Here is a 55,304-nt window from a genome sequence, read left to right on the forward strand (position 1 = left end):
CGAGACCCCAAAGAGCATGATCGGGGTCGGTATTACCGACCCCTGTTTTGCGATCGCCGGTAATTAACTGTTTACCGGCGACCGCAAAAAAAAAAAAAAAAGTAAAGTGTAATTCTCTGTCCTCTGATGTGATCGCACATCAGAGGACAGAGAAATAGGGGGATTTGGGGACCCTAGCATACTCACCTAGGTCCCTGGATCCTCTTGCTGCTCCTCCTGGCCGCCGGCAGAAGAAAATGGCGGGCGCATGCCCAGTGCGCCCGCCATCTGTCTCCATCTGCCGGCCGGCAGGAGAACAGCAGTTGGGGCTAAAATTAGGGTTAGGGGTAGGGTTAGGGGTAGGGGTAGGGTTAGGGGTAGGGTTAGGGGTAGGGTTAGGGGTAGGGTTAGGGCTAAATTTAGGGTTAGGGTTGGGGCTAAATTTAGGGTTAGGGTTGGGGCTAAATTTAGGGTTAGGCTTCTTTCACACTTACGTCGGTACGGAGCCGTCGCAATGCGTCGGCCCGACATACCGACGCACGTTGTGAAAATTGTGCACAACGTGGGCAGCAGCTGTAGTTTTTCAAAGCATCCGCTGCCCAATCTATGTCCTGGGGAGGAGGGGGCGGAGTTACGGCCACGCATGCGCGGTCAGAAATGGCGGATGCGACGTACAAAAAAAGTTTCATTGAACGTTTTTTTGTGCCGACGCTCCGCCAAAACACAACTGATCCAGTGCACGACGGACGCGACGTGTGGCCATCCGTCACGATCCGTCGGCAATACAAGTCTATGGGCAAAAAACGCATCCTGCGGGCACATTTGCAGGATCCGTTTCTTGCCCAAAACGACGGATTGCGACGGAATGCCAAACGACGCAAGTGTGAAAGTAGCCTTAGGGCTAGGGTTAGGGTTGGGGCTAATGTTAGGGCTATGGTTGGGGCTAAAGTTAGGGTTAGAGCTGGGATTAGGGTTAGGGTTTGGATTAGGGTTGGTATTAGGGTTAGGGTTGGCATTAGGGTTACGCTTGGGATTAGGGTTAGGTTTGGGATTAGGGTTAAGGTTAGGGTTGTGATTAGGGGTGTATTGGGATTAGGGTTAGGTTTGAGGTTAGGGTTGAGATTAGGATTAGGGGTGTGTTGGATTTAGGGTTTTGATTAGGGTTATGGTTAGGGCTGACATTAGGGTTGTTTTGGGGTAAGGGTTGTGATTATGGTTAGGGTTAGTGATTAGGATTATGGATCAGGTTGGGATTAGGGTTAGGGGTGTGTTGGGGTTAGGGTTGGAGCTAGAATTGGGGGGTTTCCACTGTTTAGGTACATCAGGGGGTCTCCAAACACGACAGCCAATTTTGCGCTCAAAAAGTAAAATGGTGCTCCCTCCCTTCTGAGCTCTGCCGTGCGCCCAAACAGTGGGTTACCCCCACATATGGGGCATCAGCGTACTCGGGATAAATTGGACAACAACTTCTGGGGTCCAATTTCTCTTGTTACCCTTGTGAAAATAAAAACTTGGGGGCTACAATATCTTTTTTGTGGAAAAAAAATATATTTTTTATTTTCACGACTCTGCATTCTAAACTTCTGTGAAGCACTTGGGCATTCAAAGTTCTCACCACACATCTAGATAAGTTCCTTGGGGGGGTCTAGTTTCCAAAATGGGGTCACTTGTGGGGGGTTACTACAGTTTAGGTACATCAGGGGCTCTGCAATCGCAACATAATGCCCACAGACCATTCTATCAAAGTCTGCATTCCAAAAAGGCGCTCCTTCCCTTCCGAGCTCTGCCGTGTGCCCAAACAGTGGTTTACCCCCACATATGGCGCATCAGCGTACTCGGGATAAATTGGACAATAACTATTGCAGTCCAATTTCTCCTGTTACCCTTGTGAAAATAAAAACTTGGGGGCTACAATATCTTTTTTGTGGAAAAAAAAATATTTTTTATTTTCACGACTCTGCATTCTAAACTTCTGTGAAGCACTTGGGCATTCAAAGTTCTCACCACACATCTAGATAAGTTCCTTGGGGGGTCTAGTTTCCAAAATGGGGTCACTTGTGGGGGGTTACTACAGTTTAGGTACATCAGGGGCTCTGCAATCGCAACATAATGCCCACAGACCATTCTATCAAAGTCTGCATTCCAAAAAGGCGCTCCTTCCCTTCTGAGCTCTGCCGTGTGCCCAAACAGTGGTTTACCCCCACATATGGCGCATCAGCGTACTCGGGATAAATTGGACAATAACTATTGCAGTCCAATTTCTCCTGTTACCCTTGTGAAAATAAAAACTTGGGGGCTACAATATCTTTTTTGTGGAAAAATAAAAATATTTTTTATTTTCACGGCTCTGCATTATAAACTTCTGTGAAGCACTTGGGCATTCAAGGTTCTCACCACACACCTAGATAAGTTCCATGGGGGGTCTAGTTTCCAAAATGGGGTCACTTGTGGGGGATTTCTACTGTTTAGGCACATCAGGGGCTCTCCAAACGCGACATGGCGTCCGATCTCAATTCCAGCCAATTCTACATTGAAAAAGTAAAACGGCACTCTTTCTCTTCCAAGCTCTGCGGTGCGCCCAAACAGTGGTTTACCCCCACATATTGGGTATCGACGTACTCAGGAGAAATTGCACAACAACTTTAGTGGTCTAATTTCTCCTGTTACCCTTGTGAAAATAAAAATTTGTGGGCAAAAAGATAATTTTTGTAGAAAAAATGCAATTTTTTTTTTTCACGGCTCTACGTTATAAACTTCTGTGAAGCACATGGGGGTTCAAAGTGCTCGCCACACATCTAGATAAGTTCCTTAAGGGGTCTAGTTTCCAAAATGGTGTCACTTGTGGAGGGTTTCCACTGTTTAGGCACATCAGGGGCTCTCCAAACGCGACATGGCGTCCAATCTCAATTCCAGCCAATTCTACATTGAAAAAGTAAAACGGCACTCCTTCTCTTCCAAGCTCTGCGGTGCGCCCTAACAGTGGTTTACCCCCACATATTGGGTATCAGCGTACTCAGGAGAAATTGCACAACAACTTTTGTGGTCTAATTTCTCCTGTTACCCTTGTGAAAATAAAAATTTGTGGGCAAAACGATCATTTTTGTAGAAAAAATGCGATTTTTTTTTTTTCACGGCTCTACATTATAAACTTCTGTGAAGCACATGGGGGTTCAAAGTGCTCACCACACATCTAGATATGTTCCTTAAGGGGTCTAGTTTCCAAAATGATGTCACTTGTGGAGGGTTTCCACTGTTTAGGCACATCAGAGGCTCTCCAAACGCGACATGGCGTCCAATCTCAATTCCAGCCAATTCTACATTGAAAAAGTAAAACGGCGCTCCTTCACTTCCAAGCTCTGCGGTGCGCCCAAACAGTGGTTTACCCTCGCATATGGGGTATCAACGTATTCAGGAGAAATCGCACAACAACTTTTGTGGTCTAATTTCTCCTGTTACCCTTGTGAAAATAAGAATTTGTGGGTGAAAAGATCATTTTTGTGTAAACAAAAGCGATTTTTTATTTTCACGGCTCTACGTTATAAACTTCTGTGAAGCACTTGGGGGTTCAAAGTGCTCACCACACATCTAGATAAGTTCCTTAAGGGGTCTAGTTTCCAAAATGGTGTCACTTGTAGGGGGTTTCCCTGTTTAGGCACATCAGGGGCTCTCTAAACGCGACATGGCGTCCGATCTCAATTTTAGCCAATTCTGCATTGAAAAAGTCAAACGGCACTCCTTCACTTCCAAGCTCTGCGGTGCACCCAAACAGTGGTTTACCCCCACATATGGGGTATTGGCGTATTCAGGAGAAATTGCATAACAAAATTTATGGTTACATTTCTGTTTTTACATTTGAGAAAATAAAAAAAATGGTTCTGAATTAAGATGTTTGCAAAAAAAAGTTAAATGTTCATTTTTTCCTTCCACATTGTTTCAGTTCCTGTGAAGCACGTAAAGGGTTAATAAACTTCTTGAATGTGGTTTTGAGAACCTTAAGGGGTGTAGTTTTTAGAATGGTGTCACACTTCATTATTTTCTATCATATAGACCCCTCAAAATGACTTCAAATGTGATGTGGTCCCTAAAAAAAATGGTGTTGTAAAAATGAGAAATTGCTGGTCAACTTTTAACCCTTATAACTCCCTAACAAAAAAAAATTTTGTTTCCAAAATTGTGCTGATGTAAAGTATACATGTGGGAAATGTTATTTATTAACTATTTTTCGTGACATATCTCTCTGATTTAAGGGCATAAAAATACAAAGTTTGAAAATTGCAAAATTTTAAAAATTTTCGCCATATTTCCGTTTTTTTCATAAATAATCGCAAGTAATATCGAAGAAATGTTACCACTAACATGAAGTACAATATGTCACGAAAAAACAGTCTCAGAATAAGCGGGATCCGTTGAAGCGTTCCAGAGTTATAACCTCATAAAGTGACAGTGGTCAGAATTGCAAAAATTGGCTCGGTCATTAAGTACCAAATTGGCTCTGTCACTAAGGGGTTAAGTCATTCAAAGTGCAATAATATGGGCTACCAAAGAAAAACGTGAGGTAAAAAAGAGAAAATGGCCATAAAATGCAATAACATGGGCTACCAAAGAAAAACGTGAGGTAAAAAAGAGAAAATGGCCATAAAATGCAATAACATGGGCTACCAAAGAAAAACGTGAGGTAAAAAAGAGAAAATGGCCATAAAATGCAATAACATGGGCTACCAAAGAAAAACGTGAGGTAAAAAAGTGAGAACCCGGCCACACAGCGGAATAACATGGGACTCGGCCACAATCTGTCCGTGTAACTCCCGGTGATCGCCTCAGAATGTCCCCGCCCCGAGTTGTCGGTCCGGGCGGGATGGAGTCGGTGTAATCACACACTCAGCCTCCTCCATTCATCATGTCTGTTTCTCCCGGAGGAGGAACAGGTAAGGATTAACCTCACTGACGACACTTCCCTCCGCGCCCGGCAGGGGCCGCACTTCCCGCACTTCCCATCCACATCACGGAGTCTCACTGACTGTATAATATCTGCACTATTCTGTCATAAGCGCGGAGTGCGGTCACATGACTCCTACGTCATAACTGTCTGATTTCATAGTGATACATGTAAAGTGTTATCATCTACCTCGTTTTACCCATAGTGCATCGCGCATAGGCATTTACATACCTCAGCCGCCGCCTCGGTGACGCCGCCGAATGTTTGAAAAGGGTAATACGTCAGCGTCATTACGTCACTAGCCTGATTATACAGCTGTGTCCGTAAGGGGGCGACAGCGTACGCTTGTACCGCACTGCTGCCGCGGCCATTCTGGAGAAGGGCGGGATCCTGCTGCTACGATATCTGTGCCAGATTCCGCCATCTTAAGTGAGGGCATTATTCCTTATTAGTGGCAGCGCCTCTGAATCAGTAATATACAGGACTGACATTCATAAATCAGGGCATGCTGGGAATTGTAGTGACCACTGAGCTACATAGAGAGGAGTAATGCTACCAGGGGCTGCCTAAATAAGATGTGTCGCCCTCTGTTTGCTGTTGTCTGGGAATGGTCGCTGTTAGCGATCAGGGTGTGGTCGTCATGTGACGGTAAAATGGTGGCATCGTTTAACTAGAGATGGATAACTCCAGAGCAACCAATCAGATTCCAGCTCTCATGCCTCAGATGCCCTTCTGACAATGAAAGCAGCTCCCTGATTGGATGTCTCTTTCGGTCATTCTCTTCCTATGTGTCTCTCAGTCCCTGCCTAAGATGGAGGGGACAAATACAAATGACTAGCGGGGTCCGGTCAGGGGGCTGAGGTGTTCAGCAGACAACATGGCAGCCTGTATTCTGCTGACAGAATCCCATACACAGGCTCATAGAGATGTCGGCTGCTGCAGATCCACCGCTCTTCCTCGTAACCAACCAAAGCAAAAAAAGTGGACACAAAATGAATTGTCTCCGCGCAACTTGAAGTATACAAGTCCGAAGGGATGATTAAAATGAAATTGTGATTTAATTCAACGCGTTTCGGAGCACTGTGACTCCTTCATCAGGACACCACAAATGTATATACCTTTGGGTTAGAATGCTAAAATATCCACACTACAACTGTTCTAGGCCCTCACCTGATGCAATACGCCGCCTCCGGTTGCCAGGCATTCTTCTGATGCTGAGGTCCACAAGGTCAGTTAGGGGCAAAGAACATAACCGATGTCTACAGTCCTAGTCGTTCTTCTGGCTCTGAGGTCCACACAGTCACTTGGGGATGGCGTACGACATTGACGTCTCCACTCAGCGGTCGTTCTTCTGGCTCTGAGATCCACACAGTCACTTGGAGATGATGTACGGCATTGACATCTCCACTCAGCAGTCATTCTTCTGGCTCTGAGGTCTACACAGTCACTTGGGAATGATGTACAGCATTTGAATTTCCACTCATCGGTCGTTCTTCTGACTCTGAGGTCTACACAGTCACTTGGGAATGATGTACAGCATTGACATCTCCACTCAGCGGTCGTTCTTCTGGCTCTGAGGTCCACACAATCACTTGGAGATGACGTACGGCATTGATGTCTCCACTCAGCGGTCGTTCTTCTGGTTCTGAGGTCCATGCAGCCACTTGGGGATGACGTAAGGCATTAACATCTCCACTCAGCGGTCGTTCTTCTGGCTCTGAGGTCCACACGGTCACATGGGAATGATGTACGGCATTGACATTTCCACTCAGCAGTCGTTCTTCTGACTCTGAGGTCTACACAGTCACTTGGGAATGGTGTACGGCATTGACATCTCCACTCAGCAGTCGTTCTTCTGGCTCTGAGGTCCACACAATCACTTGGAGATGACGTACGGCATTGATGTCTCCACTCAGCGGTCGTTCTTCTGGTTCTGAGGTCCATGCAGCCACTTGGGGATGACGTAAGGCATTAACATCTCCACTCAGCGGTCGTTCTTCTGGCTCTGAGGTCCAGTCACCTGGAGATGACGTACGGCATTGACATCTCCACTCAGCGGTCGTTCTTCTGGCTCTGAGGTCCAGACAATCACTTGGAGATGACGTACGGCATTGACGTCTCCACTCAGTGGTCGTTATTCTGACTCTGAGGTCCACACAGTCACTTGGGAATGATGTACGGTATTAACATCTCCACTCAACGGTCGTTATTCTGACTCTGAGGTCCATACAGTCACTTGGGAATGATGTACAGCATTGACATCTCCAATCAGCGGACGTACTTCTGGCTCTGAGGTCCATACAGTCACCTGGAGATGACATATGGCATTGACATCTCCACTCAAATCTGAGGTCCATACAGTCACTTGGGAATGATGTACGGCATTGATATCTTTACTCAGCGGTCGTTCTTCTGGTTCTGAGGTCCACACAGTCACTTGGGGATGACGTACAGCATTGACATCTCCACTCAGTGGTCGTTCTTCTGCCTCTGAGGTCCGCGCAGTCACTTGCAGATGGCATATGGCACTGACGTCTCCACTCAGCGGTCGTTCTTCTGGCTCTGAGGCCCATGCAGTCACTTGAGGATGACGTACGGCTTTGACGTCTCCACTCAGCAGTCATTCTTCTGGCTCTGAGGTCCACGCAGTCACTTGTGGATGACATACGGCATTAATGTCTCCACTCAGTGGTCGATCCTCTGGCTCTGAGGTCCACGCAGTCACTTGGAGGTGACAAAGGTCATTGACGTCTTCACTCAGCGGTCGTTATTCTGGGTCTGAAGACAAGGCAGACACTTTGGGCTGACAAACATCATTGATATCTCAGCTCTTTGGTTGTTTTTCTGGGTCTGATGTTCATGCAGTCAACTGGGGGCGACGAACATCATTAACGTCTCTGCTCTTTGGTCAATCTTCTTGTACTGAGGTCCATGCAGTCACTTGACGGTGACAGATGTCATTAACTTCTCCACTCCCGGTTTGTTCTTCTGGCACCGAGGTTTGAAGAGACACTTGGGTGCGACACACATCATTGACGTCTCCTCTCCACAGTCGTTCTTCTGGCACCGAGGTCCAAGCAGTCACTTGGGGAGATGCATGTCATTGATATAGCCACTCCCCGCTCGTTCTGGCGCTAAAGTCCACGTAGTCACTTGGGGGTCACACAAGTCATTAACATCTCCGACCCCAGGTTATTCTGGTGGCTCTGAGCTCCCCACAATCACTTGGCAACGCACTTTATTGACATGTCTACTCCCGTCATTTTGTGCTAGCAATGCACAGAATTGACAGCTCAGATCCCGTGTAGTTCTACTGGTCCCAAGGTCCACGCAGTCACTTGGCAAGGCACACCATTAACATCTCAGATCCCGACATTCTTCTGGTCCCAAGGTCCACGTAGTCACTTGACGTCAATGATGTGTGTCACTGACCACATGACCACAGTGCAAGAAACAAACACCCATGCTGAGGATTGGGGAGCGGAGTCAGGTGAGGTCAAAGGACAAGAGGGTAAAATGTGTTGATTTTAATCACTTCCCGTTCCATAACTGAATCCAGCAATTTGGAGGCTGGCTGAATTCGGGCAAATCCAATCATGAAAATGTTGCATGCATCAAAATTTTTGGTATACATGAATTTGGTTGATTACAAATCAATTTGCTACTAGCTATAAGGGAATTGGCATTTAACCCCTTTAAGATCATTGTTACAGAACCCCCAGCACCAAGAATATGTTATGCTATATATATATTATGTATAATAGGTTCCATGTGAAATGCATCAATCCACAGGCTGCATCCCTGGGCAGAGAGGACAAGATATTCTCCTTCTGACCTAGAACACCTTTGTAATTCCCACAGTAAATACCATCAGGCTCCGGCCCCCTGCGGCTATTGTAATGTATGTCTGGCCTGTTTTTTTTGTATTGGCCTGCCCTGTGTATCTGTGTTATATATTCTGTGTGTTGTAAATAAAGTGTGTTCTTTTAGACTGGAAATACCTGGAGTAGCAGTCAGCTTTTATATGCTCCCATGTAATCAAGAAATTCTAGCCAGCGTCCTTCATTCAGAATCCAGCAAAAGCAGAGTGGACCTCCTGAAACACGGGGGGTGCTGAAAGAGGTACTACAGCACAGTAGACCCCGTTACACTGGTGGCAGACAGCGGGATGTGATACCCCTTCTACAGGAGGAAAGGAATGAATGGAAGACAACTACCAGAAATTAAAGAGGACTACACTAAAAGATCTGGTGGAAGCCCGAGGGTTAATCGCCAGCAACAAAACAAAAGCGGATTTGATAGCAGCCATCATGGAACACGACAGTGCAGCACCCCCCAATGTGAACGTGGAGGAGAGTGAATTCCAGAGGGAGGTTAAGAACAGACTGGCGTTCTATGGCCCAAACCCTGCAGTAGAGATCATACGAGAGGTGATGGCTGATGTGCGTACTGATCTGAAGGAAGAGATGGCCGAGCGGACCAGGATAGAGCTAACCAAGATGGAGATGGCAGAGCGGACCAAAGTGGAGATGGCAGAGCGGAGAGAGGAGAGTCAGCGAGCAAGGGGAGCTCTGGCCTCCGCCCAGGTACCTTCAACAGTAAGCCACAAAAAGATCCAGTATAATGCCTTCCGACAGTTGGGGGAGGCAGAGGAAGACATTGATGGCTTTCTGCAGGACTTTGAGCGGAAGTGTGCCCTTCATCAAGTGAAGCCGGAGGAACGGGTTCAAATTCTGGCCAGCAAGCTGACAGGCCGGGCAGCGGACGCCTATCGCACGGTACCTGATGAGGACTGTATGGACTATGAGTGGATCAAAGAAGTGATCTTGGCCCGGTATGCGCTGACACCAGAGGCATACCGCCAAAAGTTCCGTGGACTTATAAAACGAGTAACCGATACCCATGCTGAATGGGCCTGTATATTACGGCGGTCACTGCTACAGTGGGTACAAGGGAGCCAAGCAACCACTAAAGAGGACGTCCTCCAGCTCTTCTTGTTAGAACGATTCTTTAATGGACTAAACACCGATACACAGGAATGGCTTCAGGACAGGAGGCCAATGACTCTTGAGGAAGCCGCTCGTCTGGCCGATGAACATCATGACGCCAGGAGGCCTCAGTTGTCCAGATCAAAGATGGTCACTAGGGGTCCGCCCATGGACCTGGAGGGCCCCAAACTACCGAAGATTGTAGAGGGACCAGCAAGAAACCCGGCCTACCACAGTTCCCCTGGTGCGCGATGCCACACCTGCCGTCAGCTGAGCCACCTGCAAAGACAATGTCCCAACCGGACTCAGCATACCCAGTGGCCAAAGGCGGGAACAGCTACTTTCCGCCGGGCCGCTGTACACTGCTACCAAGGCGAAGCTGACCCAGCATTGGGGGCTACAACTAACCAAGGGGTGGAAGACATGGAGGAAGTGCTGCATGAAGTAGACCCCGTGCAGGCAGCCCGGGCAGATAATCGACAACAGCATCGACAGGTCATGTGGGTTAATGGGAAACGCATGCAGGGACTAAGAGATTCCGGAGCAACTTTGACCCTTGTGAAACCTCATCTCATCTGGGACCAATAGAAGACGGACCGGACAGTGGCAGTCCGTGTAGCAGGGGGAGCCATACATCGACTGCCCACTGCCAGGATTCACCCGAACTGGGGAGTTGGGGATGGCCTTGTTGAGGTTGGCTTGATGGAGGATTTGCCTGCACACGTTTTGCTGGGAAATGACTTGGGGCCCATGTTGTCTGCCTTCTCGGTTGCCCCTCTGGCTGAGACATATCCTGTGACCACCCGGAGACAAGCTCGAGCTGCGGAGGCAGAATCACACTCAGAGGAGGCCCAGGTAAGACATCCCAGCCCTACACGTATTCCCATAGCCAGATACATTTCTTGGGCCACCCCAGATGAATTTAAGAGGGAGTTACTTGAGGATCCTTCATTGGAGGGATATCGTGGGAAGGCACAGGAGGGAAGAGGGGTACTGGAAGGGGAACAGTTTATATGGAAGCAGGGACTCCTCTACCGGATCACAGAGCAGCACCACACAGGGACGAGCCCCACTATAAAACGACAGCTGGTAGTTCCCAAGAAGTATAGGCAGGAGTTACTGCGAATCTCTCATGACATACCCTTGGCCGGGCACTTCGGCGTCAGTCACACCAGCTATAGTCTGACACAAAACTTCTTTTGGCCGGGGGTAACCTATGATGTTCGTCAATACTGCCAGACCTGTGACAGTTGCCAGCGTATTGGCAAGAGGGGAGATCGATGCAAGGCCAAATTACGCCCCCTCCCCATTGTGGAGGAACCATTTAGCCGAGTAGCGGTCGATCTGATAGGGCCATTAGCCAAACCCGGGCCGTTAGCCAAACCCAGTCCGTCAGGGAAAAGGTATATATTGACAGTGGTAGATTATGCCACATGGTATCCAGAGGCGGTTGCGTTACCTAACGTACTGGCAGAGACGGTGGCGGCTGCCCTGCTCCAGGTTTTCTCACGGGTTGGATTTCCCCGGGAGATTATCTCAGACCATGGTACCCAGTTTACAGCAGAGGTGACCAACCAACTGTGGAAGCTGTGCGGCGTAAAGTCCATTAGAAGCGCCCCGTACCACCCGCAAACCAATGGGTTGTGTGAACGCTTTAACGGGACGTTGAAACAACTCAATAGGACTTTTACCAGGACCTACAGGGACTGGGAGAAAATCTTGCCTCACCTCCAGTTTGCCTATCGATAGGTGCCCCAAGAATCCACGGGGTTCTCCCCATTCAAACTGGTATACGGGAGACGGGTAAGGGGACCCTAGACTTAGTGCTAGAACACTGGGAAGGGGAGGGCATCATAGAAGGGGTTCCTATTGTACCCTATGTGCTGGAATTCCGGGACCGCCTACAGGAGCTGACCCAGGCTGTACGTGGGAACATGCAGGTGACCCAGCGGCGCCAGCATGTATGGTACGATCGGAGGGCCAGAGAGCGCACCTTGGAAATAGGGCAGAAGGTCCTGGTGTTAGAGCCCACTAGGCAGAACAAGTTCCAAGCTGCATGGCAGGGGCCCTACCAGGTAGTGGGGAAAATAGCCAACACCACCTATAATGTCGCCAATTGCGAAGACCCCAGGGTTATCCGTATGTTCCACGTGAATATGCTGAAGCCCTATCGGGAGCGCCCTGAAGAGGTAGTGGCCATCTGTGCACCTGAAGCAGAGGATTTAGCCGGACTTCCCTTGCCTGATGTCTTAGGGGAGAGGACTCAGTCTAAAACATGGGACCAGGTACACTGGGGTGAAGACTTAGGTCCCCGGGAGAGACAGCAGGCGGAGGAGCTGTTGAGGCAGTGACAGAGGATGTTTTCGGGGAAACCCGGGTACACTCACCTGGCACAACACAAGGTTGAGACCCAGGATCAGACCCCCCTGCGACAACCTCCCTTCCGCGTCCCTGAGTCTGTACGAGTAGGGATGCGACAAGAGATACAAGAGATGTTGCATTTAGGGGTCATTGAAGAGTCAGATAGTCCCTAGGCATCCCCCGTAGTGTTAGTGCCCAAGAAGGATGGGACTACACGGTTTTGTGTAGACTATCGTAAGCTCAATGAGAAAACAGTGACGGATGCGTATCCCATGCCGCGTGTGGATGAGTTGTTAGACCGGCTGGCGGGGGCAAAGTATTTGACCACCATCGATCTATGCAAAGGCTACTGGCAGATTCCCCTTAGTCCTGATGCTATTCCCAAGTCGGCATTTGTCACCCTGTTTGGCTTATTCCAGTTTCGAGTTATGCCATTCGGGATGAAGACTGCCCCGGCGACCTTCCAGAGGCTGGCTGACCGGCTTCTGGATGGTCTCCAGGACTATGCGTGTGCCTACCTGGATGACATCGCCATCTACAGCGCGACATGGGAGGAGCATCTAAATCACCTAGAGACAGTATTAGACAGGATCCACAAGGCCGGAATCACCCTGAACCCAAACAAGTGTCACGTGTGCAAAGCAGAGGTTCAGTATTTAGGGCATTGGGTGGGAAGTGCGAAACAGAGACCAGAACCAGCCAAGATTGAGGCCATAGCCAAATGGCCCACCCCACGCACTAAAACCCAGGTCATGGCATTTCTAGGGACAGCGGGGTATTACAGGAAATTCGTTCCCAATTACAGAAGCGTGGCCAAGCCCCTAACTGATCTGACCCGTAAGAACCAACTGCACCAGGTAACCTGGACCCCAGAGTGTGAGGAAGCCTTCCGCCAGCTAAAGGACGCCCTCACCAATACCCCTGTATTGGCCTCACCCGATCCAACTAAACGTTTCCTTGTTCACGCTTCTATGTTTGGATTGGGGGCAGCACTAAGCCTAGTCAGGCCGGACGGCCAAGAACACCCGATAGCTTACCTGAGTCGGAAACTACTGTCCCGTGAAGTAAGCTACGCGGCCATCGAGAAGGAGTGCCTGGCAATAGTATGGGCACTCAAAAAGTTACAACCATATTTGTATGGACGACAGTTTTCCCTCCTAACGGACCCTAATCCCCTAGTCTGGCTTAATCGGGTCTCCGGAGACAACGCCAGATTACTGCGGTGGAGTTTAGCCCTACAACCTCTGGACTTCACCATCCACTACAGACCCGGCAAACAAAACGGTAATGCCTATGGACTAAGTCGACAAACGGAACTTGTACCAACCCCATAAACTTCGGTCATCCCCAAACCGATCCGTTAAGAATCAAACTGTGTATGCCGATCGCGTCGCTGAAAAGGGGAGCCGTGTTACAGAACCCCCAGCACCAAGAATATGTTATGCTATATATATATTTTGTATAATAGGTTCCATGTGAAATGCATCAGTCCGCTGCATCCCTGGGCAGAGAGGACAAGATATTCTCCTTCTGACCTCCCCCACCTTTGTAATTCCCACAGTAAATACCAGCAGGCTCCGGCCCCCTGCGGCTATTGTAATGTATGTCTGGCCTGTTTTTTCTATTGGCCTGCCCTGTGTATCTGTGTTATATATTCTGTGTGTTGTAAATAAAGTGTGTTCTTTTAGACTGGAAATACCTGGAGTAGCAGTCAGCTTTTATATGCTCCCATGTAATCAAGAAATTCTAGCCAGCGTCCTTCATTCAGAATCCAGTAGAAGCAGAGTGGACCTCCTGAAACACGGGGGGTGCTGAAAGAGGTACTACAGCACAGTAGACTTCGTTACAATCATCCATCTTACTTTAAGCCTTAGAAGGATACTCCCATTCCAGTAGATAATGTCATATCGGCATGAATGAAGCCATACTGAGCATGTGCGACCATTGCCCCAATCAGTAGCTATATGAGTGGTGGACGCACATGCTCACTACAGCTCCACCTTGAGCCCCTATTGTCAAGATTGGAGGGGGATCCTCAGCAGATGGACCACTAGGGAAAATAGATGTATTATGTTTCCTGTGTATTGGTGCCACTTGTTATTTATGGGACAATTCCTGTAAAGTTCACAAACCTACCTCATCACGTGCTGTTAAAGGGGCTGTCCTATGTACTGCAATGTCTCCATACCAGACCTACTGACAGCCGACCTCTGTGGGTTTATTGTAAACCATTGGGCATCAACTAATATCATCAGAAATGTGCTATTACATGGTGCCACCTGAAAGAATGGCGACCATTGCAGGTGTTTTTAGCCAGGGGGGGCCAATAACCGTGGACCCTCTCCAGGCTATTAATATCTGCCCTCAGTCACTGGCTTTACTACTCTGGCGGAGAAAATTGCGCGGGAGCCCACGCCAATTTTTTCCGCCATTTAACCCTTTAATTTAGTAGATAGAACGGCCAAATTTTGCATATACACACTACTAACATGTCTCATATCATGTCGGGTTTAGGAAGGAGATAGCAAAAGCCGGTAATTGAATTACCGGCTTTAAAGCTATCTAGCGCTGTATGAAGTAATAATATATATACATATATGTGTCTAATGACATATATATATATATATATATATATATATATATATATACACAGTATATATATATTTTTTTTTAACACATGGATCCCTTGTATAGCCGTGTGTTGGTTTTGCAAGCCTGCGAGAAAAACACGCAGTACGGATGCCATACGGATTACATACGGAGGATGGCATGCGCAAAATACGCTGACACACCCTGCCTACGGAGGAGCTACGGACCGTATTGTCTTACGCCATGTGTGACGCCGGCCTTAGAAGGATACTCCCATTCCAGTAGATAATGTCATATCGGCATGAATTAAGCCGTACTGAGCATGTGCGACCATTGCCCCAATCACTAGCTATGAGTGGTGGACGCACATGCTCACTACAGCTCCACCTTGAGCCCCTATTGTCAAGATTGGAGGGGGATCCTCAGCAGATGGACCACTAGGGAAAATAGATGTTATTATCTTTCCTGTGTATTGGTGCCACTTGTTATTTATGGGACAATTCCTGTAAAGTTCACAAACTTACCTCATCACGTGCTGTTAAAGGGGCTGTCCTGTGTACCGCAATGTCTCCATACCAGACCTACTGACAGCCGACCTCTGTGGGTTTATTGTAAACCATTGGGCATCAACTAATATCATCAGAAATGTGCTATTACATGGTGCCACCTGAAAGAATGGAGACCATTGCTGAAAAACAAATCAGTTTATGTTCCTCAACTCAAGAGATCAACGAGTTTACTAATTAATGTGATAATAAAATTCATTTTAAAAAAATCCATAAGGTGCAATAACATGGGCTACCAAAGAAAACGTGAGGTAAAAAAGAGAAAATGGCAATAAAATGTAATAACATGGGCTACCAAAGAAAAACATGAGGTAAAAAAGTGAGAAAATGTCCCAAAATGCAATAACATGAGCTACCAAAGAAAACCGTGAGGAATCGGCCACAAAGTGCAATAACATGGGCTACCAAGGAAAACGTGAGGTAAAAAAGAGAAAATGGCCATAAAATGCAATAACATGGGCTATAAAAGAAAAACGTGAGGTAAAAAAAGTGAGAACCCGGCCACACAGTGCAATAACATGGGCTACCAAGGAAAACGTGAGGTAAAAAAGAGAAAATGGCCATAAAATGCAATAACATGGGCTATAAAAGAAAAACGTGAGGTAAAAAAAGTGAGAACCCGGCCACACAGCGGAATAACATGGGACTCGGCCACAATCTGTCCGTGTAACTCCCGGTGATCGCCTCAGAATGTCCCCGCCCCGAGTTGTCGGTCCGGGCGGGGCAGAGTCGGTGTAATCACACACTCAGCCTCCTCCATTCATCATGTCTGTTTCTCCCGGAGGAGGAACAGGTAAGGATTAACCTCACTGACGACACTTCCCTCCGCTCCCGGCAGGGGCCGCACTTCCCGCACTTCCCATCCACATCACGGAGTCTCAATGATTATATAATGTCTGCACTGTTCTGTCATAAGCGCGGGGTGTGGTCACATGACTCCTACGTCATAACTGTCTGATTTCATAGTGATACATGTAAAGTGTTATCATCGGCCTCGTTTTACCCATAGTGCACCGCGAATAGGGATTTACATACCTCAGCCGCCGCCTCGGTGACGCCGCCGAATGTTAGAAAAGGGCAATACGTCAGCGTGATTACGTCACTAGCCTGATTGTATAATCAGCTGTGTCCATAAGGGGGCGACAGCGTACGCTTGTACCGCACTGCTGCCGCGGCCATTCTGGAGAAGGGCGGGATCCTGCTGCTGCGATATCTGTGCCAGATTCCGCCATCTTAAGTGAGGGCATTATTCCTTATTAGTGGCAGCGCCTCTGAATCAGTAATATACAGGACTGACATACATAAATCAGGGCATGCTGGGAATTGTAGTGACCACTGAGCTACATAGAGAGGAGTAATGCTACCAGGGGCTGCCTAAATAAGATGTGTCGCCCTGTTTGCTGTTGTCTGGGAATGGTCGCTGTTAGCGATCAGTGTGTGGTCGTCATGTGACGGTAAAATGGTGGCATCGTTTAAGCTGCTAGAGATGGATAACTCCAGAGCAACCAATCAGGTTCCAGCTCTCGTGCCTCAGCTGCCCTTCTGAGAATGACAGCAGCTCCCTGATTGGATGTCTCTTTCAGTCATTCTCTTCCTATGTGTCTCTCAGTCCCTGCCTAAGATGGAGGGGGCAAATACAAATGACTAGCGGGGTCCGGTCAGGGGGCTGAGGTGTTCAGCAGACAACATGGCAGCCAGGGCCGGCGTCAGCACCCGGCGTACCCGGGCAAGTGCCGGTGCCCTGGTGAGACAGGGGGGCCCATTCAGGGCCGGCATTAGGGGCAGACAGCTGCCAGTGCCCAGAGCCCCCGCTCCCCCAGGGGCCCTCAGCTAGCGGCACATCACGCAGCTGCTATGGGGCCCCTGTGAAGCAGGGGGGCCCGCCTGTCGCAAGCGCCAACTCCCCCGCCACCGCTTTGAACTTTACCGGCATCTGCCGGTAAAGTTCAAAGCAAATGATGGAGGAGAGAGTGTCACCTGATGCTCCCTCTCCCATCATTCCCCACTCTGACACTGTGGGTGTGTGATGACATCATCGTGCACTCGCTGTGTGTCAGGCAGTGCAGCGGCAGCCGCCGAGACCGGAGCAGGGAGGGAGCGGCGCAGGAACGTTGAGAGGTGAGGAGTGGTTTTTTTTTTATTATAACAGTGAGTACTGGTCCTGGACTATGGGGCCATTCTTGGGGGGAGGGGGGCTGTGCTGTATACCACATGTCTGTTCTATATACTACATGGCTGTGCTATATACTACATGGCTGTGCTATATACTACATGGCTGTGCTATATACTACGTGGGCCGTGTTATATATTACGTGGGCTGTTATATGCTACGTGGGCTATGCTATATAATACATGGCTATTCTATATACTTCGTGGGCTGTGGTATATAATATGTGGCTGTGCTATATAATATATTGGCTGTTATATGCTACGTGGGCTGTGCTATATACTACATGGCTGTTCTATAAACTACGTGGGCCGTGTTATATACTATCTGGCTGTGCTATATACTATATGGGCTGATATACGCTATGTGAGCTGTTATATACTACATGGCTGTGTTATATGCTACGTGGCTGTGCTATATACTACATGGCTGTTCTATAAACTACATGGGCCGTGTTATATACTATCTGGCTGTGCTATATACTATATGGGCTGTTATATGCTACGTGGGCTGTTATATACTACATGGCTGTGTTAAATGCTACGTGGGCTGTGTTATATACTACATGGCTGTGTTATATGCGATCATGAATCGTGGTATGTGTTAAAGGGGGGGGCCACTGAGACTCTTTCGCCCGGGGCCCTCAAAAAACCTGGGGCCGGCACTGATGGCAGCCTGTATTCTGCTGACAGAATCCCGATCCATCTTAAACTGCTGGAAGGACAATGGCGCAATAGGGTCTGATCTGAATATTAACCCCTTCCCGACCTTTGACGCCACGTAGGCGTCATGAAAGTCGGTGCCAATCCGACCCATGACGCCTATATGGCGTCATGGAAAGATCGCGTCCCTGCAGATCGGGTGAAAGGGTTAACTCCCATTTCACCCGATCTGCAGGGACAGGGGGAGTGGTAGTTTGGCCCAGGGGTGGTGGCTTCACCCCCCCCCCCGTGGCTACGATCGCTCTGATTGGCTGTTGAAAGTGAAACTGCCAATCAGAGCGATTTGTAATATTTAACCTATTAAAACTGGTGAAATATTACAATCCAGCCATGGCCGATGCTGCAATATCATCGGCCATGGCTGGAACCACTAATGTGCCCCCACCCCACCCCACCGATCGCCCACCCATCGCCCACCCAAACCACCGATCTGTCCGGTACACTGCTCCGGCTCCCCTCCGTCCTGTGCTCCGCTCCCCCGTGCTCTTGTCCGCTCCCCCCGTGCTCCAATCACCCCCCCGTGCTCCGATCCAACCCCCCTGCACTCCGATCCACCCCCGTGCTCTGATCCACCTCCCCCCGTGCTCCGATCCACACCCCCCGTGCCCGATCCACCCCCCCGCGCTCCGATCCACCCCCCCATGCTCTGATCCAACAACCCCCGTGCTCCCCCCCACCCCATCAGACTTACCGTTCCTCCCGGGGTCCGTCCGTCTTCTCCCTGGGCATCGCCATCTTCCAAAATGGCGGGCGCATGCGCAGTGCGTCCGCCGAATCTGCCGGCCGGCAGATTCGTTCCAAAGTGCATTTTGATCACTGAGAAATAACCTATCACAATGATCAAACTAAAAAAAATAGTAAATGACCTCCCCCCCCTTTGTGACCCCCATAGGTAGGGACAATAAAAAAATAAAGAATTTTTTTTTTTCCACTAAGGTTGGGTTAGGGTTTCGGTATGTGCACACGTATTCTGGTCTTCTGCGGATTTTTCCGCTGCGGATTTCATAAATCCGCAGTGCTAAACCGATGCGGATTTATGGCGGATTTACCGCGGTTTTTCTGCACATTTCACTGCAGTTTTACAACTGCGATTTTCTATTGGAGCAGTTGTAAAACCGCTGCGGAATCCGCAGAAAGAAGTGACATGCTGCGGAATGTAAACCGCTGCGTTTCCGTGCAGTTTTTCTGCAGCATGTGTTCAGCGATTTTTGTTTCCCATAGGTTTACATTGAACTGTAAACTCATGGGAAACTGCTGCGGATCCGCAGCGTTTTCCGCAGTGTGTGCACATACCTTTAGAATTAGTCTATGTGCACATGGTGCGGATTTGGCTGCGGATCCACAGCAGATTGGCCGTTGCGGATTCACAGCAGTGTTCCATCAGGTTTACAGTACCATGTAAACCTATGGAAAACCAAATCCGCTGTGCCCATGGTGCGGAAAATACCGCGCGGAAACGCTGCGTTGTATTTTCCGCAGCATGTCAATTCTTTGTGCGGATTCCGCATCGTTTTACACCTGTTCCTCAATAGGAATCCGCAGGTGAAATCCGCACAAAAAACACTGGAAATCCGCGGTAAATCCGCAGGTAAAACGTAGTGCCTTTTACCCACGGATTTTTCAAAAATGATGCTGAAAAATCTCACACGAATCCGCAACGTGGGCACATAGCCTTAGGGTTAGGGTTGGAATTAGGGTTGTGGTTAGGGTTGTGATATGGCTACATTTGGGATTAGGGTTAGGGGTGTGGGGGGGTTAGTGTTGGAGGTAGAATTGAGGGGTTTCCACTGTTTAGGCACATCAGGGGTCTCCAAACGCAACATGGCGCCACCATTGATTCCAGCCAATCTTGTATTCAAAAAGTCAAATGGTGCTCCGTCACTTCCGAGCCCCAACGTGCGCCCAAACAGTGGTTTACCCCCACATATGGGGTACCAGCATACTCAGGACAAACTGTGCAACAATTACTGGGGTCCAATTTCTCCTGTTACCCTTGTGAAAATAAAAAAAATGCTTGCTAAAACATCATTTTTGAGGAAAGAAAAATGATTTTTTATTTTCACGGCACTGCGTTGTAAACGTCTGTGAAGCACTTGGGGGTTCAAAGTGCTCACCACATATCTAGATAAGTTCCTTGGGGGGGTCTAGTTTCCAAAATGGGGTCACTTGTGGGGGGTTTCTACTGTTTAGACACACCAGGGTCTCTGCAAACGCAACGTGACGCCAGCAGACCATTCCATCAAAGTCTGCATTTCAAAAGTCACTACTTCCCTTCTGAGCCCCGACGTGTGCCCAAACAGTGGTTTACCCCCACACATGGGGTATCAGCGTACTCAGGAGAAACTGGACAACAAATATTGGGGTCCAATTTCTCCTGTAACCCTTGGGAAAATACAAAATTCTGGGCTAAATAATTATTTTTGAGGAAAGAAAACGTATTTATTATTTTCACGGCTCTGCGTTATAAACTTCTGTGAAGCACTTGGGGGTTCAAAGTGCTCACCACACATCTAGATAAGTTCCTTTCGGGGTCTAGTTTCCAAAATGGGGTCACTTGTGGGGGGTTTCTACTGTTTAGCCACATCAGGGGCTCTGCAAACGCAACGTGACGCCCGCAGAGCATTCCATCAAAGTCTGCATTGCAAAACGTCACTACTTCACTTCCGAGCCCCGGCATGTGCCCAAACAGTAGTTTACCCCCACATATGGGGTATCACCGTACTCAGGAGAAACTGGACAACAAATATCGGCGTCAAATTTCTCCTGTTACCCTTGGGAAAATTAAAAAATTCTGGGCTAAATAATTATTTTTGAGGAAAGAAAACGTATTTATTATTTTCACGGCTCTGCGTTATAAACTTCTGTGAAGCACTTGGGGGTTCAAAGTGCTCACCACACATCTAGATAAGTTCCTTGGGGGGTCTAGTTTCCAAAATGGGGTCACTTGTGGGGGAGCTTCAATGTTTAGGCAAACAGGGGCTCTCCAAACGCGACATGGTGTCCGCTAACGATGGAGATAATTTTTCATTCAAAAAGTCAAATGGCGCTCCTTCCCTTCCGAGCCTTACCATGTGCCCAAACAGTGGTTTACCCCCACATGTGAGGTATCGGTGTACTCAGGAGAAATTGCCCAACAAATTTTAGGATTCATTTTATCCTGTTGCCCATGTGAAAATGAAAAAATTGAGGCTAAAATAATTTTTTTGTGAAAAAAAAGTACTTTTTCATTTTTACGGATCAATTTGTGAAGCACATAACTCTCTGGTTTAACAGAATAAAAATTCAAAATTTGAAAATTGCGAAATTTTCAAAATTTTCGCCAAATTTCCGTTTTTATCACAAATAAACGCAGAATTTATTGACCTAAATTTACCACTAACATGAAGCCCAATATGTCACGAAAAAACAATCTCAGAACCGCTAGGATCCGTTGAAGCATTCCTGAGTTATTACCTCATAAAGGGACACTGGTCAGAATTGCAAAAAACGGCCAGGTCATTAAGGTCAAAATAGGCTGGGTCATGAAGGGGTTAAGAGTTTAATTCCGATAGATAGAGCCCATACACAGGCTCATAGAGATGTCGGCTGCTGCAGATCCACCGGTCTTCCTCGTAACCAACCAAAGCAAAAAAGTGGACAGAAAGTGAATTGTCTCCGCGCAACTGGAAGTATACAAGTCCGAAGGGATGATTAAAATTAAATTGTGGTTTAATTCAACGCGTTTCAGAGCACTGTGACTCCTTCATCAGGACACCACAAATGTACATACCTTTGGGTTACAATGCTAAAATATCCACACTACATCTGTTCTAGGCCCTCACCTGACGCAATACGCCGCCTCCCGTTGCCAGGCATTCTTCTGATGCTGAGGTCCACAAGGTCAGTTAGGGGCAAAGAACATAACCGATGTCTACAGTCCTAGTCGTTCTTCTGGCTCTGAGGTCCACACAGTCACTTGGAGATGAAGTACGACATTGATGTCTCCACTCAGCGGTCTTTCTTCTGGTTCTGAGGTCCACGCAGTCACTTGGAGATGACATACGACATTAACATCTCCATTCAGCAGTCGTTCTTCTGGCTTTGAGGTCCACACGGTCACTTGGGAATAATGTACGACATTGACATCTCCACTCAGCGGTCGTTCTTCTGGCTCTGAGGTCCACACGGTCACTTGGGAATGATGTACGGCATTGAAATCTCCACTCAGCGGTCGTTCTTCTGGCTCTGAGGTCCACACAGTCACTTGGGAATGATGTACGGCATTGACATCTCCACTCAGCGGACGTTCTTCTGGCTCTGAGGTCCACACAGTCACCTGGAGATGACATATGGCATTGAAATCTCCACTCAGCTCCACTCAACTCTGAGGTCCATACAGTCACTTGGGAATGATGTACAGTATTAACATCTCCACTCAGCGGTCGTTCTTCTGGCTCTGAGGTCCACACAGTCACTTGGGAATGATGTACGGTATTAACATCTCCACTCAGCGATCGTTCTTCTGGCTCTGAGGTCCACACAATCACTTGGAGATGACGTACGGCATTGACGTCTCCACTCAGCGGTCGTTCTTCTGGCTCTGAGGTCCACGCAGTCACTTGCAGATGGCATATGGCACTGACGTCTCCACTCAGCGGTCGTTCTTCTGGCTCTGAGGCCCATGCAGTCACTTGGGGATGACGTACGGCATTGACATCTCCACTCAGCGGACGTTCTTCTGGCTCTGAGGTCCACGCAGTCACTTGCAGATGGCATATGGCACTGACGTCTCCACTCAGCGGTCGTTCTTCTGGCTCTGAGGCCCATGCAGTCACTTGGGGATGATGTACGGCATTGACGTCTCCACTCAGCGGTCGTTCTTCTGGCTCTGAGGTCCACGCAGTCACTTGCAGATGGCATATGGCACTGACGTCTCCACTCAGCGGTCGTTCTTCTGGCTCTGAGGCCCATACAGTCACTTGGGGATGATGTACGGCATTGACTTTTCAACTCAGCGGTCATTGCTCTGGCTCTGAGGTCCACGCAGTCACTTGGAGGTGAAGTAGGTCATTGATGTCTTCACTCAGCGGTCGTTATTCTGGGTCTGAAGACAATGCAGACACTTTGGGCTGACAAACATCATTGATATCTCAGCTCTTTGGTTGTTTTTCTGGGTCTGATGTTCATGCAGTCAACTGGGGGCGACGAACATGATTAACGTCTCTGCTCTCTGGTCAATCTTCTTGTGCTGAGGTCCATGCAGTCACTTGAGGGTGACAGACGTCATTAACTTCTCCACTCCCGGTTTGTTCTTCTGGCACCGAGGTTTAAAGAGACACTTGGGTGCGACACACATCATTGACGTCTCCTCTCCACAGTCGTTCTTCTGGCACCGAGGTCCAAGCAGTCACTTGGGGGAGATGCATGTCATTGATATAGCCACTCCCCGCTCATTCAGGCGCTAAAGTCCACGTCGTCACTTGGGGGTCACACAAGTCATTAACAACTCCGACCCCTGGTTATTCTGGTGGCTCTGAGCTCCCCACAATCACTTGGCAACGCACTTTATTGACATGTCTACTCCCATCATTTTGTGCTAGCAATGCACAGAATTGACATCTCTGATCCCGTGTAGTTCTGCTGGTCCCAAGGTCCACGTAGTCACTTGACGTCAATGATGTGTGTCACTGACCACAGTGCAAAAAACAAACACCCTTGCTGAGGATTGGGGAGCGGAGTCAGGTGAGGTCAAAGGACAGGAGGGTATAATGTGTCGATTTCAATCACTTCCCGTTCCAAATAGGAATCCAGCAATTTGGAGGCTGGCTGAATTCGGGCAAATCCAATCATGAAAATGTTGAATGCATCAAAATTTTTGGTATACATGGATTTGGTTGATTACAAATCAATTTGCTACTAGCTATAAGGGAATTGGCATTTAACCCCTTTAAGATCATCCATCTTACTTTAAGCCTTAGAAGGATACTCCCATTCCAGTAGATAATGTCATATCGGCATGAATGAAGCCGTACTGAGCATGTGCGACCATTGCCCCAATCACTAGCTATGAGTGGTGGACGCACATGCTCACTACAGCTCCACCTTGAGCCCCTATTGTCAAGATTGGAGGGGGATCCTCAGCAGATGGACCACTAGGGAACATAGATGTATTATGTTTCCTGTGTATTGGTGCCACTTGTTATTTATGGGACAATTCCTGTAAAGTTCACAAACCTACCTCATCACGTGTTGTTAAAGGGGCTGTCCTGTGTACCGCAATGTCTCCATACCAGACCTACTGACAGCCGACCTCTGTGGGTTTATTGTAAACCATTGGGCATCAACTAATATCATCAGAAATGTGCTATTACATGGTGCTACCTGAAAGAATGGAGACCATTGCTGAAAAACAAATCAGTTTATGTTCCTCAACTCAAGAGATCAACGAGTTTACTAATTAATGTGATAATAAAATTCATTAAAAAAAAATCCATAAGGTGCAATAACATGGGCTACCAAAGAAAACGTGAGGTAAAAAAGAGAAAATGGCCATAAAATGCAATAACATGGGCTACCAAAGAAAAACATGAGGTAAAAAAGTGAGAAAATGTCCCCAAAATGCAATAACATGGGCTATAAAAGAAAAACGTGAGGTAAAAAAGAGAAAATGGCCATAAAATGCAATAACATGGGCTATAAAAGAAAAACGTGAGGTAAAAAAGTGAGAAAATGTCCCCAAAATGCAATAACATGGGCTATAAAAGAAAAACGTGAGGTAAAAAAGTGAGAAAATGTCCCCAAAATGCAATAACATGGGCTATAAAAGAAAAACGTGAGGTAAAAAAGAGAAAATGTCCCCAAAATGCAATAACATGGGCTATAAAAGAAAAACGTGAGGTAAAAAAGAGAAAATGGCCATAAATGCAATAACATGGGCTATAAAAGAAAAACGTGAGGTAAAAAAGAGAAAATGGCCATAAAGTGCAATAACATGGGCTATAAAAGAAAAACGTGAGGTAAAAAAGAGAAAATGGCCATAAAATGCAATAACATGGGCTACCAAGGAAAAACGTGAGGTAAAAAAGTGAGAACCCGGCCACACAGCGGAATAACGCGGGACTCAGCCACAGTAATAATGACGCCGGAGCGGCCACAATCTGTCCGTGTAACTCCCGGTGATCGCCTCAGAATGTCCCGCCCCGAGTTGTCGGTCCGGGCGGGGCGGAGTCGGTGTAATCACACACTCAGCCTCCTCCATTCATCATGTCTGTTTCTCCCGGAGGAGGAACAGGTAAGGATTAACCTCACTGACGACACTTCCCTCCGCTCCCGGCAGGGGCCGCACTTCCCGCACTTCCCATCCACATCACGGAGTCTCACTGATTATATAATATCTGCACTATTCTGTCCTAAGCGCGGGGTGTGGTCACATGACTCCTACGTCATAACTGTCTGATTTCATAGTGATGTCTGTAAAGTGTTATCATCTGCCTCGTTTTACCCATAGTGCACCGCGAATAGGGATTTACATACCTCAGCCGCCGCCTCGGTGACGCCGCCGAATGTTAGAAAAGGGCAATACGTCAGCGTGATTACGTCACTAGCCTGATTATACAGCTGTGTCCGCAAGGGGGCGACAGAGTACGCTTGTACCGCACTGCTGCCGCGGCCATTCTGGAGAAGGGCGGGATCCTGCTGCTACGATCGCTGTGCCAGATTCCGCCATCTTAAGTGAGGGCATTATTCCTTATTAGTGGCAGCGCCTCTGAATCAGTAGTGATGGGACTTCGGGGTTTTTTTTGGGAATCGGCTCTTTCGGCTCTTGAATCGGCTCTTCAGTAATCTCACCAAAATAATGACACAAAACCTTCTAGTTAACAGATTAACATTGTTTATATTATTTTTCATTATAAGAACATCAAACAAATGCAAAAAATGTGCAAAACAGCAGTATAACTTAACAGTGAAACATTTTTAGAAGGTCATTAGGACAAATTGGCATTAAGAAACACTAAGTGCCTCAGTTTGGACGGGCTGATCCGGTTTCTTCTCTCTGTGATTAGCTGCCTTGTTTTGGAGAAAATTCTCTCTGAAGGGACTGATGTTGCTACTGAACACAGGGCAGGATGCCAATAAAGGCTTCTTTCACACTAGCGTCGGGCTCGACCCGTCGCAGTGCATCGGGCCGAGGTTACCGACGCTACCGTTGTCTCCGCCGCACAACGGGTGCAGCAGATGCTGCTTTTCAGCGCATCCGCTGCCCCATTGTGAGGTGCGGGGAGGTGGGGGCGGAGTTCTGGCCGCGCATGCGCGGTCGGAAAGACGATCCGTCGGGTGCAAAAAACGTTACGTGGAATGTTTTTTGCGGCCGACGGTCTGCCACAACACGGCGCAACCGTCGCGCGACAGTTGCGACGTGTGGCAATCCGTCGCGTAATGTTAGTCAATGGAGAAAAAACGCATCCTGCAAACACTTTTGCAGGATGCGTTTTTTCTGTAAAATGACGCATTGTGACGGATTGCAGTTAACGCTAGTGTGAAAGTAGTCAAAGATGTAAGAAGACAGTGCATGAGGACAAGTGAAACTTGAGCTGTGACTGGCTGCTCTGTGGTCACATGTTCTGCCTTCATTTACATCCTGCTTCTGTATTGGCTGGGTGAATGAGATAACACTGTGCAGTGTGCACTGCTGCTGAGTGCCGACTCCTCTCCTACAGGACTGTCAGCAGCAGCTTTCCTCTCTCCCCCTCCAGCACACAGTCTCTCCTGGCTCCTCTCCTCCTCCTCCACCACCAGGCTGAGGGAAGGGAGGAGAGCAGAGAGCCACTAGATAACAAGCGGCTCACTGATAGGTGCCGGCTCATATCGTTCACAGTGAAGAGCCGACTGGCTCGTTCATGAACGTCACATCACTATGAATCAGTAATATATAGGACTGACGTACATAAATCAGGGCATGCTGGGAATTGTAGTGACCACTGAGCTACATAGAGAGGAGTAATGCTACCCCTAAATAAGATGTGTCGCCCTGTTTGCTGTTGTCTGGGAATGGTCGCTGTTAGCGATCAGGGTGTGGTCGTCATGTGACGGTAAAATGGTGGCATCGTTTAAGCTGCTAGAGATGGATAACTCCAGAGCAACCAATCAGATTCCAGCTCTCGTGCCTCAGCTGCCCTTCTGAGAATGAAAGCAGCTCCCTGATTGGATGTCTCTTTCAGTCATTCTCTTCCTATGTGTCTCTCAGTCCCTGCCTAAGATGGAGGGGGCAAATACAAATGACCAGCGGGGTCCGGTCAGGGGGCTGAGGTGTTCAGCAGACAACATGGCAGCCAGGGCCGGCGTCAGCACCCGGCGTACCCGGGCAAGTGCCGGGGCCCTGGTGAGACAGGGGGGCCCATTCAGGGCCGGCATTAGGGGCAGGCAGCTGCCAGTGCCTAGGGCCCCCGCTCCCGCAGGGGTCCTCAGCTAGCGGCACATCACGCAGCTGTTATGGGGCCCTTGTGAAGCAGGGTGGCCCGCCTGTCGCAAGCGCCAACTCCCCCGCCGCCGCTTTGAACTTTACCGGCGTCTGCCGGTAAAGTTCAACACAAATGATGGAGGAGAGAGTGTCACCTGACGCTCCCTTTCCCATCATTCCCCACTTTGACACTGTGGGTGTGTGATGACATCATCGTGCACTCGCTATGTGTCAGGCAGTACAGTGGCAGCCGCCGAAACCGGAGCAGGGAGGGAGCAGTGCGGCGCGGGAACATTGAGAGGTGAGGAGTTGGTTTTTTTTTTTGGAACTATAACAGTGAGTACTGGTCCTGGACTATGTGGCCATTCTTGGGGGGAGGGGGGCTGTGCTGTATACCACATGTCTGTTCTATATACTACATGGCTGTTCTATATACTACATGGCTGTGCTATATACTACGTGGGCCGTGTTATATGTTACGTGGGCTGTTATATGCTACGTGGGCTGTGCTATATACTACATGGCTGTTCTATATACTATGTGGGCTGTGTTATATAATATGTGGCTGTGCTATATACTATATTGGCTGTTATATGCTACGTGGGCTGTGCTATCTAATACATGGCTGTTCTATATACTACGTGAGCCGTGTTATATACTACGTGGGCTGTTATATGCTACATGGGCTGTGCTATATACTACATGGCTGTTCTATAAACTACGTGGGCCGTGTTATATACTATGTGGCTGTGCTATATACTATATGGGCTGTTATATGCTATGTGGGTTATGCTATATACTACGTGGCTGTGTTATATGCTACGTGGGCTGTTATATACTACATGCCTGTGTTATATGCTACGTGGCTGTGCTATATACTACGTGAGCTGTGTTATATACTATGTGGCTGTGTTATATGCGATCATGAATTGTGGTATGTGTTAAAGGGGGGGCCCACTGAGACTCTTTCACCCGGGGCCCTCAAAAACCTGGGGCCGGCCCTGATGGCAGCCTGTATTCTGCTGACAGAATCCCGATCCATCTTAAACTGCTGGAAGGACAATGGCACAATAGGGTCTGATCTGAATATTAAGAGTTTTATTCCGATAGATAGAGCCCATACACAGGCTCATAGAGATGTCGGCTGCTGCAGATCCACCGGTCTTCCTCGTAACCAACCAAAGCAAAAAAGTGGACAGAAAGTGAATTGTCTCCGCGCAACTTGAAGTATACAAGTCCGAAGGGATGATTAAAATTAAATTGTGGTTTAATTCAACACGTTTCGGAGCACTGTGACTCCTTCATCAAATGTACATACCTTTGGGTTACAATGCTAAAATATCCACACTACATCTGTTCTAGGCCCTCACCTGACGCAATACGCCGCCTCCCGTTGCCAGGCATTCTTCTGATGCTGAGGTCCACAAGGTCAGTTAGGGGCGAAGAACATAACCGATGTCTACAGTCCTAGTCGTTCTTCTGGCTCTGAGGTCCACACAGTCACTTGGAGATGACGTACGACATTGATGTCTCCACTCAGCGGTCTTTCTTCTGGTTCTGAGGTCCACACAGTCACTTGGGAATGATGTACGGCATTGACATTTCCACTCAGCGGTCGTTCTCCTGGCTCTGAGGTCTACACAGTCACTTGGGAATGATGTACGGCATTGACATCTCCACTCAGCGGTCGTTCTTCTGGCTCTGAGGTACACACGATCAGGTGGAGATGACGTACGGCATTGACGTCTCCACTCAGCGGTCGTTCTTCTGGCTCTTAGGTCCGCGCAGCAGGTAAAACATCTCTGCTTTTTTCTCTGTGACTCTTTTTAATTTTTTGGAGGATTTTTGAGTCCTCTTTTTGTGTCGGTGAGCTTTTACTCAATGTTTAGCGTTAGGACTGGCAAATTGTAAGGACCCGTGACGTGGGTTGCCAGCTTACGTATTGAGGCCCCAATATAAACTAATACCTTACATACATTGATATGTTGTTTTCTTTTTGCACTTTATCTTGCAGGGCGCAGTCGGACCATGATGGCTCTGTAAACTATTGGCCTCTGTTCACACAGCATGCATTTTGTAGCACTGGGCAGCCCGCCTGTATGTGCGTTACTAATAGGCTGCAAACCAGATGCTCTGCACTGCGTGTGTGAATTATGCCATATACAGACTAGTATCTCTTATCTTTTTGTGCACTAATGCCAAACAGCCAACACTGGATTGAAAGTGGTTGTTTCATCGGTATTTTTTGCACCTGTGTGCTTGCCATCATTTATCGGGTCCGCTGCGCCCTGCTGGTGCATTCAGTTGGAGGCTTCAGCAGGTAAAACATCTTTGCTTTTTACTCTGACTTTTTTGAATTTTTGGTAAGATTTTTGAGTCCTCTTTTTGTGTCGGTGAGCTCTTAGGTCCGCGCAGCCACTTGGGGATGACGTAAGGCATTAACATCTTCACTTAGCGGTCGTTATTCTGACTCTGAGGTCCACACAGTCACTTGGAGATGACGTACGGCATTGACGTCTCCACTCAGCGGTCGTTCTTCTGGATATGAGGTCCGCGCAGCCACTTGGGGATGACGTTAGGCATTAACATCTTCACTCAGTGGTCGTTATTCTGACTCTGAGGTCCACACAGTCACTTGGGAATGATGTACGGCATTGACATCTCCACTCAGCGGACGTTCTTCTGGCTCTGAGGTCCACAAAGTCACCTGGAGATAACATATGGCATTGACATCCCCACTCAACTCTGAGGTCCATACAGTCACTTGGGAATGATGTACAGTATTAAGATCTCCACTCAGCGGTCGTTCTTCTGGCTCTGAGGTCCACACAATCACTTGGAGATGATGTACGGCATTGACGTCTCCACTCAGCGGACGTTCTTCTGGCTCTGAGGTCCACGCAGTCACTTGGGAATTATGTACGACATTGACATTTCCACTCAGCGGACGTTCTTCTGGCTCTGAGGTCCATACAGTCACCTGGAGATGACATATGGCATTGACATCTTCACTCAGCTCCACTCAACTCTGAGGTCCATGCAGTCACTTGGGAATGATGTACGGCATTGACATTTCTACTCAGCGGTCGTTCTTCTGGCTCTGAGGTCCACATAGTCACTTGGGAATGATGTACGGTATTAACATCTCCACTCAGCGGTCGTTCTTCTGGCTCTGAGGTCCACACAATCACTTGGAGATGACGTACGGCATTGACGTCTCCACTCAGCGGTCGTTCTTCTGGCTCTGAGGTCCACGCAGTCTCTTGGGGATGACATACGGCATTAATGTCTCCACTCAGCGGTCGATCCTCTGGCTCTGAGGTACGCACAGTCACTCGGGGATGACGTACAGCATTGACATCTCCACTCAGCGGTCGTTCTTTTGGCTCTGAGGCCCATGCAGTCACTTGAGGATGACGTACGGCATTGACGTCTCCATTCAGCAGTCATTCTTCTGGCTCTGAGGTCCACGCAGTCTATTGGGGATGACATACGGCATTAATGTCTCCACTCAGCGGTCGATCCTCTGGCTCTGAGGGCCATGCAGTCACTTGGGGATGATGTACGGCATTGACGTCTCCACTCAGCGGTCATTCTTCTGGCTCTGAGGTCCACGCAGTCACTTCGAGGTGACGTAGGTCATTGATGTCTTCACTCAGCGGTCGTTATTCTGGGTCTGAAGACAATGCACACACTTTGGGCTGACAAACATCATTGATATCTCAGCTCTTTGGTTGTTTTTCTGGGTGTGATGTTCATGCAGTCAACTGGGGGCGAAGAACATCATTAACGTCTCTGCTCTCTGGTCAATCTTCTTGTGCTGAGGTCCATGCAGTCACTTGAGGGTGACAAACGTCATTAACTTCTCCACTCCCGGAATGTTCTTCTGGCACCGAGGTTTAAAGAGACACTTGGGTGCGACACACACCATTGACGTCTGCTCTCCACAGTCGTTCTTCTGGCACCGAGGTCCAAGCAGTCACTTGGGGGAGATGTATGTCATTGAAATAGCCACTCCCCGCTCGTTCTGGCGCTAAAGTCCACGTAGTCACTTGGGGGTCACACAAGTCATTAACATCTCCGACCCCTGGTTATTCTGGTGGCTCTGAGCTCCCCACAATCACTTGGCAACGCACTTTATTGACATGTCTACTCCCGTCATTTTGTGCTAAGTTCCACGTAGTTACCTTTGGGGACATTGTACGTTATTATCGTCTCCTCCCCCTGGTAGTTCTTCTGGCTCTGAGGTCCACAGTCACTTAGCAATGCACAGAATTGACATCTCAGATCCCGTGTAGTTCTACTGGTCCAAAGGTCCACGCAGTCACATGGCAAGGCACACCATTGACATCTCAGATCCCGTGTAGTTCTACTGGTCCCAAGGTCCACGCAGTCACTTGGCAAGGCACACCATTAACATCTCAGATCCCGACGTTCTTCTGGTCCCAAGGTCCACGTAGTCACGTGACGTCAATGATGTGTGTCACTGACCACATAACCACAGTGCAAGAAACAAACACCCATGCTGAGGATTGGGGAATGGAGTCAGGTAAGGTCAAAGGACAGGAGGGTATAATGTGTCGATTTTAATCACTTCCCGTTCTATAAAGGAATCCAGCAATTTGGAGGCAGGCTGAATTCTGGCAAATCCAATCATGAAAATCTTGAATGCATCAAAGTTTTTGGCATACATGAATTTGGTTGATTACAAATCAATTTGCTACTAGCTATAAGGGAATTGGCATTTAACCCCTTTAAGATCATCCATCTTACTTTAAGCCTTAGAAGGATACTCCCATTCCAGTAGGTAATGTCATATCAGCATGAATGAAGCCGTACTGAGCATGTGCGACCATTGCCCCAATCACTAGCTATGAGTGGTGGACGCACATGCTCACTACAGCTCCACCTTGAGCCCCTATTGTCAAGATTGGAGGGGGATCCTCAGCAGATGGACCACTAGGGAAAATAGATGTATTATCTTTCCTGTGTATTGGTGCCACTTGGTATTTATGGGACAATTCCTGTAAAGTTCACAAACCTACCTCATCACGTGCTGTTAAAGGGGCTGTCCTGTGTACCGCAATGTCTCCATACCAGACCTACTGACAGCCGACCTCTGTGGGTTTATTGTAAACCATTGGGCATCAACTAATATCATCAGAAATGTGCTATTACATGGTGCCACCTGAAAGAATGGAGACCATTGCTGAAAAACAAATCAGTTTATGTTCCTCAACTCAAGAGATCAACGAGTTTACTAATTAATGTGATAATAAAATTCATTAAAAAAAATCCATCACAAAAATAAGGCACTGCTGAGATTCGAACTCAGGATCTCCTGTTTACTAGACAGGCGCTTTAACCAACTAAGCCACAGCACCAACTGTCGGCACATAGCTGATCCTCTGGTAGAATAGTGAGTGCAGCTCTGGAGTATAATACAGGAGGTAACTCAGGATCAGTAATGTAATGTATGTACACAGTGACTGCACCAGCAGAATAGTGAGTGCAGCTCTGGAGTATAATACAGGGTGTAACTCAGGATCAGTAATGTAATGTATGTACACAGTGACTGCACCAGCAGAATAGTGAGTGCAGCTCTGGAGTATAATACAGGATGTAACTCAGGATCAGTAATGTAATGTATGTACACAGTGACTGCACCAGCAGAATAGTGAGTGCAGCTCTGGGGTATAATACAGGAGGTAACTCAGGATCAGTAATGTAATGTATGTACACAGTGACTGCACCAGCAGAATAGTGAGTGCAGCTCTGGAGTATAATACAGGATGTAACTCAGGATCAGTAATGTAATGTATGTACACAGTGATTGCACCAGCAGAATAGTGAGTGCAGCTCTGGGGTATAATACAGGAGGTAACTCAGGATCAGTAATGTAATGTATGTACACAGTGATTGCACCAGCAGAATAGTGGGTGCAGCTCTGGGGTATAATACAGGAGGTAACACAGGATCAGTAATGTAATGTATGTACACAGTGATTGCACCAGCAGAATAGTAAGTGCAGCTCTGGGGTATAATACAGAATGTAACTCAGGATCAGTAATGTAATGTATGCACACAGTGACTGCACCAGCAGAATAGTGAGTGCAGCTCTGGAGTATAATACAGGATGTAACTCAGGATCAGTAATGTAATGTATGTACACAGTGACTGCACCAGCAGAATAGTGAGTGCAGCTCTGGGGTATAATACAGAATGTAACTCAGGATCAGTAATGTAATGTATGTACACAGTGACTGCACCAGCAGAATAGTGAGTGCAGCTCTGGAGTATAATACAGGATGTAACTCAGGATCAGTAATGTAATGTATGTACACAGTGATTGCACCAGCAGAATAGTGAGTGCAGCTCTGGGGTATAATACAGAATGTAACTCAGGATCAGTAATGTAATGTATGCACACAGTGACTGCACCAGCAGAATAGTGAGTGCAGCTCTGGAGTATAATACAGGATGTAACTCAGGATCAGTAATGTAATGTATGTACACAGTGATTGCACCAGCAGAATAGTGAGTGCAGCTCTGGGGTATAATACAGAATGTAACTCAGGATCAGTAATGTAATGTATGTACACAGTGACTGCACCAGCAGAATAGTGAGTGCAGATCCGGAGTATAATACAGGATGTAACTCAGGATCAGTAATGTAATGTATGTACACAGTGATTGCACCAGCAGAATAGTGAGTGCAGCTCTGGGGTATAATACAGAATGTAACTCAGGATCAGTAATGTAATGTATGTACACAGTGACTGCACCAGCAGAATAGTGAGTGCAGCTCCGGAGTATAATACAGGATGTAACTCAGGATCAGTAATGTAATGTATGTACACAGTGATTGCACCAGCAGAATAGTGAGTGCAGCTCTGGGATATAATACAAGAGGTAAATCAGGATCAGTAATGTAATGTATGTACACAGTGACTGCACCAGCAGAATAGTGAGGGCAGCTCTGGGGTATAATACAGGGTGTAACTCAGGATCAGTAATGTATGTACACAGTGACTGCACCAGCAGAATAGTGAGTGCAGCTCCGGAGTATAATACAGGATGTAACTCAGGATCAGTAATGTAATGTATGTACACAGTGATTGCACCCGCAGAATAGTGAGTGCATCTCTGGAGTATAATGCAGGAGGTAACTCAGGATCAGTAATGTAATGTATGTACACAGTGACTGCACCAGCAGAATAGTGAGTGCAGCTCTGGGGTATAATACAGGATGTAACTCAGGATCAGTAATGTAATGTATGTACACAGTGACTGCACCAGCAGAATAGTGAGTGCAGCTCCGGAGTATAATACAGGATGTAACTCAGGATCAGTAATGTAATGTATGTACACAGTGATTGCACCAGCAGAATAGTGAGTGCAGCTCTGGGGTATAATACAGAATGTAACTCAGGATCAGTAAGGTAATGTATGTACACAGTGACTGCACCAGCAGAATAGTGAGTGCAGCTCCGGAGTATAATACAGGATGTAACTCAGGATCAGTAATGTAATGTATGTACACAGTGACTGCACCAGCAGAATAGTGAGTGCAGCTCTGGGGTATAATACAGAATGTAACTCAGGATCAGTAATGTAATGTATGTACACAGTGACTGCACCCGCAGAATAGTGAGTGCATCTCTGGGGTATAATACAGGGTGTAACTCAGGATCAGTAATGTAATATATGTGCACAGTGACAGCACCAGCAGAATAGTGAGTGCAGCTCTGGGGTATAATACAGGGTGTAACTCAGGATCAGTAATGTATGTACACAGTGACTGCACCAGCAGAATAGTGAGTGCAGCTCCGGAGTATAATACAGGATGTAACTCAGGATCAGTAATGTAATGTATGTACACAGTGATTGCACCAGCAGAATAGTGAGTGCAGCTCTGGAGTATAATGCAGAAGATAACTCAGGATCAGTAATGTAATGTATGTACACAGTGACTGCACCCGTAGAATAGTGAGTGCAGCTCTGGGGTATAATACAGGATGTAACTCAGGATCAGTAATGTAATGTATGTACACAGTGACTGCACCAGCAGAATAGTGAGTGCAGCTCTGGAGTATAATACAGGAGGTAACTCAGGATCAGTAATGTAATGTATGTACACAGTGACTGCACCAGCAGAATAGTGAGTGCAGCTCTGGGGTATAATACAGGAGGTAACTCAGGATCAGTAATGTAATGTATGTACACAGTGACTGCACCAGCAGAATAGTGAGTGCAGCTCTGGAGTATAATACAGGATATAACTCAGGATTAGTAATGTAATGTAATGTACACAGTGACTGCACTAGCAGAATAGTGAGTGCAGCTCTGGGGTATAATACAGGAGGTAACTCAGGATCAGTAATGTAATGTATGTACACAGTGACTGCACCAGCAGAATAGTGAGTGCAGCTCTGGAGTATAATACAGGATATAACTCAGGATTAGTAATGTAATGTAATGTACACAGTGACTGCACCAGCAGAATAGTGAGTGCAGCTCTGGGTTATAATACAGGAGGTAACTCAGGATTAGTAATGTAATGTATGTACACAGTGACTGTACCAGCAGAATAGTGAGTGCAGCTCTGGAATATAATACAGGATATAACTCAGGATTAGTAACGTAATGTATGTACAGTGACTGCACCAGCAGAATAGTGAGTGCAGCTCTGGGATATAATACAAGAGGTAAATCAGGATCAGTAATGTAATGTATGTACACAGTGACTGCACCAGCAGAATAGTGAGGGCAGCTCTGGGGTATAATACAGGGTGTAACTCAGGATCAGTAATGTATGTACACAGTGACTGCACCAGCAGAATAGTGAGTGCAGCTCCGGAGTATAATACAGGATGTAACTCAGGATCAGTAATGTAATGTATGTACACAGTGATTGCACCCGCAGAATAGTGAGTGCATCTCTGGAGTATAATGCAGGAGGTAACTCAGGATCAGTAATGTAATGTATGTACACAGTGACTGCACCCGCAGAATAGTGAGTGCAGCTCTGGGGTATAATACAGGATGTATCTCAGGATCAGTAATGTAATGTATGTACACAGTGACTGCACCAGCAGAATAGTGAGTGCAGCTCTGGGGTATAATACAGGATGTAACTCAGGATCAGTAATGTAATGTATGTACACAGTGACTGCACCAGCAGAATAGTGAGTGCAGCTCCGGAGTATAATACAGGATGTAACTCAGGATCAGTAATGTAATGTATGTACACAGTGATTGCACCAGCAGAATAGTGAGTGCAGCTCTGGGGTATAATACAGAATGTAACTCAGGATCAGTAATGTAATGTATGTACACAGTGACTGCACCAGCAGAATAGTGAGTGCAGCTCTGGGGTATAATACAGAATGTAACTCAGGATCAGTAATGTAATTTATGTACACAGTGACTGCACCCGCAGAATAGTGAGTGCATCTCTGGGGTATAATAAAGGATGTAACTCAGGATCAGTAATGTAATATATGTGCACAGTGACAGCACCAGCAGAATAGTGAGTGCAGCTCTGGGGTATAATACAGAGTGTAACTCAGGATCAGTAATGTATGTACACAGTGACTGCACCAGCAGAATAGTGAGTGCAGCTCCGGAGTACAATACAGGATGTAACTCAGGATCAGTAATGTAATGTATGTACACAGTGATAGCACCAGCAGAATAGTGAGTGCAGCTCTGGAGTATAATGCAGGAGATAACTCAGGATCAGTAATGTAATGTATGTACACAGTGACTGCACCCGCAGAATAGTGAGTGCAGCTCTGGGGTATAATACAGGATGTAACTCAGGATCAGTAATGTAATGTATGTACACAGTGACTGCACCAGCAGAATAGTGAGTGCAGCTCTGGAGTATAATACAGGAGGTAACTCAGGATCAGTAATGTAATGTATGTACACAGTGACTGCACCAGCAGAATAGTGAGTGCAGCTCTGGGGTATAATACAGGAGGTAACTCAGGATCAGTAATGTAATGTATGTACACAGTGACTGCACCAGCAGAATAGTGAGTGCAGCTCTGGAGTATAATACAGGATATAACTCAGGATTAGTAATGTAATGTACACAGTGACTGCACCAGCAGAATAGTGAGTGCAGCTCTGGGTTATAATACAGGAGGTAACTCAGGATTAGTAATGTAATGTATGTACACAGTGACTGTACCAGCAGAATAGTGAGTGCAGCTCTGGAATATAATACAGGATATAACTCAGGATTAGTAACGTAATGTATGTACAGTGACTGCACCAGCAGAATAGTGAGTGCAGCTCTGGAGTATAATACAGGATATAACTCAGGATTAGTAATGTAATGTATGTACACAAGTGACTGCACCAGCAGAATAGTGAGTGCAGCTCTGGAGTATAATACAGGATATAACTCAGGATTAGTAATGTAATGTATGTACACAGTGACTGCACCAGCAGAATAGTGAGTGCAGTTCTGGAGTATAATACAGGATATAACTCAGGATCAGTAATGTAATGTATGTACACAGTGACTGCACCAGCAGAATAGTGAGTGCAGCTCTGGGGTATAATACAGGATGTAGCTCAGGATCAGTAATGTAATGTATGTACAGTGACTGCACCAGCAGAATAGTGAGTGCAGTTCTGGAGTATAATACAGGATGTAACTCAGGATCAGTAATGTAATGTATGTACACAGTGACTGCACCAGCAGAATAGTGAGTGCAGCTCTGGGGTATAATACAGGATGTACCTCAGGATCAGTAATGTAGTGTATGTACACAGTGACTGCACCAGCAGAATAGTGAGTGCAGCTCTGGAGTATAATACAGGATGTAACTCAGGATCAGTAATGTAATGTATGTACACAGTGACTGCACCAGCAGAATAGTGAGTGCAGCTCTGGAGCATAATACAGGATGTAACTCAGGATCAGTAATGTAATGTATGTACACAGTGACTCCACCAGCAGAATAGTGAGTGCAGCTCTGGAGTATAATACAGGATGTAACTCAGGATCAGTAATGTAATGTATGTACACAGTGACTGCACCAGCAGAATAGTGAGTGCAGCTCTGGGGTATAATACAAGAGGTAACTCAGGATCAGTAATGTAATGTATGTACACAGTGACTGCACCAGCAGAATAGTGAGTGCAGCTCTGGAGTATAATACAGGAGGTAACTCAGGATCAGTAATGTAATGTATGTACACAGTGACTGCACCAGCAGAATAGTGAGTGCAGCTCTGGAGTATAATACAGGATATAACACAGGATTAGTAATGTAATGTAATGTACACTGTGACTGCACCAGCAGAATAGTGAGTGCAGCTCTGGAGTATAATACAGGAGGTAACTCAGGATCAGTAATGTAATGTATGTACACAGTGACTGCACCAGCAGAATAGTGAGTGCAGCTCTGGAGTATAATACAGGATGAATACATTTTATGTAAAATCTAAGGTAAAATGAAGCTTTGGGTTTAGGTCCCCTTAAGTTACAGTACAGGAGATGTTATCACATACGAATGTACAGAAAACACAAATCTTGTAATAAATATATTTCTGAAATCATTATTACAAACATTGTAGAAAAGCCAATGATTCATTTTCTGTCACCTGTAGCCCAAATACTTAAAAAAACACAAATAAGGTAGGAAAAAATATAACGAAGAATCTGAATAGAAAAAGTATAAAAAAAGGTATAAAGTGTTGTGCAGCCTGTGCACGCAGCGTGATCCCGTGCAGCCAGCGAGGCCCCGGCTTTACAGAAAACGTCTCGGTCCCCAATAGATCTCGGAATAAGATGTGATGCTGGGCTGAGATCATCCGATAAAGGCTCCGCTGCGGTGTCCTGGGTGATATCTGTGCCCGACCAGGTGGGGGCGCTGCAGCCGTACATACAGCTTCTGCCCCGGACAGCGACTCTCAGCTGGTTCTTTGTGGGAGATAACACCGACAAGCAGGGAAAGGAGTTATCAGAGAGAAGAGTTTATCTGGGGCTTGGCTGCTCCGTGAGCCCATCTGAAGAGACGCAGAAACACAGCCGCCGACCGGGCACCTGGACGTTTCCTCCGGAGCTGCGCTCCGTGCCTTCTGCTTCCTCTCCACCCCAGGAGATGTAGCGCCTCCACGTGGTCAGGCTCAGCAGTGCAGCCTTTATAAGGAGGAGCTCGCCACAATGATTTATTTTTCCACGTACAATTATAAAACTTATTGTTATTCCGAGATTTATTGACTGAAACGTACTGCCACATGTGGGACAACTCCTTTAACCTACGCTGGTGGTCTTCATCTTCTGTCCTTTCAGCTGTGGCGAAACTACAACTCCCAGCATGTCCACAGCCTGTGGTTTCACCCCAAGGGACAGATGACTGGTCTGTACACATCAGCCACTAAAAAATTAAGATCCCGCAGGTCTCCACGTTGGGCTGACCCTGCAGCCAGGAGATAAGCGGCTGCCCGGCTAAGCGGCCTGTCTATCACCTCAAGAGCAGGAATCAAAGTGGAGTGGTGCTAAGAGGACTCCGCTCTTGTGTTTCTTCTTCTTCCTTCCTCTTGTCCCACTAGATGTCATGGCTCACACTCTCCATGAGGATGGTGTGATCAGTCCAGGATGAGAGTAAGCAGCGGAGGAGACACTTGTGTCTATGAATGATACCATGTTTGACTTTTTTTTAGTGGTGTAGAGGGACAGTTCTGACACCACGGGGCCGGGGCTGTCATCATGGGAACAGTGCTGACATCAGCAGCCAGTGATTATATCAAAAGGCCAGAGCTGACACCAGAAGGCCGGAGCTGACACCAGAAGGCCAGAACTGACACCAGAAGGCCAGAGCTGACACCAGAAGGCCAGAGCTGACATCAGAGATTTGGTGATGACATCAGAAGGCCTGAGCTAACATCAGAGGAATGGTTATATCATCGGAAGGCCGAAGCAGACACCAGAAGGCCAGAACTGACACCAGAGGGCCAGAGCTGACACCAGAGGGCCAGAGCTGACATCAGAGGAATGGTTATATCATTGGAAAGCCGGAGCTGACATCAGAGGTCTGGTGATGACATCAGAGGGCCAAATCCAAAGCTGACATCATAGATCTGGTGATGACCTCAGAAGGCCAGAGCTGACATCAGAGGGCCGGAGCTGACATCAGAGATTTGGTGATGACATCAGAAGGCCTGAGCTAACATCAGAGGAATGGTTATATCATCGGAAGGCCGAAGCAGACACCAGAAGGCCAGAGCTGACACCAGAGGGCCAGAGCTGACATCAGAGGAATGGTTATATCATTGGAAAGCCGGAGCTGACATCAGAGGTCTGGTGATGACATCAGAGGGCCAAATCCAAAGCTGACATCATAGATCTGGTGATGACCTCAGAAGGCCAGAGCTGACATCAGAGGGCCGGAGCTGACATCAGAGGTCTGGTGATGACATCAGAAGGCCAGAGCTGACATCATAGATCTAGTGATGACATCAGAGGGCCGGAGTTGACATCAGAGGGCTGGTGATGACATCAGAAGGCCAGAGCTAACATCAGAGGGCCGGAGCTGACATCAGAGGAATTGTTATACCATTGGAAAGCCGGAGCTGACATCAGAGGTCTGGTGATGACATCAGAGGAATCGTTATATCATCGGAAGGCCGGAGGTCTGGTGATGACATCAGAAGGCAAGAGCTGACATCAGAGGACTGGTGATGGCATCAGAGGGCCAAAGCCAAAGCTGACATCATAGATCTGGTGATGACCTCAGAAGGCCAGAGCTGACATCAGAGGGCCGGAGCTGACATCAGAGGTCTGGTGATGACATCAGAAGGCCAGAGCTGACATCATAGATCTAGTGATGACATCAGAGGGCCGGAGATGACATCAGAGGGCTGGTGATGATTTCAGAAGGCCAGAGCTGACATCAGAGGTTTGGCGATGACATCATAGATCTGGTGATGACATCAGAAGGCCAGAGCTGACATCAGAAGGCCAGAGCTGACATCATAGATCTGGTGATGACATCAGAGGGCCGGAGCGGACATCAGAGGTCTCGTGATGACATCAGAAGGCCAGAGCTGACATCAGAGGGCCGGAGCTGACATCAGAGGAATGGTTATATCATCGGAAGGCCGGAGCTGACATCAGAGGGCTGGTGATGACATCAGAAGGCCGGAGCTGACATCAGAGGACTGGTGATGACATCAGAGAAATGGTTATAACATCACAAGGGCTTCCGCTTCAATCCTAAGACAGCGATGAAGATGATGATTTCTGTGACGGCCGGGAGGGCGCTGTGGAAAGAGAACACAACAGAAGAAATATCAAGACTTGTGTCAGGGTCCATCTTACCCTCCTCCACCCTTGTTCTATCTTTCATACTGTCACATTCACACAGAATAAACAAGACAGTCTTTGTGCCAAGGTTTAAGGAAGTCTGGAGTAAATGTTTCCATTCATTGACAGCAGACAGAGGCCTGCAGCCCATCCCGTCTTTTCTCCGTGCTTCAGATCCTATGTGGCGGCTGCAGCACAATATACAGCTGCAATTAAAATTATTCAACCCCCATTGTAAACCGAGCCGTGGTGCACTGTGAGGTGCGGCGGACCTTTGTCCTGTTAGAAGGTCTTGAGCGTCAGATTCTTACAGAAGAAATTAGGTTTTCTCCTAGGATTTCCCAATACTTGATTTAATCATCTTTTCATTCATAAGCTATGGGTTTATAGTGACTGATATAACAAAGCAACAAAGAGCCCCCACCATGCTTTACTGACATCCTCAAGCCCCACCATGCTTCAACGACATCACTGAGCCCCGCTGTGCTTCGCTGTAGACATCACTAAACCTCGCCATACTTCACTGTAAACATCACCGAGCCCCCACCATGCTTCACTGTAGAATCACAGAGCCCCTGCCATCCTTCACTGTAGTCATCACAGAGCCTCCACTATGCTTCACTGTAGTCATCATCAAGCCATGCCGTGCTTCACTGTAGACATCACCGAGCCCCCGACATGCTTCACTGCAGTCATCACAGAGCCCACGCCATGCTTTACTGCAGTCATCAATCCACCACCATGCATCAATGTAATCAACACCGAGCCCCTACCATGCTTCACTGTAATCAACACCGAGCCCCCGCCATGCTTCACTGTAATCATTACCGAGAACCCGCCATGCTTCACTGTAATCAACACCGAGCCCCTGCCATGCTTCACTGTAATCAACACCGAGCCCCCGCCATGCTTCACTGTAATCAACACCGAGCCCCCGCCATGCTTCACTGTAATCAACACCGAGCCCTCGCCATGCTTCACTGTAATCAACACCGAGCCCCCGCCATGCTTCACTGTAATCAACACCGAGCCCCTGCCATGCTTCACTGTAATCAACACCGAGCCCTCGCCATGCTTCACTGTAATCAACACCGAGCCCCCGCCATGCTTCACTGTAATCAACACCGAGCCCCTGCCATGCTTCACTGTAATCAACACCGAGCCCCTGCCATGCTTCACTGTAATCAACACCGAGCCCCCGCCATGCTTCACTGTAATCAACACCGAGCACTCGCCATGCTTCACTGTAATCAACACGAGCCCCCACCATGTTTCACTGTAATCAACACGAGCCCCCGCCATGCTTTTCTGTAATCAACACCGAGCCCCCGCCATGCTTCACTGTAATTAACACCGAGCCTCCGCCATGCTTCACTGTAATCAACACGAGCCCCCGCCATGCTTCCCTGTAATCAACACCGAGCCCCCGCCATGCTTCACTGTAATCAACACCGAGCCCCCGCCATGCTTCCCTGTAATTAACACCGAGCCCCCACCATGCTTCCCTGTAATCAACACCGAGCCCCCGCCATGCTTCCCTGTAATCAACACCGAGCCCCCGCCATGCTTCCCTGTAATTAACACCGAGCCCCCGCCATGCTTCCCTGTAATCAACACCGAGCCTCCGCCATGCTTCCCTGTAATCAACACCGAGCCCCCGCCATGCTTCCCTGTAATCAACACCGAGCCCCCGCCATGCTTCCCTGTAATCAACACCGAGCCCCCGCCATGCTTCACTGTAATCAACACGAGCCCCCGCCATGCTTCACTGTAATCAACACCGAGCCCCCGCCATGCTTCCCTGTACTACATAAAGTGTTTCTATAACTTTGTACTCATGATCAAAGTTCCTCAGTAAAGCTGCCAGAAGCAGTTGCCTGTCTATACATCACGTCCGCAGCAGGTCATAACAGCCAGAGGAACTCTACTAAGTACTAAAGACGGCTGTCATGAAGGGTTGAAGAAATCTGGGTTTTGTGCTGGATTAGTTATGTTCAGCACTTTTCATTGTTCTTGCTTCATTGGTTTATTGGAACCTGCACAAAATGTGGACACTTTGCTAATAAATCAAATTTACAATGGGGGGTGAATAATATAGATTGCAGCTGTAGATTTAGGTATGGGTAGGCGTGGTACAATGACTGTCCAACAGGGGGCGACCACACTGGTCAAGAGAATGAGCCCCACAGTCATTACTACATTTGGTGGCCCCTTTTCATCGCTCCATCATCTTTTCCTCCCAATTCTGTAACCCCCCCCCACAGCCCATTGTACCTGCAGAATCCAAAAATATACCAATAGGTGGCGCACTCCCACTTCTGGGTGACAAACAAGGACAGGCTGACCGATGCCGAGCAGTGGGCCACCATGGCTGGTGCCAGAGAGTCAAGGAAGGCAGCGACAGGGTGTGAGAGTGAGGAGGACAAATAATGACGCTGCACAATATGGCGTCCTCGGCACTTACCTGCAGAAAGCAAATATCCACCAGTACACGGCGCACGTCCAGGCCTCGAAGAGGTAGAACAGAAGGGCCACGCAGGCGCTGGCATGGGCCCCGATGGCTGCAGGAAGGGGTTATGGACAAACAATGATGGTGACCACTCCTCACAGCAAGAAAGGCCATACAGCGCCCCCTGCTGACACACTGCAAGAAGGATACAGAGGACGCCCTGGGTGTTGTTGAACATGGACACCCCGGAGAAGAATCCAGCCAGCTCAATAACGAACATCCCCAACGTCACCGACAGAGCCACGATCAGCCTGCAGGAGAGACGGGGTTACACAGGGAGGACGGGCGAGAACTACCTGTATCACCCTGCAGGGGGCGGAGACTCCTAGCTCCTCCTATCTGTATCACCCTGCAGGGGGAGGAGACTCCTAGCGCCTCCTACCTGTATCACCCTGCAGGGGGCGGAGACTAAAACCTCATCCTACCTGTATCACCCTGCAGGGGGTGGAGACTCCTAGCTCCTCCTATCTGCATCACCCTGCAGGGGGCGGAGACTAAAACCTCATCCTATCTGTATCACCCTGCAGGGGGTGGAGACTCCTAGCTCCTCCTATCTGTATCACCCTGCAGGGGACGGAGACTCCTAGCTCCTCCTATCTGCATCACCCTGCAGGGGGCGGAGACTCCTAGCTCCTCCTATCTGTATCATCCTGCAGGGGGCGGAGACTCATAGCTCCTCCTATCTGTATCACCCTGCAGGGGGCTGTGTTGTGAATTCTGTGGCAGAGCTCCCTCCTGTGGTCACAAGTGGTACTTCGGCTGATTCTCTCTGTGAGCTTCTGTTGGTGGAGGGAAGTGGTACTGCGGCTTCTGAGTTTCCTCCCTCAGGTCATCTGGTGAGGTCGTTAGGTGCTTCTCTACTTAACTCCACCTGATGCTTTGATCCTGGCTTCCTGTCAATGTTCCTCCTATCTGTATCAACCTGCAGGAGGCGGAGACTAAAACCTCATCCTATCTGTATCACCCTGCGGGGGGCGGAGACTAAAACCTCATCCTATCTGTATCACCCTGCAGGGGGGGGGAGACTAAAGCCTCATCCTATCTGTGTCACTGCGGGGGGCGGAGACTAAAACCTCACCCTATTTGTATCACCCTGCAGGGGGCGGAGACTAAAACCTCCTCCTATCTTTAACACCCTGCAGGGGGCGGAGACTAAAACCTCCTCCTATCTGTATCACCCTGTGGGGGGCGGAAACCAGAACCTCATCCTATCTTTATCACCCTGCAGGGGGAGGAGACTAAAACCTCACCCTATTTGTATCACCCTGCAGGGGGAGGAGACTAAAACCTCCTCCTATCTTTATCACCCTGCAGGGGGCGGAGACTAAAACCTCCTCCTATCTGTATCACCCTGCGGGGGGCGGAAACCAGAACCTCATCCTATCTTTATCACCCTGAAGGGGGAGGAGACTACCCTGCAGGGGGCGGAGACTAAAACTTCATCCTATCTGTATCACCCTGCAGGGAGCGGAGACTAAAACCTCATCCTATCTGTATCACCCTGCTGGGGGCGGAGACTAAAACCTCCTATCTGTATCACCCTGCGGGGGGCGGAGACTAAAACCTCATCCTATCTGTATCACCCTGCAGGGGGAGGAGACTAAAACCTCATCCTATCTGTATTACCCTGCAGGGGGCGGAGACTAAAACTTCATCCTATCTGTATCACCCTGCAGGGGGCGGAGACTAAAACCTCATCCTATCTGTATCACCCTGCGGGGGGCGGAGACTAAAACCTCCTATCTGTATCACCCTGCGGGGGGCGGATACTAAAACGTCCTCCTATCTGTATCACCCTACAGGGGGCGGAGACTAAAACCTCCTATCTGTATCAACCTGCGGGGGGCGGAGACTAAAACCTCATCCTATATGTATCACCCTGCAGGGGGCGGAGACTAAAACCTCCTATCTGTATCACCCTGCGGGGGGCGGAGACTAAAACCTCATCCTATCTGTATCACCCTGCAGGGGGCGGAGACTAAAACCTCCTCCTATCTGTATCACCCTGCAGGGGGCGGAGACTAAAACCTCATCCTATCTGTGTCACCCTGCAGGGGGCGGAGACTAAAACCTCCTATCTGTATCACCCTGCGGGGGGGGGGGAGGGGGGTTGACTAAAACGTCCTCCTATCTGTATCACCCTGCAGGGGGCGGAGACTAAAACCTCCTATCTGTATCACCCTGCGGGGGGCGGAGACTAAAACGTCCTATCTGTATCACCCTGCGGAGGGCGGAGACTAAAACCTCCTCCTATCTGTATCACCATGCAGGGGGCGGAGACTCATAGCTCCTCCTATCTGTATCACCCCGTAGGGCGTGGAAACTCATAGCTCCTTCTATCTGTATCACCATGCAGGGGGCGGAGACTCATAGCTCCTCCTATCTGTATCACCCCGTAGGGGGTGGAGACTCGTAGCTCCTCCTATCTGTATCACCCTGCAGGGAGAGGAGACTCCTAGCTCCTCCTATCTGTATCACCCTGGAGGGGGAGGAGGCTAAAACCTCATCCTATCTGTATCACCCTGCAGGGGGCGGAGGCTAAAACCTCATCCTATCTGTATCACCCTGCAGGGGGTGGAGACTCCTAGCTCCTCCTACCTGTATCACCCTGTAGGGCGGAGACTCGTAGCTCCTCCTATCTGTATCACCCTGGAGGGGGCGGAGACTCGCAGCTCCTCCTACCTGTACCACCCTGTAGGGGCGGAGACTCCCAGCTCCTCCTCTCTTCTCGGTACTTACTCGGTGTCGGCGGCCTTGTACTGGTCCTGTGTGTGCTCCGGGCGCAGGCAGGCGAGGACATTATTCTCCTAGGACGGCAGACATTACTGGTGAAGTATAACGTCGCCCGATAGCCCCCCACCCCGCCTTATATCTGAGGTTCTCTTCTATGGGGGGGTGCGGATGACACTGACGTGTAGTGCGCCTACATGTGGAATCCGGCATCCAGCACATGGGAATTCATTCTTCCGGTACAATCCGCACAGTTCACCCCACTTGGTGACTGAATCCCTCCATTGCCGTCAGTGAGAAGGAAAAGTGCAGAAAGGGGATTTTCAGCTTCAGATTTTGGATGTCGAACAATAACTCTTCCCCATTCACTGACAGCAAGCGGAGACCTTGAGAACGATGAAACAAGCATGGAGACGTGCATCAGAAGAACTTACCCGTGACCAAAAGATGGTGATGACGATGACCAGGTGGGCGGTGAGTGTAAGAAAGCGGGCGGGAACCAGGCTGCTGACCACCGCCATGGCACCTGCAAGCAGAAGACAAGACGCTGATGAAGTACCACCGCCGGCACCACTTATAACGCCACCAATTCATCTCCCAACTGTGCTCCACTCCCCCTCCCCGGGTCCAGCGCTGCAGCCAATCAATGAGCTCGGTGCTTGTAAGCTCAGTGACTGGCTGCAGCGCTGACCATGTGATGTAAGAGCTGCAGACAATAACGGACACCGGGATGCTCAGCGTTGGACCCGGGGAGGATGAGTGAGGCATGTTTATGGTTTTCCCAAACTGCGGACCCCTATAGAGCTCCCGACGATCACGTCTCCCGGATTCTGCAGCCCCCCGGTATTTTTATACATATTCCATCCGTTTTTTACGCCCCCAACAACCATTATATCGGCCTTTGAGCGGGAAATCGGGCTGTTTAGCTCTAGATCGGTGGCATGTGATCAACAGCTGCAAAACTACAACTCCCAGCATGCCCTGACCGACAACTGCTATCCGGGCATGCTGGGATTTGTAGTTTTACAGCAGCAGTGTTGTTTTTGCCTTTCTAGGATTTCCCCACCATATAGAATCATCCAGAGTGAAGTGTTACTGCCTCTGCCCCCGCGGACATGTCTGCCCATCACACCCGGTGCATCATCCCCGACATCACACATCACACCGGCTGTCCCGGCACCATTACCTGCTCTTAGGCCCGATCTTTCCTCGTTGCTAAGCAACCAGTCGCCGTTGCCCGGGCCTGAAAAGGCGCGAGACCGTGATGTCACCTAAACAACCAATAGGATTGCAGTAAATCTCACTGACGTCATTCAGGCGCCGGAGACAAGTGATTGGCTACTTCATAGGCTACTACAAAATGGCTGCCTCCGCTCTGTATATGGGCGCAGACGGGCACAAAGCGCCAGAGGCCGGTGATAACATCGGTGCCGGATTATTAGGGATTGTCAGTAGTATAATCATACTACACTACAATCTGAGCGCACATAGAAGGGAAGAAAAAAAAAATAAAAGATGGCAGCGGTGGGATTCGAACCCACGCCTCCAGAGAGACTGGAGCCTAAATCCAGCGCCTTAGACCGCTCGGCCACGCTACCGTAGTGATTGTGTGCTAAGGCTCCATGGGATCATCAGCGGCTCTGGGTGACGTCATGCCGTGTCAGGAGACTGAAAGGTAGTTAAAGGGGCAATCCACAAAAAGAAATGGTATACTGACCACCTGATGGTACACTGGTGACTCTGTAGCTGTACAGCGGCTATAAGTGATACCTCCACTACTCAGACAACCCCCTTCTTAAAAACTATACCGCACATGAGTGCTGCAGTCAATCAGTAATGATGGCCCTTACTGCTCTCACACAGTATTAATGCCCCTTAATATCCGCACACAGTAATAATGGCCCACAGCGCCCTCACACAGTAATGATGCCCCTTAATATCCGCACACAGTAATGATGCCCCACAGTGCCCTCACACAGTATTAATGCCCCTTAATATCCCCATACAGTAATGATGCCCCACAGCGCCCTCACACAGTAATGATGCCCCTTAATATCCGCACACAGTAATGATGCCCCACAGTGCCCTCACACAGTATTAATGCCCCTTAATATCCCCATACAGTAATGATGCCCCACAGTGGCCTCACACAATATTAATGCCCCTTAATATCCGCACACAGTAATGATGCCCCACAGTGCCCTCACACAGTAATGATGCCCCTTAATATCCCCATACAGTAATGATGCCCCACAGTGCCCTCACACAGTATTAATGCCCCTTAATATCCCCACACAGTAATGATGCCCCACAGTGCCCTCACACAGTAATGATGCCTCACAGTGCCCTCACACAATATTAATGCCCCTTAATATCCCCACACAGTAATGATGCCCCACAGTGCCCTCACACAATATTAATCTCCCTTAATATCCACACACAGTAATGATGCCCCACAGTGCCCTCATACAGTATTAATGCCCCTTAATATCCCCATACAGTAATGATGCCCCACAGTGCCCTCACACAATATTAATGCCCCTTAATATCCGCACACAGTAATGATGCCCCACAGTGGCCTCAATCAGTACTGAGTCTTCTTAACACCCCTTACTGCCCACACACAGTAATGATGCCTCGTAGTGCCCCGACACTACGGTTTTAGGAAAAGTGGGGCCCTAGGCAAAGTTTATAATGGGGCCCCAAATGCTGACATATTGCACATCACACAGAAGCATTTCGGTTGTATTTACAAGCGCTGATCTCAGGCCGCTAAATGAGTTTGATCGACAATAGTGAAGTTGTTCAACACTTGTTTCCCGGCCTCTTTCCACCAGCTGAGGTATAATGATGGGACCGAACGATCACTAATAGATCACTAAGGGTACCGTCACACTATACGATTTACCTACGATCACGACCAGCGATACGACCTGGCCGTGATCGTTGGTAAGTCGTTGTGTGGTCGCTGGGGAGCTGTCACACAGACAGCTCTCCAGCGACCAACGATGCCGAGGTCCCCGGGTAACCAGGGTAAACATCGGGTTACTAAGCGCAGGGCCGCGCTTAGTAACCCGATGTTTACCCTGGTTACAAGCGTAAAACTAAAAAAAAACAAACAGCACATACTTACATTCTGGTGTCCGTCAGGTCCCTTGCCGTCTGCTTCCCGCACTCACTGACTGCCGGCCGTAAAGTGAAAGTGAAAGCACAGCCGCTGTGCTCTGCTTTCACTTTACGGCCGGCAGTCACAGTGCGGGAAGCAGACGGCAAGGGACCTGACGGACACCAGAATGTAAGTATGTGCTGTTTGTTTTTTTTTAGTTTTACGCTTGTAACCAGGGTAAACATCGGGTTACTAAGCGCGGCCCTGCGCTTAGTAACCCGATGTTCACCCTGGTTACAAGCAAACGCATCGCTGGATCGCATCGCTAGATCGGTGTCACACACACCGATCTAGCGATGACAGCGGGAGATCCAGCGATGAAACAAAGTTCCAAACGATCTGCTACGACGTACGATTCTCAGCAGGATCCCTGATCGCTGCTGCGTGTCAGACACAGCGATATCGTAACGATGTCGCTGGAACGTCACGAATCGTACCGTCGTAGCGATCGAAATGGCAGTGTGTGACGGTACCCTAACAGATCACCATACAGTATCATGTTATCAGCAGCACATCTACAGTTTACATCGGCGATGCGCTGCTGAGAACAAGGATTTTTGTTCCGACAAAAACAATCGAATAGGCAGCATTTTACTTGTTTAGTAAAATACACCCCATAGTCCTCCATATATTATAATGTGCACCACAGTCCTCCATATAGTATAATACACTCCCTATAGTCCTCCATATATTAAAATACACTGCTCAGTCCTCCATATAGCATAATACACTCTTCATAGTGCTCCATATAGTATAATGCACCGCCATAGTCATCCATGTAGTACAATTCACTTCTCATAGTATAATGCACCCCATAGTTCTTCATATAGTATAATGTATTCCCCATAGTCCTCGATACAGTATAATGCAGCCCACATATAGTATAATGCAGCCACCCCAGAGTATAATGCAGCCACCCCACAGAGTATAATGTAACCTCCCCATAGAATATAATGCTGCCCCCATAGTATAATGTAGCCCCCTCATAGAGTATGATGCAATCACCCCTCATAGAATATAAATATAATACAGCCCCCCATAGAATATAATTTAGCTCCGAATAGAATAGAATACAGCCCACCTCCCCATAGAATATAATGTAGCTCCATCAAAGAGTTTGATGCAATCTAATACAGCCCCCCATAAAATATAATACAACTCACCTCCCCATAATAATGTAGCCCCCATAGAATATAATGCAGCCCCCATAGTATATAACACAGCCTCCCCCATAGAATATAATGTACTCCCCATAGTATATAACAGTTTCCCCCATAGAATATAATGTACCCCCAGGTATAAAACACAGCCACATAGTATATAACATAGCCTCCCCCATAGAATAGAATATACCCCCATAGTATATAACACAGCCACATAGTATATAACATAGCCTCCCCCATAGAATATAATATACCCCCATAGTATATAACACAGCCTCCCCCATAGAATATAATATACCCCCACAATAGTACCGTATGTAACACAGCCACATAATATATAACACGGCCTCCCCCATAGAATACAATATACCCCCATAGTATATAGCACAGCCCGCATAGTATATAGCACAGCCTGCATAGCATATAGCACAGCCCGCATAGTATAACACAGCCCGCATAGTATATAGCACAGCCCGCATAGTATATAGCACAGCCCACGTAGTAGATAACACAGGCCACGTAGTAGATAACACAGCCCACGTACTATATAACATAGCCCACATAGGATATAGCACAGCCACGTAGTATATAACATAGCACATGTAGTATATAGCACAGCTCACATAGTATATAGCACATCCATGTAGTATATAGCACAGCCCACATAGTAGTAAATAACACAGCCCACATAGTAGTATATAAAACAGCCCATGTAGTATATAACACAGCCCATATAGTACATAACACCGCCCACATAGTAGTATATAACACAGCCCACATAGTAGTATATAAAACAGCCCACGTAGTATATAGCACAGCCCACATAGTAGTATACAGCACAGCCCACATAGTAGCATATAGCAAGGCCCACATAGTATATAGCACAGCTACATAGTATATAGCACAGCCATGTAGTATATAGCACAGCCCACATAGTAGTATACAGCACAGCCCACATAATAGTATATAGCACAGCCCACATAGTAGTATATAACACAGCCCACATAGTAGTATACAGCACAGCCCACATAGTAGTATACAGCACAGCCCACATAGTAGTAAACAGCACAGCCCAGGTAGTAGTATACAGCACAGCCCACATAGTAGTATATAGCACAGCCCACATAGTAGTATATAACACAGCCCACATAGTAGTATAGAGCACAGCCCACATACTAGTATACAGCACAGCCCACATAGTAGTAAACAGCACAGCCCACATAGTAGTATACAGCACAGCCCAGGTAGTAGTATACAGCACAGCCCAGGAAGTAGTATAAAGCACAGCCCATGTAGTAGTATACAGCACAGCCCACATAGTAGTATACAGCACAGCCCACATAGTAGTATACAGCACAGCCCACGTAGTAGTATAAAGCACAGCCCACATAGTAGTATACAACACAGCCCACATAGTAGTATACAGCACAACCCACATAGTAGTATACAGTACAGCCCACATAGTAGCATGTAGCACAGCCCACATAGTAGTATATAGCACAGCCCACACAGTAGTATATAGCACAGCCCACATAGTAGTATATAGCACAGCCCGCATCTCTCCCTCCTCCTAGAATGGCCCCACAGTCCAGTAAAAAAAAACAAGACTCCTCACATCTCCTCGTGCCCGCGTTGCTCTCTGCTCCTGTTTCGGCGGCTGCCACTGCACACAGTAATGATGCCCACTTTGTGCTCCCACACAGTAATGATGCATCTTCAGTGCCTGAACATGGTAATGATGCCCCTTTGTCCCCTCACACAGTCATGATGCCTCGTTACTGCTCTTCACACAGTAATAATTCCTCTTAGTGCCCCCACACAGTAATGATGCCTCCATAGTGCTTACACACAGTAATGATGCCCCCTTTGTGCCTCCACACAGATATGATGCCTCCTCAGTGCCCCTTCACAGTAATGATGCTCCCTTAGTACCCTCACACCGTAGTGATGCCTCCTTAATGATCTTCACCCAGCACAGTAATGTTGACCCTTAGTGCCCTCACACAGTAATGGTGCTTCCTTAGTGCCCCCACACAGTATTGATGCCTTCTCAGTGCCCCCACACAATATTGATGCCTCCTCAGTTCCCCCACACAGTAATGATGCCTCCTTAGTGCTCCTTCATCACTCCATAGTGCTATATTGAGACTCTCCCTGTTTACTATAACCTCCAAACTCTGTGACTCAGTTTTTAGGTATAGCTGACAATTCGCATCCTCCTTACAGAACTTATATATGATCTCTTGTGTGACTATATATACTCTTGGCCCTCAGGTGTAGGCCTATATATACTCTTGGTCCTCAGGTGTAGGCCTATATATACTCTTGGCCCTCAGGTGTTTGCGAATATATACTCTTGGCCTTCAGGTGTAGGCCTATATATACTCTTGGCCCTCAGGTGTAGGCCAATATATACTCTTGCCCCTCAGGTGTAGGCTTATATATATGCAGCGCCCCAGAGATCTGGTCGTTGCAGTATGACACTCTGCCACTAAGGGGAGTGATGGTACGTCTGATGGCACTGAAGGAATTCTACTGACCAGGTATCACCAAGCACACATTACACTTCACACTCCGGCCACTAGGGGGAGAAAAAAGGCTTTATTTATTGGGCCACTCCTCACACTGGTAAAACTAGGGGTTGCATAGGAAGTTAGTCAGAAGCTGACTGGGTTGGATTCAGGCAACATCCAGTGGCAGGGGGTGTTGCAGGAAGAAGACACAGGGGGGTCCCTGTCAGGCGTGGGAACCTGGCAGGTACCTAGCAAACAGAGCAGAACGGAACGGAACCGCGCCTGCACACCCCGCGGAGGTATCCTAAGAGAGAGACACGAAGGGAACGATATTGTGGAACAGTGAGAAACGAGATCAAGCACAAAGGAGTACCAGTAGGAGTCGTGCCGTGAGACCGAGGCAACATCCTACTGAGGCGTGTAGCCGGTGGCCGGAACACCGCGGGAGTAACTGACTCTATGCCTTACTTCAAACTCCGCAGGACAGTTAATCATAGGTTGGCTGTCTCACCTAAACACCTACGAAGACATAGGGGGCAACGCGTGGAGAGGGGCGTCTCTAGGGTCCCGGAAGAGCTCCGAGCCTTCCCGTCATACGGGTGCGTCCTAGCCATAACATACCTGGGGGATGAGAAACTAGTAACATCTGGAACAAGCGAGAGAGAATTAGAAAGAACGAACGAACGAAAACAGCAGTTGTGAGGACTATTCCGAATGCTCAGCAGGGTAGGGCTACAACACACAGGCGCTAGTGGTAGGCACTGATTTCCACCTGCAAAGGGAACTCTGGATGTGCCAATTGGACCGGCCGGTCTCAGATAGCCCTGTTAAACGTGCTCTGGATTGAGGATCCTGAAGTCTTCAGTAAAGAGGTAAAGAGACTGCAACCCTGTGTCCTCGTTATTGACTGCACCTCACACCATCACCATCCACCTTACTGGGAAGCCCTGGGGACATACTTCACCTGTGGGAAGGTATACCATCCAGCTGCCATTCCATCACCCCAGCGGACCCCACAGCAGCGTCGGTCACCCTGACCGAACACCACAGGTGGCGTCACGAACCCCTGACAGACTGCACCACCTTTATTGGACGCCCCTTAGCAGGGTCGCGGACCGGGTCTAGCCACCGTGACAGCCTCAGAACCGAAC

The 55,304-nt window shown here is 48.1% G+C and overlaps 1 protein-coding gene and 4 non-coding genes across 6 annotated transcripts; all 5 read right to left on the minus strand.

Annotated features, from left to right (window-relative positions):
* Positions 1-4,795: 4,795 nt before the first annotated feature.
* LOC138677739 (U8 small nucleolar RNA) lies at positions 4,796-4,927 on the minus strand. Its single transcript, XR_011321133.1, has one exon. It is a non-coding gene; the product is annotated as a U8 small nucleolar RNA (small nucleolar RNA).
* An 11,176-nt stretch (positions 4,928-16,103) lies between these two features.
* LOC138677737 (U8 small nucleolar RNA) lies at positions 16,104-16,235 on the minus strand. The gene has a single exon (XR_011321131.1). It is a non-coding gene; the product is annotated as a U8 small nucleolar RNA (small nucleolar RNA).
* Positions 16,236-25,470: 9,235 nt separating this feature from the next.
* Positions 25,471-25,601, minus strand: LOC138677740 (U8 small nucleolar RNA). The gene has a single exon (XR_011321134.1). It is a non-coding gene; the product is annotated as a U8 small nucleolar RNA (small nucleolar RNA).
* Positions 25,602-39,295: 13,694 nt separating this feature from the next.
* Positions 39,296-48,561, minus strand: TMEM107 (transmembrane protein 107). 2 transcript variants are annotated; one of them, XM_069767401.1, is made up of 6 exons: positions 48,498-48,561; positions 47,746-47,837; positions 47,321-47,388; positions 44,732-44,832; positions 44,347-44,443; positions 39,296-42,029 (listed from the first exon to the last, which is right to left on the minus strand). In XM_069767401.1, exons 2-6 carry the CDS (start codon positions 47,830-47,832, stop codon positions 41,960-41,962), a joined length of 423 nt encoding a protein of 140 aa, XP_069623502.1. In that variant the 5' UTR covers positions 47,833-47,837; positions 48,498-48,561; the 3' UTR covers positions 39,296-41,959. The 2 variants fall into 2 exon arrangements, with proteins under 2 accessions (XP_069623502.1, XP_069623503.1); XM_069767402.1 differs by lacking the exon at positions 44,347-44,443 and adding an exon at positions 44,537-44,633.
* A 266-nt stretch (positions 48,562-48,827) lies between these two features.
* TRNAL-UAG (transfer RNA leucine (anticodon UAG)) lies at positions 48,828-48,909 on the minus strand. Its single transcript has one exon. It is a non-coding gene; the product is annotated as a tRNA-Leu (tRNA).
* Positions 48,910-55,304: the final 6,395 nt, after the last annotated feature.

Source organism: Ranitomeya imitator, chromosome 4 (assembly GCF_032444005.1).
Source record: "Ranitomeya imitator isolate aRanImi1 chromosome 4, aRanImi1.pri, whole genome shotgun sequence".
NCBI lineage: Eukaryota > Metazoa > Chordata > Amphibia > Anura > Dendrobatidae > Ranitomeya > Ranitomeya imitator.

Bases quoted from the DNA above. Each gene is read 5' to 3' on its own strand.
- TMEM107 (XM_069767401.1), bottom strand. From the start codon at position 47,832: ATGGCGGTGGTCAGCAGCCTGGTTCCCGCCCGCTTTCTTACACTCACC. The intron at 44,444-44,731 runs GTATCCTTCTTG...CTCTGGCACCAG, and splicing joins CAACACCCAGGGCGTCCTCT to CCATGGTGGCCCACTGCTCG. The intron at 42,030-44,346 runs GTACAATGGGCT...CTCTTTCCACAG, and splicing joins TATATTTTTGGATTCTGCAG to CGCCCTCCCGGCCGTCACAG.